The following is a 70,454-nucleotide window of genomic DNA, read 5'->3' on the forward strand; positions in this document are numbered from 1 at the left end:
TCAAATAAAAATCTGGCTTACATCCCCTCCGAGACAAGATAGATGGTAATTCAGAACTACCTTAGAGAAGGGTACGTCTATGCAGAAAATAATAGAAATATAACAAAAAAAGTGGGCTGGTTTCTGTTTGTTTGTTTTAGCCGTATCATAGCTCAGACCTTCCTTGCCATTGTGGTTCAATATTTACTGATCAAAAATATAGACTAGCTGTGAGTCACAGCATTTGCCAGAAAGAACGATTATCATCAGAAAGAAATGGGCATTAAAAGAATAGCTCTTCCATTTCCAGAATATAAAACAGACATTCAGAAGAACAAACAGAGCAGAGAAGAAATGATGGTCATTTGCAAGTAAAATATTACTGAACAATATAACATTGGATTAACTGTTTCATGTATTTATTGTGAAAGAATATATAGAACTTTACATGAGAAACTACCAGTACAAGCAAGAAACAATGCAGCCTTTTATACAGCCTGCTTTTAAGTTTAATGCTTCTGCATGTAGACTACATGAGCTTGTTCCCACTGAAACCTATGCAACACCTCCTATTAAGTTCAAAGGGGTCAGGATGAGGCCCCAAGGTTTTTAACTTTGAGTAATATTGCAAAACCTCTGGTCTCAGTAACATTAATGTGCTTGGGACATATTTATGTGCAATAAGGCAAAGAGACACCGTAAGATGCAATCAGGGAGGTGGGGCGTGGCAGGCTCTGGACCTGAAAACTGTGGAGCAACTTTTTCCTTCTACGTACATTTAAAATGAAAAGCAAGGGACAGACAGTCAGAGTGAAGGAGGGAAAAAGAAATAAATGAAAACTGCAGGCACATATTGAGTCCAGTCCTGCATTCGTGTGAACAAGCCACTGAGCACAGCAGAGAGGGCTGACTGGACCGGACAAAACCTGACTCCATTTACTGCCTTTTGTTGTGGTGTGCCAGGAATGCAGGAGCTGTAGTTTTTCTGAATTAGGGCTGGCTATGGGGATGGTTTTGTGCTCCCAGGACCTGTCGATCGCTGAAAATTGGTACAGCTCTGATCTCTGGTTTCAGAGATTTTTCTTCTTTCACGGTCATGTAATAATTTCAGTAACTCTATGCAAATAATTCACTATGTGAATTTGTAAGTAGGTTTCTACTTAAAACTGGATTAGGTTTATATTCTTTTTCCCAAAATACATTAATCCAGAAAAGGATTTCTAACAAATAACTTGATATGCAAGTCTATCCTAGCACTTGTCTTGGCTTACTCAGAAATCATTCTGAAACATTTACCATTCAGTGAATGGTTTAACACTGACCAAAATTAGAACCAAGTTAATTCTTTTATGTAACTAAATATTAAAAAGTTACTGAGATTTCTACACAACTATATTTTTAAGTTATTTATTTAACTGACCAGAAAACACATTTAATACAAACATTTTCCTGGGTCTTATTCTGAATGAAAGAACCTTTGCAGAAACAGAAACACAGAAAGAACTGCAGTGGCACAGCTGATCACTGCTTTCCTGGTAAACACAGTAACTGCTTATTGGGATAATTAAAGCACCAGTAGAGATGCATAAGATAAGAATGGAGAAATATAGGGCTGGATTAATGCAACCTTTACTCTGTTTGATGTAAAGGGTTGGGCCGGATGACTCAGGAAGTTGTCTCCACATCTGTCTTCATTCTATGCACAAGGAAGAGTCATATTCCTTTCTAGTGCTTGAAATCTCCATGCAAGTGCACTCCATCCAAATTAAATAAACTCTTAAGACTCTTTAGAATTGCATGGAAACAGATGCTGAAGCCCTGATTTACTTTCAGTTTCATACACACAAAATTCCTAGTGATTTCAAGGATTATTTTGGCAGACATACAGAAATTGTGAATTCATTTCTCAGAATCTCTTTTGCTTTAAGATTGGATATATGAAGAACCCAAAATAAATGAGTCCCTGAAAAAAAATATAAATAAAATAAAACCCAAGCAGGATTTGGCCCCTAATATGTATTAATAACAATAATACTGTCATTCATGTTCAGTCATGTACATGCTTTTGTAAATCATTTTAAATAATTTATTGGATATAAAGAAGAGCTTGAAGTGTGATAAGCTCCTGTAATTTAAAATAAAGCTTCCAAGTAACTTTTCAAGTTCAGGGTGGTGAAACCCACTGAATAATGTGTATCTAAGCACAACAATCCATGGCAGAGGTGTAAGCCTTCTTGAAAGGCAGAAGCAGGGGACAGGTGCTGTGTCCTCTTCACTCAGCATCACCACTGTAGGGACTTATCCAGAGCCGGTGTAAACCAGCATACAAAGGAAGGGAGCCCGAGCTGCCTGCATTCACTTTGCTTCAGAGCTAAACCACTCTAAATCAGTTCTCCAGTTAAGACACTGCCTTCAAAACCAATTCTGTGATGGATCTCGAGGGCAGCAAGGGGAGCACTGAGGAATTTCAGGCAGTGGTTAAGAATTAGTGAATTAAAAAGAATCTGAAAGATCCTGAATATTTCTACAGCACACTGGGTTTCACTTTTTTGGGGAAAAAATCTTTCATCTTTGCTACTAAACTCCCTGGGAAGTTGGACCTTGCCCCTGCCCTACTACTAACCACACTGCATCTCAGTCAGCTTACAGAGGCTCAGCATTCCCACCAGGCTCAGACCCCAGGTGGGAAGAATAGGTGCTTGGCAATATGAACTGTAATTGTGCCTTCACCCACACACTCAGAAAGGTACAATATGCAAGGCAAAGAAGAATGCTCTGCTTTCTCCTGGCACTGCTACATGCCTTTAGTTTTTGCCAAGATTTATCCTATCTACAGCAATATTCAAGCCACTAATCTATTGTTGTAGCTCAGGCTAAGCTGATGCTCATTTTTAAATTCAACCTCAGGAAAGCTGACAAACCCACATTTGTGTATCGTTTGTCTGCTTGCAATCTTGCATGCACGTACCCTAGCACAGGGCAACTCCCCTGACCTCTGGCTGGTGGGGTTTTATTCCTGACAGGCTAGGTGTGAATAAAATCATATGGAGCCGTGTTTTTACAGCTCAGCCTTCTGAGTCCCATCCTCCTGCCATTGAAATCAATGGCAAAACTCCCAACTTCACTAGTCATATCAGATTAGCTTTGTTCCACAGGCTGAAACAATCTAATAGATACCAGGTGTCCTCAATAGAGCCTGTGTGGTCTTACAAGTAAGTGGAACATATTTTAAAAAGTCAAATATGAAACATCTACATCACAGAACCTGTAATAACCCCAGACTGATACTGTTGTCTATGGAAGACATGATCAGTATCTGAAATGTGACTCAATATATATTTATATGATGCATCCTATAACAGATGTGACTGGGGCAAACTCAGTGGCATGTTAAACCACTACAGAAATGGATCCATATTTATGCTCATTTCCACAAGAGAGTGTGACCCTCGTGTGTTTTTACTTAAGAAAAAGAGCCAAAAAACCCCTAAATTTATCCAAAAATCCACTTTAACTATATAACCCTGCATGTAAAAAAACCTATGGAAGTTAAAGGCTGCATGTGAAACCTCTAGGCTGCTGCTCTAACATTTATCACCCTTCGTGATCCAAACTTCAAACTTCTACCGTGAAATTCCCTACCTGCTTTTCTACAGCCATGGAGCCTCACCAGCAACTCCAGTAGCATGGACTGGAGGAGATGACACAGTGCTATAAATGTCCAGACCTGGGCTGCATCAAGACATCCATTGCTGTGCAGTGGGTGTACCTGGAAGATCTTTAAGGAATTCCCTTGTTCTGCCTCCTGGTGTGTAGGTGGCCCAGGAGCATTGCCTGGCTCAGGCGAAACTCTCAGTGCCCTGCTCTGCATCAACATGAACAGAAATTGCGCTGTCCACTACAGGGCCTGATCCTGATTCATAGCACCTGTAGACTGGGCCATCAGTGCAGCTTCAGCTTGTTTTGCCCAAGGGAGGAACTGAGTTTCCAGCCCAAGACCCGTCATACAAGTACAGCCAGGTCAATAACCTAGGAACACACAAATGGGGAATTCCCAAGGGAAAATTCAGCCCTTCCTGGAGAACAACAACAAAAGATACTCATCATTTTTCTAATCCAATAAAAGGTCCTCAAATGTGGCAAGGTCTAGTCTGGTTCCTAGGCAGGGTATCTCCGTGGGCCAGTTTTTATGCAGTTCCTCCAGTCTTCTGCTCTATTCTTGCCCTGCTATGTTCTTGGAGGCAGATTCCACTGATGCTCCTGACTACAAAACTAGCCTAGGGGTCTTGTGACAGCACTAGTATCTGTCGGGTGGGGAGCTGCAGTCAGGAAACTTCGAAACTCTTTCCCCCCTCTTTCTGCTAGGTAAGCAGAAGCAAGCTTCATACTGAGCCTCCTTCTCCTATCCCAAGCACTGACTATTGTCTCCTATGGCTGATGGGCAGCACGTGCTTGCCCCAGCCTAGCTTAATGGGAAGCATCTTCTCACCTGGGATCCAGGTGTCGCTGCAGTAGTCCCACAGGAGGAGACCACCGCAGTATCCAAGATGTGGCAGACACTCCCAGGCAACCTTTTAGGCAGCAGAAGCTGCCAATAGAAAGGGCAAAGTTGACGGCTCTCTGCAGCAAAACTGCTGCTAGAGTCAGTGCCCAGCCCCTGGTACTAAAGCCAAAGGGTACACATTTAATTATTTTTGTTTGAACCTGCACCAGGGCATCAGGAAAGCACCAAGACTCATGAAAAGGGCATGATCCAATTAGTATTTAATTTTGCATCTGAACATCTAGTTTTATCTCTAGTCTTATCTTTTACCAGCCACCCTCCTTCACTGTAGAATAGTCTCCTTAAGAGGCTGAAATACTTGTACTCCAATAAATATCTTGCAAAGTATGTTCAAGGGCAGCTTATTTTAACATTCATCACATTTAACAAGACTTTTACCAGAGCAGAGAGAACGCGTAACTAATTGTTGGAAGATATGGTCAGGTTTATTGTGACGGGTAACTGTCGGGCAATTATGATTTATTTATTCAGAGGGAGATAAGGCATGCATTGTTCTCTGGAAGAAAAAAAAAAAAATAAGGCTGATCTTAAAGTTAATGTTATTTCCCATGTCTTCTTCAGTCTTTTCATAAACTGAGGAGACCCACCAAAGCACAATTCTCATTGGCTCAGTCCATTCAAAATTTGGGGGTTCAAGCTTAACCTCTCCTCATCCTGCCTCCTGGGCCCGGCAAGGCCATGCAGGCGCATCTCCTCCACCTAGTTTTTGAAGGGTTTGTTGTCATGAGGAGACACCTGAGCTCGCCAGTGTCCCCCGCAAGGTCGCCGAGCCTCTGTCCCCGCCGGAGGACTGGGTGCCCGGCCGGAGCCACAGCGGGGAGCCAGCTGCCGCCCTGGGCAGGGGACAGGGGTAAGAGGTGGGGGCTTTTTAATCTGGCAATCAAAGAAAGGAAGACGGACAGATAATGAAAGTGCCCCATTGCTGCCATCGTTCCTCGGGGCCCTGCGTTGCCCTCGCAAATGGAGACACCGAGGAGCGGGCGGGGAGCGTCTCCGTCGACACCGGAGGCGGCGGGACGCACGGCTTGGCCCCGTGGCCAGCGTAGCCCTTTGCTACACCCCACGAGCGCAAACATATCTCGGCCTGGGCAGCTGCTGGCGACGGCTGAGGCGGGTGGGAGGCGGCCGCCCTCCACCGATGCCAATGGGGGCCCCGAGCCGGCTCCCCGGGCTGCTGCCTGCCCCTCTTTGCCTGTCCCTGTCAGCTCTCCCTCCCCTCGCCCGTGCTGTTCCCGGGTGGCCGATGCCAGGTGGCTCTGCCTAGCCCCGGGGAAGCCTGGGGCTTCGCTGACCGGGAGGGCTCTTCCTACGTGCCGAAGGAGGTTCGGCTGCAGCCCCAAGGGGGAGCAGAACCCCGCGGTACCCCGGCAGCGCCTGACGTCGGGGCTGCCTTCAGTTCTGCCGTGAGCTTACTGTTCCCGAGTCCGGCAGCTCCAGGCAGCCCAACCGAGGTCGGGAAAGGGAGGAGGGGCAATAAAATATAAAGAGAAGGTGCCCGGGCTCGCCTGTGCTCCCGCACTGCCCTGGCGTGGCGGTTCCTTGCCGTGCTCCACCAAGTCCCTCAGCAGCAGCCTGGGGCAGAACGGAGCTGCCACCACTGTGTGCTCCCAAGAGCCCCTCGGAGCCCCCCACGACCATTACGGCATCGCCCTGGCCACAGTAGGGGTTCGGCTCTCCAGCCCCTTGCCCCTTACCCCTCTACCCGCTCCACACGCTCCCCCCCTCCCCCGACGGCTGTGCTGCTGTCGTAGCTAACAAAAGTTTTTATTCTCATCCTCGTTATCTCCAAACTGGCAAAGTGACCAAGAACAAACAAAAAACTTGTTTTAATGTAAGGGTTGCTCACCTGGTGCAGTAAAGGTCAGTTCTCAGAGCAAAGGACTTCCACTTCCAGAAAAGTCTGGTTTCCCGACTTACTCAACCGGAAGAAAGAGCTCCAGTAGCTATTTTACATACACTCTTCTAAATCTGTTTCAAAGGCATTTGATGTAGGGTATAAAGATGCACCTTGCGCTGCTGTCAACACCCAGCCCGAGGCTGGGGCTCGGCCGCTACGTGCCTAACTCCCCCACAGAGGCAAAGTAGCAGATTTTTTTTTTATTTAAAGTCAAAATTTATAACCCTTTTCACCAAATTTCAGCTCTTGGACACTCGGCAAAGCTTTTTCCAAAAGATTTTTGATTTAATCAGAAACCATTTGAGTTGTGTTTTGATCCTACCACTGCTTTCCTTTCATTTGTTTTAAGACAAAAGTAAAATCGAATCGGTTTCACCGACAAGAAGCCGGAGCCCGGGGTTTGGGGTGTGCTCAGGGCCGAGCCTCCGTTGCCAGGACCCTCCCGGGGCGCGGCGGAAAGGGGTGAGCTCCCCGCCGGGACCGCCCGCCTCCGATCCCCCGGGATTCCGCCGGCGGCTTCGGAGGCGGCTCGACGGTTCGAGGTGGGGGGTGCAGCTGGGGAAAGGCCTGTCCCTACAACCCCCCACCCCCCGCCCCGACTCCGGACCACCGCCTCTTTGGAGAACAGAGCTCCTACCTCAGCCTAGTCACTGGTTAGTGCTCCCTCGGACCTGACTCGACGGGGCAGGAGAGGTGCAATGCTTGGCAATAGGCAGTATTCACTGTAAACCACTCTGATGTTCAACCGATTAATTCTGGCGTGGCCTTGAGCACCGCAGGGGGGTACAGAGGGAGTCAGGGGTTGGGACCGGGCCCCTGAGCGCCCCCCGGGGCCGCCATTCGGTTGCCAGCGCCTTTCGGTGGGACGGGCGCAGCACTCGGTGCACAGGGGAGCGCATCCCCCCCGGCTGGGGCCGAGGCGAGGGCCCCCCGCACCCACAGCGCTCCGAGCAGAGGGGAGGGAAGTGGAGCCCTCTTGTAAAGCTCCCAGCGGTCGGAGCCCGCAAGATAAACATCATTAGAAATCATTGTAATTGGGATTGTGAAATCTGACCTCTGACCCGCCGGGCTACGTGTCACAACCGTGTTTGCTTTGATTCCTCGAAAGGCGGCACAAAAGAACAAGCTCCGTGACAGGAGGCAGCGGGATCCGAGCCCCGGCAAGAGAGGACCGACGGGGGGGACACGCGTGGCCTCCTCCTTCTTCCCCGAACCTCATTTGCATATGCAAAGCAGCAGGCTGCCGGGCAGCCCCTCCCGGGGGGTGGTCGTCGGCCCGGGGCCGGGGTTCTGGAAACGGTTGTACCCGACTCTCCGGGTGCTTTTAGAGGGAGGAATGAGCGTCCGTGCGCACTTCCACCAGCGGAGGGAGGGGAACAGGGGGTCGTCTGTTGGGTGTTGGCTGAGATGTACACCGCATAAACGTGCTGCTGCCTCGGGAATCAGGGAAGGGGGAAGGGAGAAGGGGAGCTGACCCCCCTGACAAGAAGGGACAGGGAGTTACCGCTTCTCCCCCAGGGCTTTTCTGCCTGAGTTTGCAGGTCCCCCACCCAAAACTGAGGCTTCCTCGTCCCATCCACCCCATCCAGTCCCCAGCTATCTGGCCCGTGGCCCCGGTGCGTGTCCCACACCTCCCTGATCTGCTCTGCTCCGCTCAGACCTGGTCCCGCTCCGACGGGGAGGGTGCTGCGACTCCTGCTTTTACCTCTGAGGTCCTCGCAATCCACCGCGGGGCTGGTGCTGAGCCAGGGGCGAGGGCCCCCAAAACTACCGGCCGAAGGGCATCCCCCGCGGGGCTGCGTGTCTCGGCAACCCGCGGTGGACAGAGGCCTCTCAGGGAGGCAGGGAGAGCAGACCCGGACCAGTCTCGCCTGCGCCAGTCCCCTCATATTCCCTGCTCATCTGCTCTCCGCAAGAAATCCTAAAAGCATAATTACATTAAACCCCCTGATTTGTTTAAATAATCCTCTTTAGGCTCCCCTTAATCTGCCCTGTATTTCCCCTGTCGTCTTTATTCCCGACTTGTCTGCCTCAGGTGAGCTTGGCCGGACACCCCGAGCCTGAGGAACCCCTTTCCATTCCCTCTTCTTCCGGAGCCCCCCTTTCTGCGGGCGATCCCCGCGCCTGGCAGCCTGTCCCTGGCTGAGGTAGGCAGCGGGCCCGGGGCCCTATCTGCGGGCGGGGGAAGGCGGGGGGCCTGACAGCCCCGCTCGGCCCAGCTCCAAAAGCCAGCCTGAGCATCACCCGTGTCCCACAGGCCGGTTTCTTGTCCCCTCTGCATGGCCCAGCTGGGTCCGGCTGGGGAACGTTCTCAGGGAGCGTCGTTACCCGATTTTTAAGAATTTACATTTTTTCGCCTATACAGCTCCGGGGGACTGCCAGGAGAAGTGTATATGAGAAAGCAGAGAACTGAACTGAGATTTGAGCGGGGCGGGGCGATGACCTCTCTGCGTTCCCTCGACAGCAGGAAGGGAAGGGGGACGGGGGCGTGTGTCTGAATGTGCACCCCGAAACCTGCAGCTTCCCCCGCCGAGACCCCGGCAACCACTTGTCGTGTGTGTGTCCGTCCCCCCCCCGAGCTCTCACTTTGAAGGACGGTTTGTTTTCCTCGGTGAGAAAGATTTAAATCCATGTTTCAAACACAACAAAAAAAAAAAAAAAAAAAAGGAGGGGGGGGGGAAAGAAATGCAGAACTTTAGATGGCGCTGTACAACATTTATTTAAGCCCTCCGAGTATTCCCAGCTGCTCGGCCTGCAGAGAGGAGCGCAGGCCTCTGCGAGCAGGGCTGAGCTGGGCGGGTATGCGTGGGGATGCGCTGGAGTGGGATGCGCTGCGGTGGTATGGGGTGAGATGGCGTTAAGTAGGGTTCTGCTCAGCTGGCAGCGAGGGCGGAGGGCAGGGGACTCTTGCCAGGCACGGCAGCCCTGTCCTGCGCCTCCATTCTCGGTCGGTGTCAACTGCCGGCAGCCCTATGGAGAAACAGTTAAAAAGCACAGAAAAATGAGAGGCCATCTCTGTTCTCCTTATCCTCGAACAGACGGAAAACCCCTAGTGCCTACGACGGGGCAAGGAGGGGCGAAGCTGCAGATTTGATGGGAGCTGCAGGCTGTGCCGGCCGCGGGTGCTGCTGCTCGCTCACCTCCGCGCCCCAGCCCACCCGGTCCCTTTTCCCGGGGGCATGGCCTCGACTTCGCCCCGTCCTCCAGAAGCGGTGCAAAATTAGGTCGTACCCCTGGTCTAGCTCTGTCTTCTTCTACCCTCCGTCGCGCCGGCTGCGGCTCCCGGGAAGGAGTTCAGAGCAGGAGAAAGAAAAAGAAGGGAGAATAAAACCCGACAGGCAGCCCCGTCGGGCGCCTGGCAGCTCTCTGCCCTTCCCGGCGCCCGGCTTCTGTAGGGGCCAAGAGAAGCGGACCCCCAACTCCTGCGGCTCCGCGGGGCTCCACGCAAAGCACTCGTGGCGATAAGGCCCGCGCACGGCGGCCCTCGACGGCTCGAGGACAAAGCCACGGGCTCGTCGGTGTTTCGGACAGGCTGAGCAGAGCCGTCCCCGAATTTACCTGGTGTGGATGCAAAAGCAGAGCAGGGGCCGCAGCTGGGAGTCCCACCGCGCCGCCGGCCCTCCGCGACCCCGCGCTTCCCACGGGCAAACGTGAGCCCTAGCACCGCTCCGACAGGGGAGAGGTGGGCAGCGGCAGGGAGTGGGAGCGCTCCCGGGCAGCAGTGGCGAAGCGCCCGCTGCCGAGCAGCAATCGTTCCGGCCGCCTCTCCTCTCCTCTCCTCGCCCCGGCTCTGCCCTATCCGAGGAAATATCCTCGCTGGAAACTCAGTCGGGGAGCAGACAGACCCCTCGGTGCGAGGCAAGGAGCTTCCAGGCAAATAAATCCCTTTTCACCACATCCCGGAGTCCTAACCGTCCAGACGGATTCAGGCTTTTTTTTTTTTTTTTCCCTGCAGGAGCTGGTGATACATTATTACCATTATTACGGGGTGGGTTTTATTTCTCGTTAAAAAGGGAGCTGCAAGAGGGGAGGCACGACCGCAACAGCAAAAGAGAATTCATTTTTAAAGAAGGTAGGAAAATAAAATTATTAAAAAAAAAAAATCGAAGGTCTCAAGGTTTTAAGCAAAGGATGAGCGGTTTAAAAATTGCCGCACTGTTCTATCGAAAACAAAACCTAAACACGCCTCTGCAATGGAACTATATACACAGCGTATCGTGTGTGCATATATATATTTATCTTTTATATTTTTGTGTATATATATGTATATACAAACGTCCACACACTAAAACAAAGGATTACAGGCACTCTGGATCCTGAACACAGTCTACACTTTATTTCAGACTACAGATTTCTGAACATAATAAAATCTTTGGCTTGTAGCGGCGGGTTCAGTCTCGCAGTCTGTGGATCAGAACATATTTTTTTTTCCTCAGGAAAAAAAATAAAAGACAGAAATTCACACACGCACACAGAAGAAATGAGAGCAAACGAAAGATCGGAAAAGTCAGACAACTGCTGTAAAACAAGAGCGACGGACATCGAGAGAAAAAATAAAAATAAAAAAAGGAAAGCAAACAAAACGAACAAACAAACAAAAGAGAGGGGGAAGAGACAGAAGGGGAGAGAGAAACTGTCCAGCAAATAGAGATCGCTACACGTATTTCTTACCTGAAATTAAATATATACAAGGTCATATGCTGTTTGGCTATATAGAGATTTTTTTTTTTAAGTGTTCATATTTTTTTTCGTGATTGGAGTCCTTATACTATGGATAGACAATAGATCTGCTTTTAAATAACACCTGTCTGCCTCCCGGTCGGCGGGCCGGCGCCGCGGCGCTGGGCTGGGGGGGGGGGTCATTCGCTCTCCTCTTTGTCCTGCACGGTAGTGGTGGAGTGGTTGTAGAGTCCCTGGGCCATGAGGTGCAGCGCCAGTCCGTTCTTGATGCCCGTCGCTTTCTTGATCTTAGCTCGTTTGTTCTGGAACCAGATCTTGATCTGGGACTCGTTGAGGCTGAGCTCCTGGGCCAGACTCTGTCGCCGCTGCTCCGTGATGTATCTGTTCGCCTGGAACTCCGCCTTCAGCCGCTGTAGTTGCTCGGCTGTGAACGCCGTCCGCGGCCGCTTGTCTTCCTTCTCCGTCTTCTTCTTCTTAAGCTTCCTGGTGCGGGGGCCTGCGGGCAGGGTACACACATGCGGCTGGGCAGGGCCGCGCCGCCGAGCGACCGACCGACCGCCCCCCCCCCCGCCGGCCGGCGGAAAAATGGCCGACGGCAAATTTGTGCCGGTCCCGTGTATCCCGTCCTCCCTATACCCCTAATCCCGGCACCGCAGCCCCCAGTACAGCGGACGGAAGGATGGGGAAGGAGAGGCCAGGCCGGGGCCGAGAGCGCCGCACCAACTGCGTATTCCCCGCCGAGCCGGCCCCGCTGGTACCTGCAGTGCTCCTATCGCCCCCCGCCCCGACACACGTCGGGGAGCCGCTCCGCCCGCCTCGCCAGGACGAGCCGCGCTCCCCTGTACCGCCCGACACCGGAATCCGCCGGCCGGGCACTCCGCCGGGCAGCGCAGGGGGCAAGGGCCCAGCAAGCCGGCACCGCGGAGCCGCCGAGAGCAGCACTCTTTGGGGTGGGGAGGGGGGGAACAACCCCCACCGCATGGGCGGCCCAGTCCCGGAGGACCCTTCTCGGCCACCACTCCCGAGTCTAGCCGATGCCTGGTCCGGGCTCCCCAGCGGCCGATCTTTGCCGGGGAGCCCCGGCCCCGCCTGCGACTCCCTCCACGAACCTCAATCTAAAGCAGTGCCACCCCCGCCCCAGGCCTGTATGGGCCTATGCGAAGTGTCACAGAGCTCGCCGGGAAGCAGCCCGGCTCTGGGCCACATTCTGATGGCAGTGCCCGGCCAGGGGAGGGGGGTATCCCAGGTGCTCCGCACTCCAACCCAGCCCGGCCCGGGGGGAGCAGAAAGAGGACGGAGCCCTGAAGAGAAGGAGAGAATGATCTACGAAAATCCCCCGACAGCTGCCTGGCTCGGCGGGCGGTCCCGGGTCCTCAGCCCCTCGCCAGCAGCAGCCGCAGCCGGCAAGGCCTCCTGGCCGCCGAGTAGGCCGAAAGCTTCTCTCCTCCTCTCCCGGCGCAGCCCTCCCCAGGAGGGGACTTCCCCGCGTCTCGGCGGCGTCTGCTGGCAGAGAGAGGGAAGGGGCCCGGCGGGATGCTCCCGAACTTGGCCGGCGGAGGGGCAGAGGATGCGGGGAGGGAGTCGCTGTGCTCCGGTACCTTGCAGCGGGGTGCCGGCGCCTCCGACTACTGCAGCCCGCTCGTCCCCGAAGCCGGGAGAAACGGCCGGGACCAGCGGACAGCTCTGAGCACAACAAAGAGGGCGACCAAGCAAAGCCGAGCCGCACCAGCGTGCCCTCGCCCTTCTCCTCTCCGGGCTGGGGCAAGGAGAAAGCTTCAATGAGGATATGGAGTAATAATCCTATGCCCGAAGAAAGGGAAGGAAAGGAAACGAAGGCGCAACTGGAAACCGCCTGGCGCACGGAGGCCCTGGGAATCTGCAGCAAAACACCCGTGGCCGGGCCGGCCGGGAGCGACGGCCACGCTGTCTGACAGCTCTATCACTCCATCAATCACACGAGTCAATCAAAGTGGCTTTTCTGAGTTTCAAGTCGCTGGACGTGTCAATAACGGGGGATGGAGATGGCTCGGCCGAAAGCGCCTCATTGACCGCAACCAGGAAGCCGCAAAGCCGGGCCGGGGCCGGCTACAGCCTTCTCCGCGTCCCGGAACGACCCCGGGAAGCCGGCCCCGTGTCCCCGGCGGGGCACAGGGGAGCCGAACCCGGCCCCGGCTAGCAGATCCCTGTCTGCTGGCCTCAGGAGTCAAGGGGGAGCCCTCTCTCCTCGCCTTCTGCTTCTTTCAAAAATAATAATTAAAAAAATAGGAAACAGAAACTAACGGTGATGAAATACGGGGCTGCCGGGGTATCTGGAGGAGTGTAAAGTGCCTTGAAGGGGCGACAGAACGGGCTGAGGCCGGAGAGCCAGGCAGGCGGCTCCCACCGGGGCAGCCCCAGGCAAAGATACGTCCTCTCCCCGAGAGCCGGGCCTCATACCACGGCCGGGAGCACCGGCTCCCGCGGCAAAGCGCGGCCTAAGGGCCTCAGCCTCGTTGCAGAGGGCCCGGTAAACAGCCTCTCCGCCACCTTCCTAAAAAAACCCCACTGAATCTTCTCCTTCTGAGCAAACAGCCCTCAGCACGCACCTCCAGCAGCCGCTCAACATGTGGCTCAGGACTCCCCCCCGCCGCCACCCCCGAAAGGCCACTAGCTCCCAGGAAAAAAATAAAAGGGGACAAAAAGCCCCCAGACACGGAAGCAGCGGAATCCGCGGCCGTTTTTCGCAGCGCTCCCGCCCCAAGCCGCCGCGCTGCGGAACAACCCGGGCTGCGGGGTTGAAGGGGTCGCTCCCCGCCGAGTCTCCGCATGAAAACGCGGCCGAATCGGAGCCCCGGCGTCACATTCAAATTTAGGAGATTCGGGGAGGAAGGAGGGGTGGTTGGGGGGAGCACGGGGGACGCGTTTCCTCTCTCCCCGAGTGACCCAAGACCATCCCCCCTCCCCGCGCCGCCCCACGCGAGGTCTTTAGCAGGCCGGGAGCCAAAGCAAAGGGGAAGAGGGAAGGGGGGGGGGAACACGACCTTGTCACGATTTTAACAGCTCCCAGATGCGCCGCGGTTCCTTACCCGAGGACGGTCTGTCTGAATACCTAGTGCAGTAGACCCAGGCCGGCCACACCAGCGGCTGTTGCGAGTCGGGCTTTATAACAGGTCCTCCATTATTAGAGCCCATGAGGAGGATGGCGGGGCTGCCGTGCTCCCCGTACTTCGCCGGGTGAGTCTCGCCCCCGTCAGCGGGGGGCTTGACCGTCCCCGACGCCGCCGCCGCCGCCGCTGTCGCCGCGGCGGGGCTGGCTTTGGCGGCGGCTGGCGGCGGCGGCGGCGCGGGGCCGTCAGGACGGCAGTTCGAGTCCGGGCAGAGGAGGGAGGGCGGGTTGGGCGGCCGGGCCAGCAGCGGGTTGACGTTTTCTCTACCTGAGCTCTGCCCCCGGTCTCCGTCCCGCTCCCGGCTGCCTCCTCCGCCGCCGGCCGGCGCGGGCGGCTCCTTCTTGCAGCCGAAGTCCGGCCTCAGGATGTTGTCGATGAAGAAGTTGGTGGTTCGGTGGGGCGGCGGTGGGGGTGGCGGCGGGTGGCGGCGACGGGGCAGGGGCAGGGGGCAGGGCGCGGCGGGGGAGGCGGGCGCGGGGCTCGGGGACACGGGCACGCTCTCGCCATCGCTGCCGCTGCCGCTGCTCGCCGGGCCAGGCGCCGCTTCTCGGTGGCCGTGCCCCTCCGGCGGCTCTTCCATGCTCAGCCCCCGCCACGGAGCTCGCTGCCTCCTTTCCCCCCCACCCACCCGCTTTACACCCACCCCACTTTGCCGGTGGGTGGCGGGTGGAAAAGGGGGAGGAAAAATCTAAGAAAAAAATATCTATTAAAAAGAAAAAGAAAGAATGAGGGGGAGAAAAAAGGAAAAAAAGAAAAAAAAAGAAAAAAATAAAATCCACTTGTTGGGCTGGAGCTGAGATATTTTTTCTCCCCCTTGCACGGATGGATCCAAAACCGGGGAGACACTCGAGAGCTTCTCTCCCCCTTCTCCCGATCAGCTTATATTTCCATCAAAAAAAAAAAAAAGTGAAAAAAGAAAACCCCCACACTGACCCCAAAAAAGTGTGCTGCGGCAGCTCCGCTCGGGCCCCTAAAAACCCGCCCCAACAAAAGCCGTCAAAATCTGCCCATCGCCCCGCCGCCGCGGCTGCTCCACGCTCCCCGCTGTCACGCTCCGCTCTGCCCACGCCGCGGCTGTCGGGGCCCGTCCCTGCCAGCGCGGTGCTGCCCGCCGACCGGGCCGGGATATTAGTAATTAATTTTTATATATTTTTTTCCTTTTTTTTTTTTTTTGGTGGTTTGGGATTTTTTTGTCTTGAAAAAAAATTAAAATAATAAAAAAAAAAAGCCCAAATCTCTGACAGCTCCGGTCCGTGCAACAAACTCTCCCTAAAAAATCCCTCAGCCACACTTTTTTCACTCGCACCGGAAGCACGTGAGGCGGCCCCGCACGTGGGGGCGGCCAATGGCGCGCCGCCGCCGCCGCTGACACCCCGCGCAGCCGCCAATGGGAGCCCGCCGGGCCGCCGCGATAAATACCGCGTGGGGACGGACCGGACGGGACGGGACAGGGCGCGACGGGGCGGAGGCACCGGCACCGGGTCCCGCCAGCAAGGGTGTACAGGCACCCCCCAACCCCCGCCCAGCCCCGTAAACAACTTCCAGCGGCGTCGTGTCTTGCGCTGGAGTTGGTCATCGGCCGCTTCGCTACTGCCCCCCCCAAATAATACCCCCCCCGAAATCTCTGGGTTCTCTTCTCGTCTTTTGCGTTTCTTTTTCTACTCCCCCGCAGCCGGGTTTGGCAGCGAGGAGAGGTGGCGAGCGCGGTGAGGGTTGCGAGGCATCAAAACTTCTTTTTGAGGAATGAAAATTATTATTAATAGCAATAGTAACAGCAATAAATAAAGGCAGGAGCCGCTGCCGGGGTGAGCTGGTCTTACAGCCGCAGCCGCTCGACTGGTTTGTTCCTCTGTTGGGATTTTGGGTTGTCTTTTTTTCATTCTTCGGGATATGAAGCAAATTAGCTGCCAGGTCACAGCTCAATTCGTATCATGTTTCATGGTTTTTTATGTTTGTTTGGGTTCGGTTTCCTGCTTTTTCTTTTCATGTTTTCTTGTTGTTTCTTTGTTTTGGTTTTTGTTGTTGTTGTGTTTTGGGGGGGTGGGCTTTTGTGGTTTTTAGGTTTTTTTGTTTTGGGTGTGTTTTTTTTTTTCCTGGATGTTTCTGGGGGTTGGGGTTTGGTGGGGTTTTTTTGTATTTGTTTGGGAGGGGGGGGTTGCCTGGCAGAGAGTGAGCACGTCGGCTCACGTGTAGAGCCAGAAGGGAAATTTAAAGGATTTTAGAAGCTGGAAGCAAAAAGCCACTCTTTGGGGCTGATGAAGCTCTTATAGAAAATAATTTACAGAAAAGAAAAAGTACAAATGCCCTGAGCCCAGTCTGGATTTTGCTGGACTGCCAGGGCCGAGCTAGGCGCCATAGGAAGGGCGGCTCTGCCGCCGCCGATGCCTCCAAACCGGCTGCTCCCTGCGCGGAGGTTCTGATGCCCCGGAGAGGGAAAATGTCGGTGTCCCCACGAACGGACACGAAGGGGTGGGGCTCCCACGACATCTCAAGTGTTACACGACAGCGTGTCCAGACGGGCCGGGGGCCCCGAGGCCCGGTCCCTTCCCGGACGACCGCAGGCACCTGCTCCGGGCCAGAGACGCTCCCCGGCCCGCGGCTGCTTCCCGGGTATGCGGGAAGAGCAATTCCCGGCGTTTTCTCCTCCTGACGTAACAGAAAATCCCCATCTTCACCCCCTCCTCAAAACGGCGGCCGGGCAGCAGGGTTGAGGAGGCCGCAGTGTCCCGCGCTCTGCTTCACGCCGCTCCGCGCCGTTCCGTGGGCCTGTCCGCGTCACTTGCCGCCGCCTATGTATTTTATATGTGCATGAGTGCGTGCTCAACCCCCGTACCAGCGTGTGTCTGTGTCGCGGCGCTCCCCGGCGGGCTGAGACGCGGTGCCGGCAGCGGCCGGTCCCCTCCTCGCCCCGCCGGCCCAGCCCGGCGCTTCCTTCCTCGGGAGCCGCTCGGGAAGCGGCCCGGCCCGGGGTTCCGCTTTCGGGAGATAACCGGCACCGGGAGCTGGAGGAGACACCTCCGGGGCCCGGCAGCAGCTCCCCCGGTTACCGGGCAGCGTGTGTGTCCTCCCGTCTCCGAGGCACGATAGTTGCTTTCCCCACCGGGAAAACGTTACCGAATTGTTACTTCCAGCCACACAATAATCCCCTAAAATAATAGCCGGCGAAACACAATCAGCCCCAGAATCAAGAGCTTCATCCGCAATTAAATGAATGTTACCCCCCCCCCCCGCCCCGCCCGCATTCACAATATCATATCATTTACTCGCACCGAAATTGGGTTTATTTATATTTAAGTTAGCAAAATTGAAATCTTTATCCCAAAAGCGAGCGTGGGTACTTAATTAAATTCTAATTAGGACACTATCAATATCCCATTTAGCCACGTAGCCTTTGTGAGCCGCGGTCCCTTTCAGAGCTGTAAATGGGGGCTCGCTGCCTTATCTCTTCTGCAAGAGACGCCTTGAGAAGGGCTGCAAAAGATAATTTATAGGTTTTAATTACTCTTCATTCCGCCTGATCAGCTTGGCGTTCATCACAGGACGGCGAATAAAACCTGGTCAAAAGCACTGTCACTATTCCCTGGCAAGACGCTTAATCAAAGTAAGCAGGGCCATATTACACGCTGCGAGCTTCTTCACGTAATTTCCCAGCTGCTGATAAAGCTAGTTGAATAATGCTGCAGTCCTTCGGAGACACCATTTACAGAAATGACTTTATTGACGGCTTAACGTCGGTAATTCATTTTACCTTTCATGTATTGGGAGCCCGGATTTGTTACAGTAATAGGATGATAAATGTCCTGGCGGCCCTATAGCTTTTATTATTGAATACAATACACACACCCATCCTTAAATGTTCCAAAATTGGGTAACAAAAGGGAGAGAGAGAGAAATCGAAGCCTTTAACTATCTAATTTGCCTTCCCGAGGGCGGGGGGGGGGGGGGAGGAGGAGGGAAGGAGTGAGGGGGGGTGCGAAGTGTGTGCGTGTATGTATGTGCGGGTGTATGTGTGGGGGGGGATTATTTCATCTGGAATCCTCCCTTCTTCTAGAAACTGGTCTGGATTTTAAAGGCTTCTCTATAAATCGAGTAGGTTTGTGTACGGAAGGGGTGGGGGATCGCCTCAATGAATAAGGAGGGGTTAAAGGAAAAGACGATATACATTTCCAGGATGGATATTTTTTCCACCGCGACCCTTCCTATCGAAATAGATAAATATTACTCTCCGGCTTACAGATAGTTACAGTAATCGGAGTAATATGTCTGCACTGTGCCTTAAAGACGGAGGCTTAAAAAAAAATAATACTCCCTTCTTAGAAAAAAGTTCCCTCTGTGACTTGTGGGCGCAGCCGGGTTTCGGAGTGCCCGTCAGGGGGGCCCGGCCCGCGGAGCCCCACGCCCTATGCCGTCGTGGGGGTTAGGGTACGGAGCAGTCCCCCGCACGGGAACCGGGGGCTGGGCTTCGGGGCTCGCTGCCCCTCGGAAGTGCCCTGGTGCGGTCTGAGCCTCTTGCAGGACGATGTGCCCACCGGCTCCCAGCTGCGGCGCTTGGGTCAGCCCCCCTGGCGTAGATGGAGAAGATGAAATCCAGGAGGGGGAAAGCAGTCGAGGGGCGGCGGGGCCGGGGAGCCGGGCCCTGGTGCCAGCCGCCGGGTTGCGGGGAGGAAGCCCACACTGGTCCCTTCGCTACGGCGTCCTCAGCCTCTTCGGAAACTGGCCGGAATGATTTCTCCGATTTCGTTGCATTTACTTTCTTTTCTTCTTGTTATTCTCCTCTTTTTATTCTGTTTGAGAGAGGCCACCAAAGGGAGGAGATTTTAAAATTTAAATTAAAAATAGTATCAGAATTCCTTCGCACTTTTTTTTTTTTTCGGCACCCTTATAGGAAGGAGGAAGTATAGAAACGTGGTTAATATACGCTGTGGTAATCCTATTTCTAGGTCTAGATCAGATCTCATTGGGGCCTTTGCTGAAGGACATAAATGAGTTGTTCTAATACAATAGATTTCATCCTTCCTACAGGGACTGGCTGACCAGAGGTTTTGTTAAAAGTGAATACGAATAGATTTCTGCTACAAGTGCAGCATTATTATTATGAGCTGTAAGGTCAGACTATACATTCCGGGTCCCCAAAGCCTATAGACCCTGGGAAAGGCGCGGGATATACCACGTCATTGTACCTGACAGTCTCTTCAATAGACTAATTCAATTATCGCTTGGGGATTCAGTCTTCATTGAAAGCAATAATAGCAGTGTAATTCGTTGGTAAATAGGTATTGGAAGCAGCCCCGCTCGAAACTTTTTTTTGGGGCACAGGTTTATATTCCCGGGGTACCCAAATCACGCCCGTACACACGCAGGGAAGGAAGAAGTGGTAGGTTTTAGGGACAAGGATTCCCGGGCTGCGGGGAGACGCGGCTCGGCCGCAGCCCCGCACTCCGACCCAGGCGAGTAGGGCCGCGGCCCCGCTCCCCCGGGAAGTTCTCGGGACGCCGAGAAAGTGGTGCCCTGGCGTCCTGGTGTACGGTTATGAATCAATTACTATCCGGGACCACCCCTGCCCCAGCTATGCAGACCGGTTCTCAAGTCACAGGGAACTGTAGGAAAGGTTTATTTTTATTTACTTCATTGTCTGTCCCAGCTTCCCAAGGGGGACGGAGATGAAAACATCCCACAGAAGTTTCTGGGAAGAGGAGGGAAAACTGTCTTTCTTATTCTCACAGATATTATTGGTCTGTTTCACCTTTTACAAAGAGAAAAAAAAAAAAGAAAGAAAAAAAGGGAAAAAAAAAAGAGAAAGAAAGGGAAGGAAGAAAGAAAAAAGAAATATAAAAAGGAAAAGGAAAGGAAAGGAAAGGGGGGAGAAAAATTAAAAGGAAAAGGGAAAGGGTGACAACAACAAAAAAAGGGGGGAAAAGAAAAGAAATAAAAGAAAAAAGAAAGAAAAGGAAAGAAAAGAAAAAAGAAAAGAAAAGAAAAGAAAAAAGAAAAGAAAAGAAAAGAAAAGAAAAGAAAAGAAAAGAAAAGAAAAACCAAGACAATGAAATGAAAAAAAAAAAAAGAAAATAAAGAGGGAAAAGAAAAAAGACAGAAAACCGGAAAAGACAGGGAAAAAAGAGAAGAAGCATGGAAAACAGGAAAATAAAAACGAGAGAGAAGAGAAGAAAAGAGAAGGAAAAGGAATGAGAAAAGGAAAAAAGGAAAGGAAAGGAAAGGAAAGGAAAGGAAAGGAAAGGAAAGGAAAGGAAAGGAAAGGAAAGGAAAGGAAAGGAAAGGAAAGGAAAAGAACAAAAGAAAAAAAATAAAAAATAAAATAAAAGAAAAAAAAGAAAAGAAAAGAGAAAAGAGAAGAAAAGAGAAAAAGAAAAGAAAAGAAAAGAAAAGAAAAGAAAAGAAAAGAAAAGAAAAGAAAAGAAAAGAAAAGAAAAGAAAAGAAAAGAAAAGAAAAGAAAAGAAAAGAAAAGAAAAGGACAAGATAGGAGAAAGAAGAGCCCGCTTCTTTCCAGTGGCCTGGCTGCAACCTCCTTCCCATCTGCTTCCCGAGCCCCCTCCCACCCACATCTGCAGCCCACCCTACCTCGCTGCGAGCAGCACAAGTCACCTGGATCGGCCTTAAGAAGTCCCAGCGCCGCGGGCGCTTGTCGCAGGCAGCACTATAGTCGGGCGGGCAGCGACATCCCCCCGGCGGGCGAGCTGTCCGAGCGGCAACCTTCAGCCTGGCCGCCTCCCTGCAGCCTGGCTTAAGCTACACTGGATGTTCCTGAGCGCTGCTCTACCCCGCTCCGGGGCAGATCCCTCCGTCCCCTCGCTAAGTACATTACGGAGAGGGGCTGAAAGTTCTGTGCAGGGTTTGGGTCCGCAGCCGGGCCGATCTCGCCGTGCGCCTTCTCTCCCCCCTCTCACAGTGTCCTGCTGGCTCCAATCATTTACATTTTTAAATATGTTTCCAATTTCCTCCTGCTCTCGCTACTACCTATGTCTCTCCCTGTTTCTGTCTCTGCTCGGGGAGCCGTGCAGCGAAGAGCCGGGGACACTTTTGCCTCCGGGGCAGCGGGGCCAGGGTGGGGACTGCTCCGCTGGGCAGGAGGTGGTGAGCCGGGTGCCGGGGCTCGGTGTTGGGAACAACCCCTTACGACTTTTTGCACCTCGAGTGAGTGCGGGATTCTTCGTGGCAGCAAAGACTTTCCCTTCCCCTGCTTCTGGAATTTGGGCTGACAAACGGCACACGGGAACAGCCGTGTCTCCCAGCCCACGCGGGCAGCGCTCCTGGACTTTCTGAGCTTGCATTTGCGTGTGAGGATTTGCGCTTATATTTGTGCATCTGAACGTGGGTGCAACGGGTGTGCAGAGAAGTATCCTTTTGCACACAAATGTGTGCAAATAAGTGAGGCTGTTAGCTCGGAGGGTGCACAAGGACACTACCCCCCCAACCCCCGGCTTCCTCACAGCCCCAAGGGGCTCTCCCTCCCCGCCCACCGCCCGGGAGCCGGGGGGCAGCGCTCGTGGATAGTTAGTTCCACTCTCCCACTGCCGGATGGATGCTCCCGGTTCCTCTCCCGTCCCTCAGGCACACGTCTTCTGCAGCCCGCTGAAGGTGCTTGCTTTACGGGGCGGCCGGGGCTGCCCAGCACCAACTTGAGCAGATACAGTCTTGGTTTGTTATTTTTAAATTTTATTGTTATTTTAATTTTTATTTAATTTTATTCTATTTAATTATATATTTATTTACTAGCCCGAGGTCAAAACAACAGCAACAGTGCTGGGGGACATGGGTGTCCTCATTGCTCCCCTCCCAGCCCAGGGCTATCTCCCAGTACCAATGCTTTGGAGGAGAACCGAGTCCTGTGCCCCTCACCACAGCCAGTCTTCCCCGTTCCATTTCACACCCCCCCCATCACCAAGGCTGGGCCTGGGAGGCGATTTCGCGGGATGGGTTTGTCCCGGCCTTCGCCGGGCTGGGGTGCAGTCACTAGGGAGGTGTGAGGCGGGGAGAAAGGGGGAAGTAGGGATGGGGGGGGGGGGGGGGGAGAGAGAGAGAGAAATGCTTTGTGTTTTTGTCCTCCTTTGTTCCGGAATTAACTTGACCAGTGGGGTTGGCAGGCAGCTCGATTTCGATTTGAAAAACTAGGGGAGAGGGGGGCTCTTTTGATTCTCTTTGGGAAAATGATGCTCGGGGAAGTGGCTGCAGGCGCTGGTACTGGTGCCGGGGTCTCTATGCGGCGGCTTACAGCAACATTTCGTTGAAGGCACTGTTTCTACCTTGGATGAAAACTTTCGGGTTTAATTATCCATGTTGCTTCTACCAGCCGGGCTTGCTTCTCTCTGCTCCTCCGTTCCCAGGGAGAGAAAACTGTGCGTAGGGCTACAACGCAGCAAGACAAAATAATCAGCTTTAAAAGTCCGCGTTGGGTTGGGTGGGGGAAGAGACAGGGAAAGGGACAGAGAGTAAAGCAAAATATGTCTATTGCCTGGAGAAATGATGCAATGTTGCTGCTGCCCAGTGGCAGTAACCGGAATTGGGTCATTTTAGGGACAAACGCTGGCAAAATTCAAGTCACGTTCACTTTTGATATAAGGATGTGTCCTCTTTAAAAATTGTTATGCAAAAGACTCTCGTACGTGATCTTCCTGCGATAAAAAACAGAAAGCCAAATATTGGAGCCCGAGTCAATAATGTATGAACAGATTAAGCAACCTTTCTCCCAGGCAATTATTTCAGCAATTGAAAACCTCGCTCACTCCAAATTTCAAAAATAATGATAGCAATAATAGCAAAAGTAAATAAAGCCCAGCACAAGTGCCATGGTCTTTTGCTCTTTGTCCCCTGCTCGGGGAGGGTGGTTGGCTTCAGTTTTTCTTCTTTCTAGCCGGGGAGAGTGTCTGAGAAGGTGTTTAAAACAGCAGCAGTCTGAAAATCACAACAATTCATAATAATCTACTGATTGCGGGAGCAAATAGGCATATCGCGGGGATACCGGCCTGCCTGTGTTTATTTGTCTTTAAAGCTCCGGGTAAATTAAGTTTCCGGCTGTGTAATTCTAACAAAAGGTGATAGAAAAAGCACTGGGGTAGTAATAGATGGTGGCACCAGGGATCGGTGGGGGAAATGGGTCTAATGCTGATTTATGTGCCGAAGGCCGGTGGGCTCCGCCGCCGCGGGAGCAAGGCGGGCCGTTCCGCGGGTGCGGGACTCCGAGGGGGCTGCGCGGGGGGCGGCCGGGCCGAGCGGAGCCCTCTTCACCGCCCGGAGCAACGGCTCCTGGGGAGGCTGCTGCCCCGCATGGGGAGAGACAAGCATCTTCCCCCCCCAGGGCCGAGATCCCTTGAATATCACGGCAGGGGGGGATAAATTCGGCTGCAGAAGGGCAGCGGGTGCGGGCAGGGACTGGTGGCAGGACCCCGGGTGCCTCTGCCCTCTCTGCCAGGGTCAGGGGGCAAAGAGCTGGCAGTGTCTAAAATAGCTGCAAAGTTTTGAGAAAGAAAACCGTCAGTCACCCACTGCAGACTGCTTCCCCCCACACCATTTTTACTTTTGGTCCCTTGCTCTGTGGCTGCCGGGCAGTGCTGACCCTGCAGTGGGTAGCATTTCCTTCATGTGCTTAGCTCTGGCTCCCCAGTAAAAGCTTTCCCCCTTCTTCACCAGTTCTGATCTTGGTCTTGAATTTGGTCAATGGCATTTGTTTTGGTTGCAAAAGCAGAGAACAGGTCACAAGCAAACAAACAGAACTTTCTGGACTGGGGTCTGCATGTGCCAAGAGAAACTGCAACCAGGTTTGAAGTGAGGGACAGGACTTTGGACCCATTTGGGGGCTGGAAGGGAGAGAGATGGCAAAAAATTATTTGGGACCAACAATTCCTGCCTGTGCATCCAACAGAAGGGGTCGTGTGGGAGTGCTGAGATACTGGATCAGCCAGCCCCACTGACCGGCTATAGCTGAGAGCCTTTTCCAAGCCACACCGGAGGAGTACAATAGAAATACTCCTAGCATGGCACCTCACCTGCACACCCAGCCCTGCAGCCACATCCCACATCCCTCTCCAGACAGCAGCCTTACATTCCTGAGCTAGACAAATGATGAAAAAGTTCCAGTTACTGTCTAATGAAAGGCCTCCATCTCCCTTCCCCCAGAGGTTTCCGATGCACATATAATTAGCTCTCAATATTTCATGAATATGGGGTTTTACTAATTCCTTTTCACTCAGGAGATTTTGCATTTGCCGTTCTACCCTCTCTGTCATTTTGCACAAAGCCCTGGCTGTGGGAAGGGGTGGCTGTGGCTTGAGGTGGGTTCTTCTAGCTGGATACGCAACACGCCTCAGCTGCCCCAGGCCTCAGCCCAGACATCCTGAGAGACACAGATCCCAAATGACGGACCACAGCTTTTTTTTTTTTTTTTTTAATCCATGCAGAATATTAAACATGCTGTGGGATTTTGGTTCTTTGGGGAAAGCATTTCTTCAACGGGTAGCCATTCAGGAATAGGTCTTCTTCTGAGTTACTGCATGTTTTAGGTCAACTGATACTTTCTGACCAAAAAGAGTAGTCATCTCAGACAAAAGAAGAGGTAGAAGTCAAGCTAAATGTCATCAAGAATTGTCCCACTAGATCTTGGTGATTGTGCACAGTATCAGCCTCAAATTGTCTGATTACCACACAGTTGTACTGGTAAGAACTCTAAGCTCCCTCTCTGTGTAAGAAAAGCAAAAACTATCACAGCAACTTCTTATAGATATAGATATAGATATAGATATATGTATAATTTCCCATCTGGTTCACTGGGAAGCAGTGACTTAAAAGTTCTCATGTTCATAGTCTGCATGGAAAAAATCTGGGGAGTCTTACCTCCCTTCCCCAGCACCAGATCTGTGGTTGTGGGGCTGCTCAGGGCACAGACACTGAGGATGCCCTTCATATATAGGCCTGAAGCGCAGTTGGTCAGGTGCCACCAAGCCACCATGTCCATTGTGATTCCCCTGCTAGAGTTGCCTGGGTGCTGCAGAGGGTCTGACCCTGTCACCCACATGTCACCCTCAGGTCAACCCAGCATCCAGTGTCTGTCTGCAGAAAGTTGCACTAGGCAGAAATCTGCTGGCCTCTGTGGGAAAAAGGCATTAACCTTGTTCTTGCAAGGCCAAGAAGGACCTTCAGCTGCTGCAAGGCAGGCTTTGCTGGGCTGGTTGTGCAACAATAGCCATCCTTCCTCCAATCATGCTACAGATATCAACTACTTTTTTTTTTCTCATCCTGCTCTTTCTGAATGCATGTGCCTCAAGTAAAGTGATGTAAAGATAGCTCAGTCCTTGCTGAGTTTTCCTAAGCACACTGCAAGAGCAAAGTTTAGTCCTCTTGTTCAGGCAGAATTAGACTAATGGACTTTTTGACACATAGCCTTCATGCTAAACACTGGCATTTGCAGTGCAGTAGATGGGCTTCTGTGAAGACAACCCCCCAACCAGAAACAGCTCATTAAAAATCCCATTATCCCCATAACTTGCTTATTATTAATTTAAATGACTGTCTTATGATTTGTCAGAAGGAAAACAAATCCTAAAACAAACGATGCTTGGAATCACTGAGCCTGGTGGGCAATGGATTTTATTTGCCACACATTTGCAGTTGGATGTTACAGAGGTTTTTCAGTTTACAGTAATTGCTGTCTCTCTATGTGGTTCATTGAAGGATAGCTTTGTTTTCTCACATTAAACTTTGTGAGTCACTAGTTACTGTGCTTTGTCGATTTCTTAATAACAACTTTACACTTAGATGGGCCTTTTCCACCCTGCAATTCTCTAGTTATTTACTAGGAAGCCAAGAGGAGCTGGTGAAAGGGAGAGGAGTTCCCTGAGTGACTGACATGGATGCAGGATCAGGATATGCAGGCATTCTACTGAGTTCTGAGTCATGTTCAGCAGGATTTTTCCCTGTGTCAGAGACAGACAGTTCATTCCCATAAAGTCTGTCTGTGGGTGTGCCACAGCGGGATTTTTCAGTACTCATCAATCCCTGGGGGTGACTGTGCAGGTAATGAAATCCATAGGAATTAGCACATTTGGAGGTTGTAAACCCAGGCCTATGCTGCCTACAGGGAACATTTTAGAACCTGAAAATACCTCCTTTAGCTCTCTCAGGAGTGACCTGCAGCAGGAGCAGGAGCCTAAGGGAGAAAGTGGTTATCCATAATTGCTCTGGGCTGAGGTGGCCAATGCCAAGACCCTGACTCACTTTAGGCACCGCTTTGTTGCACCCCACAGTGGCCATGGACTCTGAGGGATTCAAAGGTGGCTGACACTGCTCTGGTGTGCAGGGAACATATGGCAGAAGGGCTCCCAGAGACAACTTCTCCTGTTTTTACGATTTCCTGCTGCACTGTGATTATTCTTTAATTGTGCACTCCTTGCTGTTAGTCCCGTGACTTCAGAAGTCAATATCGCTTTTAACCCTACTGTGAGTTACTGATCCACAGTTCTCATCTGTGCACTGAGGAAATGCCATGGAAACCGCCTCACGGGCCAAATTCTCACCTGAAGTAAATGGTGATGGAGAGGGGGCTTCAGTGAGTGGGGCTGTCCCAGCCCCAGCGCTCCAAGCCCAGGCTCGCTGGAGCGCATACCGCTTGGGGCTCAGCGCTCACTGCGGATGGAAACAGCTCGGCCCCTTTCCCGGGATTATTAATGCCTTTTTAGTCCAAATGCTGGTTTCTAGAGACATCTTGCGGCTCTCGCCAGCTATCACAGCTGAGCTGCTCCACACCCCAGGACGCTGCTCCTCCTGCTGTGTTGGATAAACAAGCTGCTCCACAAGCTGCTTGCTGTTTGAACCCCGAATTAAATTATCTATCTATCTATCTATCTATCTATCTATCTATCTATCTATCTATCTATCTATCGAGCTGTCGATCTATCTATTTTACCTATCAATGTGTATTTTTTGCTTTGTGGGATTATCCTCTCACATACAGCTCAGGCTAGGGAATGGGTGTAATCATCAGTCCTGCAGGAGAGAAAACCTCTGCAGAGTATCACTAGTGTGAACCCTCTCAGGCTGGTGTTGTTGCAAGAGATCAGTGTTTGCTCCCTACACAACACCCAGCACTGCTGCCTTAGCACCTAATGCAACACAGCAGGGTTTTTTCATTAGGTTCTCTGGTGATAGTGCTCCAAAGAAAACATAAAGCAAAAGTACTTTTGTGAGAAGCAGGGCAAAGGCATTGTTGGTGCAGGGGCAAAGGCAGTGTTGGTGCAGGGGCAAAGGCAGTGTTGGTGAAGGGGCAGAAGCTGCATATCTGTGTGCTGTAAGCAGGAGGGACATCTCCAGCCTTTGCAGCAGAGACTTGCAGGAGCAACTTCTCAGCTGAAATGGGCAGGATGAATCCCCACTGGGGTGTGAAAGATGACCCGTTTTCTAAAGGGGATGGTAGGAAGCAAATAGCAGGACCATGAAGGTCCCATCCACTTCCATGTTGGCTGTACAGGTGGCCATGCAAAATCACAGTGCTCCCACGCTGCAGAGAGCAGGGAGCTGCTAGGCTTTTAAAATCTTTTCAGAAGTAATGAATTAGTGGTAGTTATTCAGCAGATAAAGAAAGAGCATTTAAACCACTCGGTGTCAACAGATCTTTTCTTCTAAACCTCTTGGTTAGAGAGCAAACCCATCATTTTACCTACCAGGATGGCTTGTACCAGCATGCACAGGCAGTCCTGCACCCCGGAGCACACTCAGCACTGCCAGCCAGCTCCTCACTCGTGGCCACACAGTGCAGAAGGGAGCTGCCGGGTTCAGGAGGGGAAATGAAGGCTGTTCATCAGCCTCAAGGCACCCCAAGGATTGCCACTGTGCCACACAATGCAGGAGCTGTTTGTCCAACACCCAGTTAGTTTTCCTTCCTTTTGGTGGAGAGATAGCAGCTCCAACTATGGTGTCTGAGATGGCTGATCACTTATTTCCATACAGCTAGGGATTCCCTTCTGATTCCACAAAGAAAGCTTCATAGATGGGAGGTGATGTTAAATGCGTATCCCATAACCATGCAGACTCTTGCTGGTTCCAAGCAATTCGTGAAATCCATACTTTCCCACTGGTGTGTAATTTTCTTGGCACTTTCCTTGCAACAGGTGGGCTGCAATGTAAGGAAATGTAATGTGACTGCTTCACTATTGCCTAAGAAAAAAGATTTACTGCAGAGGACAAATTGCTTACAGTTTTATGGAGATTTCTTATCTAAAGCCATGTAACACCCTATGGTGGGGGTCCACAGCCTTGAGAAAGCCTCAGAACATCCAAACAAATGTTTTCAAGCAGGAAAGGAGCCAAGTTACCATGTCTGCGCCCAGTATGCTAGGCTGGGAAATGTAGCTGAGATCACATGGCGCTGTAACCTCATTTTGCCTGTCTGGGGTCCAAGGAACCTTACGTAATTCATCCAGCCCTGGGGAAGAGAAGATATTGGGGATGACAAATTACTTCCCAGGTGCTCTGGACAATGTGTTGGCTGTGCTGGCTCAAGCAGCTTGCTGTGTGCCCTCCTCAAACTAATCGTCAATGTCTCCATCCAAGAGGTGTTCAAGCATATAACATGGTCTTGGTAATGGCAGCTATGGACCTGATCACAGTAGTGTGTGAAAATATCTGTCTTCTGTCTTTTCACTGATGTGAAGCACCATGTAGAAAGCATGAGCAGCCTAACAGAGGCACAGATAAGGTGGTGTCTGTGTGTTGCTGCTTGGAGCAGTTTTCCTGCATGGGGCTGTATTTTGGTACAATGTCCACATCGAGATCCAGCATCTCTGTCACAGGCATCGGTGCAACAGCAGTACTGTAATGCAATGTGCACGTCATGAGTTACAACCACTAAACAGCAAGGCAACATCAATAAATCTTAATCTGAAGGCTGATAAACTGTAAAACACAACATAAAATATGATGCATGGGTTGGTGTTGAGCCTGTGAGCCTCTGATCTGTTCCCACGGGAGCAAATTCTGGCTCATTTTTACTGATGGAGCTCAAATCCAGCCAGCTGCAGTCACCCAAGCTAAAGCTGGCCTCATGGCTCTTATCTAAATAATTCCTAGTTATTAATAACTTTTATAGTTGATACGTGGGACTGAATGGCGTGTGCTTTTTCAGTGAAGATAAACCATTCAATCACGTAAAGCCTTGCCTAAGAGATGTTGCTAGATGAATCATTTAGGTTGATTGAGGGCTGTGTAAGTAATATATTAAAGATGTGCCAAGCAACATTCCTTGATGGGGAAAATTATGTGCTTTCTGGCAGATTCATAAGCTAAGGAATTCATCTGTGGGTTGTTAAGGAGACTATTGCTTGGTATGTGTCTATATACATGGGAATGGGAATACCAGTTGGTCTAGTTTAATAGATATCCAAAATAATCTGGTTTTGTTGAAATGAAACTGTCAACCCAGGCTGACGCTGGATAAACTTTTGACTCATCATATCAAGCTGATTCTTTCTCTAACTCTTACGCCAAGGAAGAATTTGGTCCATGGTCTTCAGAGACAGAAGCTGGGACACGATCAGCGGAGTTGACTCTCTGAATATAGTTCACCTTTATGCCAAGAATATTGCTTGGTAGGACCACGGAAAGAATGGCTAAATTTTTCTGTAACCATAGCTAAGTTTAGGATCAAGTGAAAAGTGCAATAGTTATTGCACCCTGTTCAATTCCTCTTATTTTGATTGATACATTAAAAAAAAAAAAAAAAGCCACAGCAACCCTCTTTCATTTAAGGTGGTCCAAGCTGGGACTTAAAACCAACAAATACCAAGGAAGAAAAATAATTTTTAACCTCGTAAGAAAATGTTGGTGCCCATAGTGCCAAGGGCAAGCCAAGATGCCTCTAGCTTCTCAACCACTCTTTCAGGAAGGTGTTCATTCAGTTTGGCAGGGCTGGGGACAGGGTCTGGTCAGGGGTGATGTCCATCTTCATACGGCCAGTGAAACAGCAGCTTCCCAGAGAAAACAAAAGACACCTGAACTGGTGGTGTCAGTTTGACATCCAGCAACATTCATGTCAAGGGCACCTCAAAGGAGAAAAAGCATGATCAGAGATTGTATTTTAAAACCTTTTTTGTTTTTCTTTTCATTTTGCTGGAAATGGAGTGTGTCCCCCTGCCCCTTGCACTCTCACACTTTCTCCTTTCAGCTGAATTCTTTATTTTTCCATACATTCAGTATGGTCTTAGTTTGGATTGCCACTCACTTCTTCAGGCTATCTTTTAAAAACTATTTGTTTCAGTTTATGCAAATCTGTATCTCTGATCCTGAATTTCACACTTGAAATATTAAGACAGCACTGAAAACAGGGGTGTGAAAACAATTTGAGCTTTGTATAATCACTTTCATCAGTAATGTAACTTCATATCACTTTCAAAGCAGAGTTAAATTATTGTCTCAAGATCTGTTTTGTAGGATTTCCTAGTTTATTGTTCTTCTTTTCCATGCCTTTATATCATATCGTACTGTAATTTTATCATCCTCCAGTAAAAGATTTTAAATCACTGCTTTGTCTGTGTCCTGTATTCTTCATCCAAGGGCACACAGCACTTGCCTGCAATCAAGTTGCAAAAGGAGGGAAACCCCACCTTGGCTTGTTTCTCCCTAATATTTCACCTCCCCTGTTTTACTCTGCTTCTGTGCTGTGCCCTGGCTGCAGCTGGTGACCAGAGGGGCTCCCCTTTGCTCTCACTCAGAGAGTGCTGCTTTCCCCAGAGATGAGAGAAAATAATTAATATTATTAAGTGTGTGTCATGGACTAACCCAGCTTAGGAAGAGCCCAGAGAGCTTGCAGGTGGGGAGCTTATGGTCTCATCAATCAGCTGAATAAGCAAATGAGAGAGGCAGGCTCTTAGGCACATTTACTCAGTGGTTCACTACTCCGCAGTACTCAAGTACTTTGGCTGTCTCTCTGTGTGCTTTATAAGGTTATTGTGGCCATTATGTATCTCACCTTCACATTACCCATTATGGCTTTGAGAGATGTTTAAAGTGAACTTCAAAGAAAAGCTTAGAGTTGCTTCTGAGGGAACTTTAATAGCCAGTAGTTTGGGTGAGGTTTAATCCACAGGGAAGCAGGCTGCATTTGGCTATGACTCCCAGACCAGGCTGCAGACCTCTCACCCTGCACCACAAAGATGGGCATGGCTTGATATTGCTGCACAGGAAAACAAGCCCTGGTATGGATGCAGCCATGGCCACTGAAGGGATATTTTTCTGGCTTATACCACAGAGGGGATGCAAGGTGCAGATAACATTAGATCTGTCTGTGCAGGGGGCTCTGCCAGCTGGAAGTGGGCAAGCCTTAGGTGATGGGTATTTCTTTATGGTGATGTATAAACATACTAATTAAAGGCCTCGTGTCTGAAAGGCTATGACTACCTGAATGGCTTCCCAAGTGATACCTGGTGCTTTTCCACCACCATGAGAGAATCAACTCTCACACCTCTCTTCCCAGCAGAACATAGCCCAAAGGAAAATCAGGTTCAATTAAACATGTCAATCTGCCCAGCATTCATCTGGATCAATAAACTGGTCATACACTTCCAGCTAGTCTCCAATAAGCCTTTGCTGATCTAAGGAGCCTGAAGTCCTCAGCTGTCTGAACCAGATAATATCTTTCAGCTACTTGTTGGGAGCACACATTCTTTAGGAAAGCTATGATAAACCTGGTACTTAACAAGGCTTGCAAACCAACTAAACAGCTGTGGGAGACATTTGGTGTGTTCGACAGTAAAGAGAGGAATGCTTTGAAGACTGAGCTTGTAAGGCAGAGCTCTGTCAGCTAGCTCCAGAGCAACCCGGCAAGAAGCGTATAGAGCAAGCTCAGCCTTTATGGCTCTGCAGCCCTGCAACTCCTGTTCCAGACAGCGTGCCCATGATTTATCCAGCCCACAGCTCTGGGCTGCTTTGCTGTTCTCACTCCCTGCATTTTCCAGGGCTCTGTTTGACATTAACTCACCAGCAGGTTGCAAAGTTAACGTGCCCAGGGAGAAGCTTTTTAAGAGAGACCCTGCAGATCATTTCTTTGCACAGAAAGAAGTGGTTGAGAGGAGGTCACCACTTGCTCCTGCTAGCCATTGGTTCCTCCATTGAATAGATGTAAATAGTCTTCACTCCTTGATACACAAAGAAGAAACACAAGAAAGGGTTCTGGGCTAGTCAAAGTCACAAATGGCTTTAAGATTTTTATAAATCATTGCTGTCTGAAGAGTGGTGAAAATTACTGAATTATCCAAAGAGTGCTGAAAAACACTGGAGAAAATGCAGTGCAGCCTTTGGGTACCAGACATCTACCTGGACCTGTCACAGTCAGTGTGTGCAGAAATAACACAATTTTGATTTTGTATTTCTTTTTCTTTACAAGATGCAATATTCTGTCACCTTCCCTCAAAGAACAAGGACTGAAGATGCTTCATCCTCACAGAGGGCAGGAAGGTTCCAGGTTTCCATCTGTGCTGCTGTGCCATGCTGAGAGCTCGCAGCATCAGATCTAGGAAGAGAGAGGTCGTTCTCAAGTTATCCTCCTCCAGATGCTCTCAGAGGCTGAAGAACACCCAGGTCTTTGAGAAAGATGTCTGGTTTATTCTGAATTGTTACCCCTAAAAGAGATGTATCACCTCATCATGGATGATGGATTATTTCACTCATTTGATTGGTGATCACTGGGGTTTAGAAATGTCTGTTTCTTTCTGAAGACCAGTGACTACTCACAGCACTAACTGAGGAATCACAAATGGCTACGTCTTTTTTTGCAAAATATGCTTTCAGTAAAGCTTACAGATCACCTCTGAGACCCTTTCTTTGGAAAAAGGTGGTACTGGCCAACTGTGTAAAACTTTTGGGAAGTCTTTAGCAGTATTTTTAATTTCCATAGTGCATATTTATGTGTCAGAACCACAAGCTTCATCTTTCCAGAAAGAAAGATTTAAGCAGCATCACATAAAAAAAAACAAAACCAAAACCAAAACAAAAACAAAACCCCCCCAAACAAACAAAAAACCCCCACAAAAAAAAAAAAACAACAACAAAACCCAACAAACCTATCCTTGTTTATCCAGGAATTTTTTCATACCCTTTAAAGCCTGGCTAGAAGAAGAGGGAGAGCACATGCTAACGTATGTGCTTGCAATGAGCATCCAGTCACGGTTTGAGGCTGAAGGCTGATGGCCAAGTGTCCCTGAAGGTCTGGGGGACACTCTGATTGGCAAGGCTGGCAGCATGAAGGCAGTCTAGCGCCGCACCACAAGGTGGGGATGCTACAATACTGAATGCCAGGCTGCTCCCGGCAGGGCAGCACAGACGATTGCACTAATCTTTGCATGACACGAGGTTTCTAATTGCCCAAATGTATGTTGTGGATGTCCCATCCCTGGGAGTGTTCAAGGTCGGGTTGGATGGGCCTTTGAGCAACCTGGTCTAGTGTGAGTTGCCCTGTCTGTGACAGGAAGGTTGGAAGTGGATGATCTTTAATGTCACTTTTGACCCAAACCAGTCTATGATTCCATGAAAAGTCTAGCCATCACTACATCACTTAGCCCTGCATACCTTGCATCGCACCCTGGGATGTTACCCTACATTGCATCTCCTGCATAATGACAGCATTAGGGGTTTAGAAAGTATTGGTGCAAGTGAAATTTGGTCATAGGAGCTCCAGAGCTTTTTCTATCTCCTGAAGAGCCAGCACCAAGGCTGCTTCTGGAGCTGGGGTGAGCTGAGAAGACACGGAAAGGCTCAGGGAAGAGAGGGGAAATCAGATATGCCTTTTAAAATTATTATTATTTCCTTTATATTTCCAAGAGCAAGGTGACACCACTGTCAGAGAAAGAGAAAGGTGATGGATTTCAAGCAATTAAGGGAACCTCTTCCTCTAGAGGCTCAGCTGGGCTAGAAAACTCAGCAGTTCATGCTCCTGATCAGTTTTACTTGACTTCCAAAGAGGTAGATGGCACAGAGAGAGCAGTTCCTGCACAGAGGCAGGGGATGATGGCTCCTTAAAAACTGTAAAACAAGCCATCAAGCCCTGCCCTTCAGGGCAGCATGCAGCCATCTGGCAACACAGAGACATTTCCCTTGTGTATATTGATCATCACTGGCTGCTCCAAAACACCCTCTGCTTGGGGTGCCAAGCAGAGGTGTGGCAGGCTCAGGACTGTGCCTGTCATTTCCCTTCACAGAGATGGGATTCTGCTCTGCCTACACCCCACAGGCACCATGGGGTCCCATACATTTCAGGCCGGGTGAGCGTTACACTTCCCACTAGCCGGGAATGGGACGTCTTACACAATGGATATGGGCAAACTATAGCTGTGATACTTCCCAAATTTAACAAAGTATTCTAGAGAAGAGAAATGGGAACTTGATTATAGTCTTCAAATATGCAAGAGGTTATTATGAAGAGGGCAGCAGGGTCAATTGCTCTCCAGAGCTAATAAGGGGAGGACAAAAAGGAAGCTCAATGTTTAGTGACAGAGTTTAGTAGCAGGCATTCATGGGAAAAACATATCCTTTCCAACTGTGAATGAAATCACACATTAGGCCAGATTATCTATAGAAAGCTGGAAGTCTGAGTTTGATGAGCAGGTTGCATAAACATATATCAGGAATCATCTTAAGACCCTCCCAGACCAATACTTTGTTGCTTTTGTGAAAGTAGTTGCTGGTGTCATTTATAGGGGAGGATTTATGCCATGAAGTCACCTGTTTTGGTTTTGGTTTTTGGGTTTTTTGTTTGTTTATAAGAGAACTTCAATAAGACAAAAAAAACCAGAATTCTTCAACAACTTCTTCACCACCACTGCAGTGGTGGGAGTCTGGAAGAGGTCTGGAAGAGGTCTGGAAGAGGTCTCCTGTGCTCTCAGCTCACGCCTTGGACACTCATTGAAACTTCATAAAACATTAGTCTCTGGCACCAGTGGATGTGAAGAAGCACAGAAGGAAGACAAACTTTATTGCTCCAAGCAACCAAAGCACTGCAGTGAAGCTCAGGGGGGCAACTTACCCGGAGGTAGCACATCCAGGTGCCACCCCCAATCCACTACCCAAAAAGAGAACTGCCACTGGGAAAAGAAACTGTGTTTTCTCGTTTTTACTTCTCACTATCTCTTTTTTTTCTGACAAAAGAACAAGACCCACCAATGACTTCTGCTCATCTCAGCAATTTTTCTTCCTCACGTGGGGCCTGGGGCTCAGGACAGTGATCACAGAGAGTTTCCTCCTTTATCAAAACTCTCAGCAGCTAAAGGAGAGAGCTAGGAACACAGGCAAAATGGAAAATTTGCTTATTTTTTTGTATCCTAAATGCTTATCTTTTCTGTAGCTCCAGTAGAAATGTTTCTTTCCTACCTCCTTATTGATCAACCCTGGATGATTGAGTGATACCCAAACCCGAGTCACTCTCGCCCAGTCAGCATCCAGATCTTGCTGTCCAGTGATGACAGAAATACCCATCAGACAGACCTTGGTATTAGAAATTCAATGACTTGCTTTTAATTTGCTGAAAATTGGATTATAAGCTAGACCTCTTCATAGCCAGATTTTTCAAGGTGTGTCTGTAAAGGTGCATCTTCATCCATTAACCTCTTTGTGCCCTTTGCACCTAACTATAACGTGTTTCAAGTAGTTTCTCTATTCTGATGTTATTTTAAAGCAAAAGGGGTCTTGGCAGGGCAGACAGTATAAAAAAATAATGGTGTATGAATGATGAGTGGGAGGGAAGGTCATTTGCCTGTTATTTGTAGCACAATACCTGATAAGATGTCATTAGTCATTCAAAGCCACTGAGTGAGTTTAATTAAAATTTGAGCTGAGAGCTGGGAACAGCCTGCTGAACAGACTTGCAGGGCAGAAAGACAGAGAGAGAGGGAAGGAGAGCAGGAGTTGACCAAAATGACAATGAGCTTAATTAAAGCCAGGATGAACACTGGTAAAGTCTCATTTCCAGGCTTTATGGTTGGGTTTTTATCCTGGTCCTCTAGACTTGAATCTTCCCCAGGTCTGCATGGCACAGTGGCCATGGCTCTGCATACCATGGCCCATGGCCTTGAGGGGCCACATTCCTAGGCTTTCCCCTGTGGGACTGTGTGATTCAGCAGTCTGTGCAAGCCTTTTTGTGGGTTTTTTTTCCTACAAATATTCCATAATTTTAAAAATAGTTGACTTTTGAAAAAACTGTTTGGACTTTGGAGATTTTCTGCTCTGCCCCCAGCCCAGGACAGAGCTGGGAGGTATAACTGAGCCTTTCACCAGGGAAAATAAAGACAGGAGAAGAGGAACATATGCTTGGGATGCTCAAGACCAGACTTCCCAGAGGTGTTGAAGTTTCTTGGCATTTTTCCCCTCACTGTCCATATAATCCTGCCTGGTGGCAATGCAGCAGCTGGTCCTCCCTACACTTGGTCCAGGATGGTGACAGGGAAGAATTGGTGCAGAGGCAAAAGGGCAGCTGGTGCTGTAAGGATAAAAACTTTGTGAAGAACTATAACCAAATTTGCATTTAAAGAGAAGGAAATCAGCCTGTGAGCGGAAGAAGATGGTTCTGCACTGTTTAAGGGTAAAATCAGGACTTCCCTGTCACGGCTTCTCTCTCCAGTGTTGCATCTCCAGCACCTCCACTTGCACTGGGATGCTAAGACGTGTTGATATATATGCTCTGAACAGCTGCAAGGCAGACACAGCCATGCTAGACTGTGAGAATAAAGGAGGGGGTTTGTTCCCTGCTATTTGGTGTATGCAACATATCATAAGTAATGTGAGCTTGCTGCCAGCCTGGGGCACTGCCACAGGACTGGGATGTGTTTATTTCCTAGGACAGGAGATATTTCCACATGGGGATTTTTTTGGTAGTTCTCCAATTATTATTTTTTTGTGTGCGACAAATGAACCTCAAATGTACTCACTGGAACTCTGAGAACCTGAAATTTGAGTGGAGGCTACACAAACACCTACCATAAACTGCTGACAGTTGTCCACTTCCTGTGCTGGTGTGCCAGAGAGCTTTCCAGGATATCATTCATGTGCCAACAAGCGTTAGGACTTACCCTAACTGAGGGTTTTGTCTATGCCAAATCAGATAAAAGACCCCATCCCTTGCCCCAGTGCCTGTGTTAGTACCAGGGAACAGAGCTAGAGGCAGATACAGTGCAGGTCCTCCCTCCTCCTGTCCCAGCTCCTCAAGCACATCCTCAGATAGAAGCTCATCCCCAAGCTTGTTGACATGACATAACTGCTCATAGTAAGACCATGCCACTGGAGACATCACAACAGACATTTGCGTGTACCAATTTAGGATTTTGATTGCCAGCAGAGCTACATTATCTCCACTAACAGCATTGCTGGGCTGATAAAACACTATCTAAACCAAAAATTTTCTTGGCTTAGCTTTCTGTGAGGAGATGTGATGGTTTTCTGCTCTCCAGACAGCATATCTCCACCAGAAACGTAGACAAAGCCCTATTGCTATTGCACAAGGCAGCCAACTTAGACCAGTGCCTAACTTTCCATCTGCTTGTCATTAGTCTGGATCTTCATGCTTTCAAGCTGGAGAATGAAATCTATGACCTTGATCCACTTTCTTTTCATCTTGCTTTAGGATTTTGCTATTCTTCTTGTTGGCCCAGGGAAAAATATTGGGACTAATTACTAAAGGCCACTTCTAATCAAGGGCTTCAGGTTGCCCATGTAAGGAGAGCAGTGGACAGTTAAAGAAAAATGTACACCCAAATTTCTGTGTAGAGTTGAGATCCCCCCTGGATCTTATCCATCAAATATCCTGCCCTTGACTGGTTGAGGTAATGAACTCGGAAGGTGAGATGACATTTGGAAACTTGAGCTCATTTCTGCTTTGATCATTTTTTTCCTTAATGATGTGAGCTACCAGCCTGTCTCTCCCCATAAAAGAACACCTTTCTTTAGCTTGCTCTGATGGACTAACATATAATGTATTTATTTCTGGCACATACATTTATTGGCATGTTGACATCTTTTTAAATATTCTTCCCACTTCAGGCCACTCCATCAATCCACAGTCCTTAGGCAGGGACTTTTCAATGCATCACAAAAGAGAAGTCAGGTTTATTATTTTTTTTCATTACCTAAAGTGGGGCCATCTCTTCCAGTTTTTCTTAGCCCAATACAAAGGCTCATGCCAAGGCAATTTGAATTCCCTTTCAAAACTCAAACTGTGTTTAATGGGAAAGGTATGATTTCATAAGCAGATCTCTGCAAGACTGATGTTGTGCAGACAAAATCCCATAATGACTAACATGTGGCACCTTGGTCCAATTCACTCAGCTATGCACTTACATCACAGTGAAAACTGCTTACCAGCTTGCTTGCTTACTGCAATTTAATTAAAGAAATTAGGGTAGCCAAAAACCCACTGCAATTGTCATATGCTTTATTGACACCGGGATCTCTAATTTTTCATGTCTTTCTAATATTTTTGGAGAGGAGAGAGTCTCAAAGCCTCATCCTGAGGTCTCTGCAAATCTCTTTCAGATGTGGCTGAGAGGGGAGCAAGAGGCAGGCTGCCTGGCTCAGCCTCCCACTGGTTGGGCTGACCTCCCTTATCAACCCTCGCTCAGCACAGTGCTGGCAAACCTGCCAAGCCCCACACATGTGCCCAACCACTTTATTTGAGTCCTGAAACATGGGTGGGTGATCAGCCAGGGCTTCTGCTGGAGCTTCACCAAGAAGGAACACGAGTCTGAGGCACCAGTTGTGTCCTTCAGTGGCCCCAGTGTTGTTGAAGAGGTGGCATTGAGGAGCACCAAACAGTGTTCTGGGGACCACCATAGCTCCAGAGATCTTCTAGCCATGTTTTCCAGTTGTTCTGTCCAATCGACCTCAACAGTAGCCACAGAAATGCTTTGTTTTGGGACTGTGACTGCAGCTCCTCTCATGGCCTTCCATGACCCTGCCTCACCTGACACCTGCTGGCAAGTCCTAAAAGCTGCCATTTGATACTGACACCATCTGAGTGAGACTCTGAAGCTGCACACACCTTGGGAATATTAAACAACCTACAGTGCGAACATTCTCACCAGCTCAGCTCATTTGAATACATCAGGGGCTTCCACGTAGAATTTCTTGCTGCCATCAGGAATGCTGTATTGAATTAAAGATATCTGACTTATTAATAAAGGCAAATAATGACAAGCTCATCTTACTATTTTATTGAGCTAGGGTTAAATATTTGACTAATAATGAAAACCTATTTCTAACTGATTTCTCACTTTTCACTCTATTTCTTTTAAAGTACATATACATGTCCATTTTTTGTGTTTGTTTTTGCTTAAATTGTGCCTTCTGCCAGGTTCCCTGGTGGTAAGAACAGAGGGAATTTATTAAGAATTATACTTTTTTATTTCAGTGATTACCATTTCTGTATTCCATAGCACTTGGTTATTCTTTGCTCTACCACTACTACCCTCCACCATTGTCTTATGAGCCTATCTTCCTAGGCAACACATCAGAGGCTGAGGCATCTGAATCCCTTTTGAGCAGGTTTCTGTCAAAACTCTCCTCAAACACACGTAGGCATGCAAGAACAGCAGTACTTGTAAATTAATGGTGTTGAAGCCTTTTGGGTTTTTAACCCTTACACAAAGGTGAGAATCCTAGAGACCCACTGCTTCCAGATACTTTTTTTTGGGGGGGGGGGGTGGGGGTGAAGGGGTGGGGAAGCAAATAGCAGTTTCATAGGAAAGGCTGGAACTAGGCAAGGATCAAGACCATGGGGCAAAGTCTAGTTATATTAAGCAAAATGCTTCAGCTCTGCTAGATCTGGCATTACCACTGTAGCAGGAGGAAGGGAATTCCCAGCTAGTTCCCAAAAGAAGCTGTCTGTTGATTATAGAAAGCAGCACAAAAGCCTGAAGGTCAGTACAGAAGGTTTTTTGGTTTTCCCTGGAAGGACTTGCCTACGCTTAGGGCAAGTTAGCCATTGGCAAGATCTGAGCATCATGTAATTCTCCAGGCATTTGGACACTTGCACTCAGATTCTTAGGAAAAAATAAAGTATCTGAAAAAATGCAAAGAAAAAGTAATTTGCTTTGTTCTTTTGATACCAGCTTAAGTCACTCCTACTAGCAGCAGCCCATTTTGTGAGATGCTTAGAGGAGAGCATCAAACCAGGACTTTGCTTTTTTTTCTGCATGGAGAAGAAGAGGTGATAACACTTGGTTTCATGCATGGTAGCAAATGTGAACTATGAGAAGCACCAGCCTGCCACTGACAGGTAAGAGAGCAAGTCCAAATATTTCACAAATCCTAACACACCAGCTGTGATGCAGGGCAAGCCTGACTGATGGCCTCAGACACACCAATCCCTTCCCAGCCAGCAGCACCCACTGCTCTGTCCTCTCCTAGTCCATCACCACTTTGACAAGGGTCCCTGTTCTGTCCAGATGGATGCTTCACCCCACTCTTGCCATCCCTCACTGGCATGTTCTTGTTCCCTTTCCCTGGGATACTTCCTGAGGTAAACACCTTCAACTCTGAGAAATAGTAGAGAATCAAAAGAGTGAATTTAGAATTGGTTATCATTGATGAAGATCATAAGGGAGAAGCAGCAATTAATTATTGGCTCTAATGAAGGGAAAACGACCCATACTGATCTCCAGTTTGCACTGACTGCAAACTGGCTGTGGTTTCTTGTAGGTGCCGTGTCTTGGAGGATGGCAATAAAGCTTTCAATAAGGGCATCTTTTCCTTTCTGTCACTTTTTCTCCCATGTGCTGATGCTGGGTGTTTCACACTTGAGCTTATAGTTTCCTAGCAGGAGATTGGGCAAGCTCAGATGCACGCGGCTGTCACTGGTAAGCAGGAAAGTCACTGAAAGGAAATTAAGGGTTTTTGCAGAGCTATGCTGAGCAGATGGGAGCAGTGCTGTCATGTCAGCACCCAGAAGAGCTGCGCAGGGGGACAGCAAAGGGACGTGAGAAAATAGGGCAGGCATGAAGGAAGGAAATTCACAGGAAAAAGGCATGCCTTCAGGAATCTGAAACACCCAGTGTCACCACAGCAATTCCAGGAGATGATTTGAACAGCAGGGCTGGCTGTTGCTCTCTAGGGACAGCAGAACACAGAGAGAAAGGGGAGTCTGAGGCATTTTCAGGGGCTGAGGTCCAACACCTAGCACTGCACACATGTTTTACAGAGCAGTTGCTTTGAGTTAATTCTGTATGGACTGCTGTCAGTGATGGTTTCAAGTCTGTGTGTATAACTGCTCACACACATGTTTGCACTCTGCATTCAATGAATAAGGGGCATGGAGTGGTTACAAGTTAATGGATTTTCAAGCTGAAGTGTTTGCCAGTAGCATTCGGGACATGGAAATTTGGGCCAGAAACCTTATCAGAGACAAACCATCCTGTGGCGTCCTTCAGTGGAAGCCTAAGTACTAGCTCCTTAATTTGTTTACCCTGAGATAAATCCAGACTAACACATCGATGTGCAGGTGATTAATTGGGATGTGTCCTAGTGCAAGGACAATATTTAATAATAAAACTCTTCATGAATGTCCCTCTGAATGACTTGCTCATTACCTGCCTAGCTTAATACCTAAAACTGCAATGACACTGGACCTCTCATAATCCCAGAAGTTTTCTCGAGGATGGGTTAAGGACCTTCTTGTCTAGATGGGTGGTTCATTGTGGGCCATAAGGAACCACAGAAGCACTTGCAGTGTCATTTGATGTGCCTGATAGCTGCTTAGCACATATAAAATGATCCTGGAATTTTAAAAGTCCAAGGGATGGAGAAATGTAGGGACATGACTCTACTGTGAGCTGTCCTTAAAGAAGTGTTTTGGCCCTGTGAAATGTATAGGATGAACCAAAGGATTCCGACAGAGAGGAGCATTAGAAAGCAGCTGATCTCTCACTTACAGCACCAAGCTGCTATATGCAAAGCGAGCCCTGGTGATGCCTCCCTTCAACTGTAATTGCACTGTTTATAGCAGACCATTAACAGATCTAACCTGGTTTTGCACATCTCACTATCCCTTCTGTTTCTAAGCTGGTTTGGAATACATCTAATCTCTGGGATCAGGTCTTACTTGACTAGGGAACAACTGTCTGAGGTGAGGAGCAAGACACTGTACAAGGACCTTGAGAGCAGAGCTGCCTGTCAGGAGCAGCTGCCTTGCAGAACATATTTTTCAGCTTTGAGGGTGGCCTGTTTAACCAAGCCTGACTATTTCAACATGCTGTGGAGGCTGCCCTGGTATTAATTCACCTCAAAGAGCAGGTTGAAGTCATTAAAATATTTTGCAGGTGGTTCCTTGAATTCATGGTGCAGCTGGATCCAGCCTAAAGGGGAAAAAAAGAAGAAAAGGAGGAGAAGAGGCAAGTTCTGATGAAACACAAATTAACATAACTCATAGAAGGGAAAGAAAATCTGTTTTCAATCTCTACAACAAAGCCAAGCAACACATCAAGCTAGAAAGGAGAAATGTCAGCCAGGCAGCGCAGGGGGTTTTATTGCTTTAACACAAGTGCTTCTCCACTGTCCCAGGAGTGCCCAGGTGCTACTGCAGCAGATGGACCCCCTGAGCACAGCTCTGGGCATGCAGGGACACAGGGGGCTTTAGGACAAGGCCTCAGCTCCCATATGAGACCTGGCTTAAGCTTTGTTTAAATGCCCTAGCACAAATCACAGCTGTTTAGATCTTGTGTGTTTGCCTCTGTCTCTCTTCTGCATGGAAACTCTCAACGTACAACATTATTTCTTGCTCTTAAACATCTGGATCTACTCTACTTTTTTCAGGGTGCTAACCAGGGCTGAGCCGAGCAGTCAGTGAGACACTAACAAGGGAGAACCAAAATCTGGCATCTCTTCCAACAGTGCTTCCCAATGTCCATGAGCATCAAAGTCCTTGGTCCTGCTTTAGGGAGAGCATGGCATTTTAGCATAAATGCTGTCATACTGGAGAGCTGTACTGAGTCTGACTGGGATAGAAGTAATGTTCTCCACAGCAGCCCAACACAGCATAGTGTTGTGCTTTGGATTTGTGGCTAAAACAGTGTTGGTTACACATCAATGTTTTGGCTATTGGTGAGCAGGGCTTGCACAGATGTGAGTAGGCAAAACCCTGGGAGGGGATGCAGCTGATCCAAACAGGTCACAGGGACACTCCACACCACATGACGTTGAGCTCGACAATAGAAGTTCAAGGGAAGAAGGAGGAAGGGGAGACGCTTGCGGTTAGTGCATTTGTCAGCCCAATCAACCATCATGCATGCTGAGGCTCTGCTTCCCAGTAAGTGGTTGCTTATCTGCCTGCCAGTGGGAAGTAAAGAATTAATTCCTCTTTCTGCTTTGCTTGCAAGTGCAGCTTTTGCTTTCCCTATTAAACTGTCTTTATGTTGACCTGTGGGTCTAGTCACCTTCCTTCTATTTTCTCCGCATCCTTTGGGAGAGGGAACTGAGTGAACAAGCACCCACCCAAACTGGGGGGGAGGGGGGGAGGGGGTGTTTGGCTGGTGGCCAGAGTGAATCCACTAACTGGTGTGTTAAAACTCACCAACCTTGTTCATTCCCAAAGGAGAAAAGACTGAAAAATCAGGTAAAATAAATAAAACCCAAGACAGTTTACAAACAAACCTACCACTGCAGAGGCAATTGTACAGCTCTGCTCACTGGTGGCTTTGAGATGTGCATCTATGGGCTGTGTCCCAAGTCAAACCACAGCTAATTGTTTCTGTGAGAGAGCAGTGTGGTCTGTGGGTAGGGTTACTCTTTGGTTTTTGAAGCCCATCTCTGGAAACCTGTGTGCAGGTGTTGGGATAAGGGGCAGACGGTCATCTTTTCTGGATGTCACTCTCACTTCAGTCTAGAGGGGACAGCAGAAATGGTGGAGGTTGCTGCCCTGGCTTACCTGACATGGCGCCTGTTTGTGCTGTCACATCTTCTTTTCCTCATGATTGGTGGGGCAGGAAAGCCCCCAGAATTCTGCCCATTTATTCCTAAAACAGTCAACAATCAAATAGATGATTTTGGAAAGATTACCGTCTTGTGGATAAATGGGGAAACAACTCTGAGCTAGGATATCTTCTCAGGAAAAAAAAATCTTTACAACATTGCAACCTCAGTTGTTTCAGGGTAAATGTTTATCCTGGGGAGGCTAACATCTGTTCAAGTTCCCTGGAAGTATCACTGCTGGGAATTGTTGCGTTTAACTATTGCTAGGTTGGAGTTTGGTGCTGTCTCTGCTCTGCCATGAGCTTTTGGTGGTAGCAAACACCTGCAGCTGACAACAATGCTAAAAGGACATAAGAAAGGTAGTGGGAATGATCAGGGCAAGACTCTTCCTTTTGCTTTCACCAGAAGTTAACCCCAGGCCTGTGACATTGAGACAGTTGTGATCTGTTTATAAAACTTGCTTCAGATGTAGTGCATCTTTGCAATAAAAGCATCCTCTTCCCAGCACAAACACTTATGTCCAAGTGTAGGAAGGGAAAGGATGAGCCAGGGAACTTCAGATTCTTCCCCAAGATGTAATCAGATTATTTCAGGGGAGGCAGAATCAGCAGCAGGACAGAGAGGGATCAGAACTTCCTAGCAGAGAGCCTGGAGGGTGAGGCTGCTGGCCCACCAAACATGACCTGTAATGTGATGGAAACTGATTCTATTAATAATCCCATTTCAGCAAGCCCTCAACCTAGGAAGACTGCTCTGAATCAGCAGTTTCTTTTATTTTGTTCGTTCCTGATTTAGTAACCCCAATTGCACAATCAGAGTCAATCTATTGCAGCAATCAGTGATGGTGCAGCAAGGAATGAAAGACAGAAGAAAGCAGGGTGGAAGGAGTAAGCACACGCAATGGCTGATCAAGCATGTTGGTACATGATCTCCGATGTCTTTGCATGGCCAAGACCCCCAGCACTACGTGCACAGGGAAATCTGTCACATGTTTATGGAGGCTGATATCCAGATAGAAACACACCATGACTTTCCCAGGCAGCCAGATGCTCACTTGAGTGACAGGAACGTGGCAGCACGCAGAGCTGCATGGGGCTACATCAACTGGAAGTAACAGGAAAATGAAGTTTGACCAGCTGTGTAGGCAACCACAACTGGTGGGCAAAGTTGGGTTCAATCATGACTTTGCTATGGATCTTCCTGAAATAGCTAAGTGGAGAACTGGATTTTGAACCCTGAAGCAGTACGGATCAGAACTGTCAAAATTGAGGGTCTCTACCTTTGCTTTTGCACCCATGCTACCTGGGCCATTGAGAATGGCATGGCCACAGCATGACCATGAGAGATGGGAAAGCATACACCTGAACTTCTTTCTCAGGGAGGAGGGCAGAAAGATCTCATTGCACCTTTTGCCTTTTAGAATTGTTTCTGAAAACTTCTTTTTAATACTTTTGAAGTAGAATGGATTTGCCTAGAAGTGTTTTTGAAAACATCTCTGCTGTAAATCTGCTCCCTGTGTGCACCTGAATCACATCCATCCCTAAACATCCACTTGGGAACACAAGTACAGTCATGCCCACCTCATCACCTGCACCAGCAAGAGTAGATGGCTTCAGGCTCACACAGAATAGTCAGCTGAACCACCCAAACCATCAGATATGGGCTGGATATGAGCCCCTACCCCAGTGGGGAAGATGCACAGGTAGTTACTATGGTCCAGCTGATCGGTGGTAACCTCTAGGGCCACCCTAATTCAAGGGGGTATCTGAGCTACTCACAATAAATTATCAAATTTCCCATGCAGTGTGTGGCAGAATATATGATAATGGAGGAATCCTCTTCCTCCCTGCTGGTGCCAAACCAGTTCACAGCTGCACAAGCACTTTTGAAAGGAGAACACAAAAGTGGATTTAAAAATCCCCACATATTTTTAATGTAAGCCTTTAAGAGACAGGTGCAGAACAGAAGGCTTCATTCTGTGCAGGGCTGTCAGGGTGTGGATTTCCAGCTCACTTCTATCTGAAGCTCACACTACACTTTCTTCCATGGCCACGCAAAGCACCGAGGACCCAGCAGCCACGCAGATGAGCACAGACCTACAGCCCAGGAGAAGGCCATGTGATGGGGACTGTCCTGAGCCTCCATCAGAGCAGCAGATGGCAGCGGCATCATGGGTGCAAAGGGCTCAGCCCAGTGCCTACCGAAGGCTTTCCCCTGCGAGCTTGGGTGAGTCATTTTGCTTTGCAAAATCAAAACAACCCTGGCAAAACTGGAGACCCCCATATGTCAAATACCACAGTGAGGTCTGCAGCCATAAGTTTTACAGGATGAGAGCAAAGAAGGGATGAGGTGGTAGGAACTGTGTGTGAGGGTGTGGAAAATCAGTCAGGGAGGAAGCAGAGTCCTGAAAAGAGCTTTGGAAAGTGGGCTGCAAGTGTCTCTGCTCCATTTTATCCAAAACCCATTTGGGCTTCAGCATCCCCATCCCACCATCATTTGCTTCTCTTCACAATTCCTCCTGATTCTTTCCCTCCCTGACCTACAGTTATATACCATCACTAAAGTGTCATCTTGGTGCAATTTACTGTGCTTTTCACTTGCATGCTGTACCTTCCTTCCCAGAGGATGGATCTCCAAGCTAACCTGGGATCTTCTTGGCTGCATAAGGAGGTTTATTTGTGTTAGAAGCAAAATGACTGCTCCATGCCCAACCCCAGCAAACTGCTCAGATGTTGAATAACTCAGGGCTCAATATCTTGCAGGATCCTACCCAAGGTTCCATGGACATGGTGTCCCCAAGTGAGTGCACAAAATCAGCTGAATATCTTAGCTGTGGGATTTTTTGAGGAACTGTTCAAATTACCACATCACAGTTCTCACAAGTTTATAAAAACTGAGTAGATAGGAAAAGCATATCAGAAAGCACATCAAATCAGGAGGCAGATAGGAAGTCCCTTCAGTTCTTTATTGTCCATAATCTGACAAGGCTTTAGGTTTGTCACAAGAAATTTATCATGAAAATTAAGGACAGATACGGGGAAGATGGAAATTCGAGTGATATGAACACTTTCAGCATTTCAGACAAGATTGGGTTTGCTTCAGCTGCTACCACAACCTTTCAGATCAGTGGTAAGGATTTTTTTTTATTTTTTAATTAAATGAATTGATATGGATTTTATCTTGTCTATTAAAAAGCAGTACACAAAAATGAGATATATTTGTACTGCCTATTAAATTCCTTTAATAATGATTTTGCTAATAAATTAACTTCCATAAAATGAGAAGTATATGAAAATGTCCTTTCTAGCCAAAAGCTGATGCTGAGAATCACAAAAAATTAGTTCTTTTCCTGTTTTAGAAAATGCCTAATTTCACTGAATAAAACTTTCATCTCTTAATAGTTGAGATACTGAAATCACCAGATCAAATAGAAAAATATAACTGTATGAATTTTTAGCTGAATATAAATATCTCATTGCTGACTAAACCATTCTATTGTAAAACTAATTAAACCATTGTACTCATTCAAAACCAAGACTTTAAGCTCCCCATTACATTACTTTGAAAAAACTCAATTAAAGACAACTCAGCAAATGTTTGAGGTAGGTATAAATATTTCTGATTTTTTTTCTCCCTAAAACCCAAAATTCAACAAAGAGGTTTATTTCTTCTACACTTGTTGGTGACAATTTGTTTAAAATGTTGCAGCTTGTTTTCATTTGTTCTGCAGTTCAATTTATTATTGATTTTTCATTTGTTTCAATGCATACATGATTCGTAGCTACAATTGCATGTATGTGTCGCTCTTGATGGAGAGGGCATTCAACTCTCTTTGACACCATGGGATATAAAAAAACAATGGAAAAAGAGAGTTTATTGGTGCAGAAATGGGAGAGCTACAGCATACTGTTATAGGCTGGGTTGGGTCGTGATGGAAGTGGGCTGGTTAAATTGGCTAAGGAAAAGATGGCCAAGTGAATCGCACTGAAAGCCTGGGTAAGAGGAAGGCATCCTGCCTTGCCTGCAGGGCATGGCAGCCTTGCAGAGGGACCTTGCTGCTCCCTGTCCCTGGAAAGTACTGCTAATTTATCGTGGCCAGGCCTTAAACAGCTGGAAGAGAATGGAGTTAGTAGCAGGAGTTATGTGAGATGATGTCTAGCCTACTTCTGTTGGGTTTTAGAGACTCGAATCCGAAGAAAGCCATCCACATGCTGTGCCTGGGCAGTCCTCGGCATTTACCTGCTGCTGCTGACGGCTGGCCAGGGTCTGCTGGCATACAAAGGTAAGGCTGCAACCTTACTGCAAGCTTGACATCAAAAGACAGCTTTTCTGGACATTGGCAACTGGGGATGAGCATGCAGATAGGAAACCTCTAAGGGAGCATGGTTGCTCCTCTTCACACAGGAAGTCAAAGCAGCTGCTGCAGGAAACCATTCCCCCACCCTATATATGTGCTTTGCATTTGCAAAAGCACTCCTGTCTGCACTCCTGTCTGCACTCCTGTCTGCAGCAAACACTGGCACATGAAAATCACCTCCCCAGGTCAAACAGTGGTGGTATTTATCCTTCAAGGTTGCCAAGGAGCTGCTGTGCCGAACAGGCATTTCCCAACCAGATCGGGCAGAAAATATTCACCTCATGGGCCTTTTGTTTCCTCAGTTTTTAAGATGCAGAGAGAGATACTGAAATTTCAAGAACGAAATACCTCCTCTACAGAAGAGATTGTTGAAAGCTCTTTTGCCAGCAAACTGCTTTTGGAGGGAAACTCCAGAGAGAAGCCCATGGGACATGAAGGAGAAGACTGGAGGCGAAGCATGGAAGAGGAAATCACTATAATTAAAAACAGCAATGCAAACCTGATGACGATGATGAACAACATTACCCTGGTTGCAGGTATAGCTCCATTTCTCCATGCTGGCTGTATAGTGGAGAAAGCTGGTTCTTCTGCACTACTGGAAAAGCTTGGCTAAAAACCTAGTTCAGATGAAGAAGCAACTGAGGCAAGATTTGGTCCTCTTGTCAACTGGTGATGTCCCAGTTCCCAGGGCTGGACACTGGCTTCAGATGCCTTGGGTGGGGATCTGGACACATGTGGCAAAGCTAGAGCACAGCCTTATGCAGCTTCCTTGGATCCTGCTGCAGCTGCACATGCAGTGTAGGGGTACTCCCCTCCTGAAACTTGTAGACCTGGGCTCTGGGTGTCCTCTGAAAGGGTAGTGTCCTCAGCTCAGACATCAAGCCTGTAAACCCCATACTGATATGTTCCACACTGAGTGATGACTACTGAAAGAGATCCATTTAATATTTATTTCAGGGCCTCCTGGACGCCAAGGATATCCTGGTCCACCAGGTATGTTGGTAAATGAGCCATAAACAACTTTTCCTCCTTCTCTTTTTTCCCCCAAGAGACCTGAAGTGAGTGTTTGGGTTTTCAGTCTCTAGACCAACATCCTACCCAATGCTCAGACACCAAGTGCCCTGGCCATAAGGAACCTCTTGCACCTTTTGAGTGATTCCCCAGCAGCCCAGCTTGCTCAAGTGCTGCCACAGAGGTTGGTGACCACCACAGAGGAACAACTCTGGCTCTGTCTCCTCACTACTACCCCACCAGAAAAGCTCAGGGGTTATCTGCAGTAATCATCTCAAATCTCCATGTGAGACAAGAGAGGACAGGTGAGGAGGTTATGTGCCTGTTGCAACCAGAGGATAGCTGGGTTTTTTGCTCCAGACATACCAAGTCCTGCTGTCCAGCTCACTTCAGGACAACTCAAGGAGACCCCCCTAATCCCTGTTCTGCAGGGCTACAGCTAAACGGTGTGTGTAACAGTGCCAGATTTGCGATCTTGCCCACTCATTCCCAGAGGAAATGACCACACAGACTCAGGAATGAGCTGGGTGTGAGTGCTCCCCTGCACAGCCACACATAAGCTGCTGCCCTGGTCACCTGGGGGTTTTGGGTAGAACTACACTCACTGCAGGAGATGAATATCTTCAGACTGTGAGGATGCCGCAAGTGCTAATCTAATATTGGCTCCACTTTGAGCAGAGGTTTGACTAGGAAATAGTTTCTGTGATCCAATGATAATGATCAGTGATGATGATCTAAGATGCAACCCTTGTTAGGTTAGGTCTGTATCTCATCCATCACTAGTTCTTGGCTACACTGATGAGGTTTTCCAAAGAAAAAAACCCAAACTAATAAAATTTTTAAAAATCATGTTTTCATATTTTTCTGGCTGTACTTACAACACTGAATCAGCACCTCCTGCCAAGCACCATTACTATATATCAGAACCCAAACAGTTCTGTGCATTTTCAGAAAAGATCTCCCCAAAGGTCCCCATGAGCTGGGCTTGGCTGGAGGACAGCTGGCCGCTGCCCAGCCATGCATTCAACCAAGATCCATGGTCTTTATTCAAGAGGTTGTTCTGCTCCTTGCCAGTTGAAGATTGGCCTCAGTGGTGACTGAAGCAGTGTGCACAAGTGATGATTAAAAAATTCATCTCTTCTTCTTAGCCATTACTGTGAACAGATGATGTGTGTCAGCTAATATATGTATTTTACTTCTCAGGGCTACGGGGACCACCAGGGATAAAGGGAGAACAAGGATTCCAAGGTAAGGCTTTTCTGACACCTGAATTACTTCTTTGGATGAATATAAAGTGGCCTTATGGATGATTTTATGGGCAATCTTCTCTTCAGTCAAGGTGGGAAAGTCAATGGGAATGTCATTGGAGTTGAAAGAAATAAGCATATGCAAAACTAATGAACATGGACAAAAGCAAAACTTAGCTAAAAAAAATCTTATTCTAGAAGTCAATGTGTACTGGTTATGGTGGGCCAGCTCTTCACTGCCACCAGCATCACTGTCAAGCAAACAGAGAGCAGAGTTTGGCTCGTGCCCACAGCTGAGCCACATGGCCTGCTGCTGACGTTCACTAGATACAACACCTGATGAAGCATTAAAAAAGTGGTGTTGTCCTCACAGGCTTACGTGGACTGCCGGGTGAGAAGGGGAGTAAAGGAGATCCTGGTGCTCCTGGCCCACGTGGTGAACCAGGAGTGGGAGGAGAGAAAGGAGAGATGGGTCTTGCAGGTAAGACATCTTCACTACCTCAGAATTTTTAAGATTCTTCTGTTTAAACTCATTCTACTTAAAACATCAGAAGAAGTCTTCATAGGTCAGCATTTTGTAAAAGTACAGGCAGCCCTGCTCAGTGAGGGAGCAGGACACAGGAACCTGATCTCAGGGGACTTCATTTCATATCAAACTTCAGCAAAGCTCCCAGAGGAGGGCTGGGGGAAGGGGGCATGAAAATTGTTGACTCTGTACCATGGAAGTCTCTTTGTAGAGTGACATTTGTTTAATGAAAGCCACAAGTATTCAATTGTCAGCCTATTCCACGTTAAACAGAGATGTTTCCAATAGGATAAAACCTATTTCTGGGAGCTTTATAACTTATATATAAGCCTGACTTTTATACACCTTAAGTAGAAGAGTTAAGCATAGTGTTTCTCCTCTATAACATGCATTAGTGGGCATCTTCTGAATACAGTTATTCAGTGGTCTCACATGGGCTTCACCTGAAAGCAGGATAGTGAAAGGAAGCAGATGTGTGTGGTGCAGACCGTGGAGGACAGTGGGACAGGTTGGTTAGAGCTTTCTCAGATCTTCCATCAGATCACACACGCTCCAGCACACTTATTAGCACAAGTTGTTCCAGAAGAGGAAAGTGAAAGTAGGATTACCGAAAGGCAAGGACTGTGGGATCATTCTGGAGCAGAAAGATGAAGGTGTCAGTCTTTAAATGAGGCATTTTCAACTAATTCAGTTCTTTGGGGCCACGCTGATCAGCTGTTCAGAGAAGAGAAGGATAAGGGAAGATGTGGCAATTCCCTGAAAGCATAGGAGTGGGACACACTGTACTCCATTTCCATTATGGCTAGGAGAAAGGAAGGGTTCAGACTGCAATAATGGGTATTTAGAGAAGAAAACATTCTAGTGATAGGGACAGTTACAGGAATAGACTGGGTAAGCATCATGGCACCACTGCAGGTCTTTAACAGCAGATCAGACAAACATCTGGCCAGACAGTCTGGCAGAGCTGGAGGTGGCTTAGGCAGACTATTGAGGTGCCATCCAGCCCTGTCTTCCTACAGCTTTAAGGGAATGCCACTCAATGGCAAATGCAAGTTTGAGGCTAAACTCTGCTACTTATGCAGCTACACAGAGGTGCTCCACTGGCTGCAAAGATGAATGAATAAGTTTGTTTGGTTTGATTTCGCTTTTTTAAAAAAAAAAAAAATTATACACGTGTGCTGTGCTGTTCAATAGGTCCTCAAGGACAGAAAGGTGAAACGGGCAAGAAGGGGGACCCTGGGCCCCGTGGGCCAATGGGTCCTCAAGGACAGCAGGGAGTCCCAGGACTGCAAGGCTTCAATGGTAAGTGCAGAAGACACAGCACATATGAATGGTGCAGGGCTGCCCTACCTGAAGTCTGTGGCTAAGCCTCATTAGCACTGATGCTAGGATGTTGTTACAGGTAGCACGGGGGAGCCTGGACGTCCTGGGCAGAAAGGAGAGGCAGGTAAGCAGTACAGAACATGTAGTTTCCTCTAGAAATATGATATTGGTCTTTTTCTAGATGCTTCATGACAAGGCTACATCCCAACATGGGTAAAAGATGACGATTAGATTAAAAAAACATTCCAGTGTCGTGTAAAATCATTCCACAGCCTTAGCTGTCTCATTTGGACCCTGCTTATTGTGCAGGAGAACGAGTGGGAAAGAAGGGTTCTGTACCATGGACTGTCATGTCCTCCTTCTTAACATGTGTGCACACACAAGGACAGAAAGTGGCTGCTCTTATAGGACAGCACTCGTGCCTTTCAAGACTGACAGTCTGCAAGAACAACCTTTCACTCCAGACCACTGCTCACTGCACCACTAAGATTAGTGCTGCTAAGGAAGGATTGCAATTCTGAGAAACCCAGTGACTGTTTTGCCTTCATAGAATCAACTCAATCTGCATAGCGCAGGTGTTGGTGATTGAACTTTCTTTTTTTCTCTGTCATATGTTGTGTTGCATTTCATATCTGCTGCTTTTGCTCAACCTCAAGGTGTAACCGGACCACAGGGACCTCAGGGAATTCCTGGAATCGAAGGCAGACCTGGTCAGAAAGGGGAGAAGGGGGACCTGGGGCCCAGTGGTAGTCCAGGTACAACACTACTTAAACCTATAACTCACTGAGCAGCTACTCTGGTCTTACCTTGTGTGATGGCTTCACCCTTACTGATATGCTTTTAATTTCAGGAATACCAGGCATTCCAGGACTCAGAGGTGAAAAGGGAGACAAAGGAGTACCAGGTAAAGGAGAATAAAAGATGTTCGGGGTCGACAACATGCATCATGCAGACACTGAAAAGGGGTCTGCAACTTGAAGGACATTTATTGAGTCCTGTTCTTGGAGCCCCAACACATCCCAGGATGCCATATTGGTCCTGGGCCTCTGCTGGGGTGTTAGCTGTTCACTGGAGGGGTTGTTTCTGTAAGATGAGCAAGGAGGTGATGTTGCCTACATTTTTGTGTAAATAGAAAACGCACAAAGCAGCAGTTTAAGATGAACCAAAAAACAACCTCCCTGCCCTGGAGTGAAAGACAAGTTGTACTGCCTATAAAGTTGATGGGGATGGGTTATTGACCATAGGAAAACAGCAAGCATTTGTCCTGGGCTCCTCTATAGCATTGCAAGAAGAGGTATATTCAGAGGCCAACTTAGAGCACATAACACAGGCCTTTTCTTTGACCTTCCATCTGACAAAGGCCACCTTTCTGTCTCAGGCACCCAAATGATAGGGTGACATTTTGCAGTACAAGCCTGTTCCCATGTATTTCTCTTGAATCAACCATTTTAACCCTGAATTTATGTAGTGTACACAGCCTCTTATCTCCATTAGGAGATGACAAAGGTCCAAGTGCTGCACCCTTCTACTTTCATTGATACCTGAATGATAGCGATAGGAGACACCTGGCCCAGCATTATGTGCTTATATAGGTATGATGCGCTTAAATGTACATGTCTAGGCTCTGTATACAGTAACTGAAGACCCACCTGGAGGAATGGTCTCTATCCCAACAGTGGAGTTTAGGATATGGAATAAATGACCGGAAGTTGATTGACTTCAGGAAAAGACAATTCTCCATTGCCTGTTTTTTCTTGATGGATGAGGTCTGCGCTGGGTATAATGGGAAATAAGACACCCACCTGAGAAATAGATGCCTATGGTGTGGACAGCTGAACTAGATGAGATGAAATCCATTATAAATACTAGTTTGCATACACTTTTATAAATGTATAAATATCTGTCTTATAATAGTTTTGTTTGTTTTGATGATGTTAGGTCTTCAAGGGCAAAAAGGAGCAAAGGGAGACCACGGCCCACCAGGTAAACCCCTGTTTGACAGCATAACTTAGCCTGATGATGCAAAGCACTTTAAATGTCACATTTCACTTCTCTGCATCAATGTGAAATGCTTGTCACGTGCCTTCCTTGGGAGGGGACAAAGTCAATGACTTTCTTGCTTTCCACCCAGGCAGCCTAGGCCTAACTGGTCAAAAAGGAAGCAAGGGTGATCATGGCAATCAAGGTACAAAAGGAGAACCAGGAGTAAAAGGAGCCAAGGGAGACCATGGATTCCCTGGTAAGTCTGTTTGCCATAGGGTCTGTGGAGCTGATGGTGCATTCAGGTTTGGGACTGTGTATCACAGACTGGCACAAGCATGTTAACAAAGCTCATTTGGAGGAACTCAGCAGACAGATCAGTCAGACAGATCAGACAGTTGTGCGAGTAAACAGATATATCAGATTTTCTCAAATCCCTGATCTCACAGAAAACTGGAACAAGCCATCCTCCTCTTTACTTGGTACAGAGACATCCTGCAGCATACCACACTGCTGGGATAAATCCCATGGCAGTCAGGAACACTGAATTGGAAACACCAGTGCTATTTAAGTATGCCTTTTTAATTGTAGGACACAAAAATAGTTCAAAAGGGCCAACACTGCAGCTACTCCCCACCCTTACCCCCTCCCTTCTGATCACAGAATGCTTCCACAAACCGTAAGATCATAATGTAGTAATAAAAATTACCAAACAGTAGTTGCAATAGACCATGTGAAGCAGCCAGTGTTACAGATGTTTTTTCTTTTAATTGCTCACATAGAACAGTACAAGAGTCCTCAAACATAAAATAAACTAGAGCCTATGTGAGAGTCCTCCATGCACTCCTCTTGTGGAGCTTTGCCTCTGGAGGAGGGTAAAAGGGTAACTGGGGTGACTTCGGGCTAGAGACTCCCTTCTACATGGGTGTCATCTCCTGGTCCCAGGAAGGAGACAGTAATGTGTGCTTTGTGGAGGTAGCTTCTGGGGGAAGAGCTCATTGGGTCTTTTTCAAACACTCCTGCTCTCAAGACCAGGAGGATGCACAGAAATGTGGAGGACTGTTGGGAGTGGCTTTCTGCTGCCCAGTGCCAGTACCTGGAGAGCAAATCTCAAGTTGTAGATCTTCCTGCAAGTACTCTGGGAGATACCATGTCTGCTCCTGGAAAGTCCAAAGGCTATCAGAGATGTAATCTTGCAGGTAGTAGTGGGAATAAGATATGCTTCCCATGACTGAGTGGGTAGGATTTTGCAAGTGGTCCTTGAGTCACATGTTAGTAAGACTTTGCTGTATGGTACTAATTTTCTTGCCATGTTTCTTTTACATTCACTTATTCACTTCAGGGGGTGCATTCTACAAGAGGACAGAGCCCTTATATCTCTGACTTACCCAATTATTCAGGAAAAGTTAATAAACGAATTTTTCCCTGAACAGCTGTCAAATATTTGCTTTTTTTAAATTTGGAACAGGTTCACCAGGAGCAAAAGGGAGCAAAGGTGAAAAAGGAGAAGGTACTGGACTTTTATTTCTTCTCTACTTGCCCTCTGGCATTGAAGCTATCTGAAATCAGGACCAACTTGCCCCCTGTGCACACTGGTTAACCTGCAGCAAGGCTACCAGAACCCAGGGGTCCAAGCTCTGAGCTGTAGCCTGGTGTCTCTAGACCCAGGAGAGAGCTTTGAATTGTTTGGATTTGAGTTACCAGTAACGTGTGGTCCCACCCTGGCTACAACCATGGAGATGGGAACATTCATCCAGTTTGGGCAGTCACTGGTTCTGTCTTTCAGTATGCTTTTTTTCTTCTTGCCTATATGACCAGTAGAGTTATTTTCTTCTCCTCTGAACTGTCAGGCAGCTTGAGTCCTTCTGTACGAATCGCGGGAGGGGGCAGGAGAGGCCGAGTGGAAATCTTGCACCAAGGGTCCTGGGGAACAATATGTGACGATGGCTGGAGTACCCAAGATGCCACTGTGGTCTGCCGAATGCTGGGATACACCCGTGCGATCGATGCCTTCACAGCCACAGCAGGTGAGTCCACACCAGCTTTTCACCTCCCCAGGCCTGGCATGGGAGGTTACGCACACACAGAAAGCACCATAGTAAGGTCCTCTACATGAGCAGCAGGAAAGCAAAGATCTTCTGAAAGAGGCAGCTCATTTCCCTTGGGATGGGGGAGCTGCATGTCCATTGCTGCTTGAACTGTGCCCAAAGGCTTGATTTCCAACAAGCCAGCTGTGCAACCCAACCTACCCCTGCTGTCCACAGGGGTCTCTTTAGAAAAAAAAACAAACATATTCTTTATTTAGTCCAACAGTTTGTTTGCTTGTTTGTTTGTTTAATTCATCTTCCAAAGGCTCTGGACAAATTTGGCTTGATGACGTGAATTGCAGAGGGCATGAGTATTCAATTTTGGACTGTGAAAAACCGAACTGGGGTGTGAACAACTGCTCTCACAACGAGGACGCTGGGCTGGAGTGCATTTGATGGGACAGAGAGGCTGCCCTGGGAGCCGCTGCCTGCCTCTGCTCTCTATGTGTCTTTTCTTCATAACATGAACCCAATTTAATCAGTCTGTGCTTATGATCTCTTTACCAGGTCATAGTAATAATGACAGAGAAAGTTTAATTTTCCATAAATCGATAATGGTTTCAAGACCCATAGATAACCTGAAACATTTCTGCTGTCACTAAACAACCAGAGCCCTGGCATGTGAGTCAGTTCACAGCTTTTTCCAATTACGTGACAGCAGCTCATCTGCAGTAGCTCCCATGTATGTGACCTCTAAGTCCACAGAGAAGGAGAGATGGTCCACTTCAGCTTAGTGCAGTAGGAGAGAACAGGATCAGTGTGCAGAAACAGGCAGTTACTGCAGCTGAGCTGGCTAGTCCATCTTCATCACAGTATAGTTGTAAATCTAAGCCTAAAACCCCCAGCGAAGTGCACACATCCAAGAAAACAGATGCTCAGAAATCATCAGATGATCTTTCTGGCATGCAAATAGAAATGTTGTCCAGAAACTGTGCTGATCACAGGTTAAGGTGAAAAAATAAGTGCCTGGGATCTAAATGCCATACTGTCCTGGTTTAGCACAGACCTTGTTTTTTGACCTTGGCCAAGTCCCCTGCCTTATCTGTCAGTGTTTCCCAACCTGTCCTCAGAAGCAATACTCCTTACCTTATCTGTACATAAAGCTAAGCATTTCACACCTTTAGAAATCAGATGCTTCAGTAAAGCGAAAGAACAGTTAATAAAAGTTATAATGAGAAAGTATCAGCTAATTAAACTTCCGGAGTGAAAATATGGACTCCAAACTGTGGGCTTCTACCTTAACTGAGAGTGTTACATGTGTCTGAGATAATAGCTGAGGGGCTTCTCTTTCTTAAGGATTTTTCTTCTTGAGTCTTACCCTTTTCCACCAGCACAGTTCATCTGGGAGGTGACAAGCAGCCTCTATATGTGTAGCAGGGCACTTTGCAGCAACCTCCTTGTGTACATTTGATTCCTGGCTCTGGTTTAGAGAAGGCAAAGATTACTTGCCACAAACCCTGGTAGTCCTGGTATTTCGTAGCCGGTTGAAGCATGAAAAACAGTGGCTTATCTGCACAAGAAGAGACAAAAGCTTTCTGTTCTGGTAGGGAGCCCCAGCAGCACTAATTCATGCTGGGTACCAGAGCTTGGGCTAACACAGCTTTCTGCAGGGCTCTCACAGACACTGCTGAGCCTGCATGGGTTTCCTTCACCTTTCTTTGTATGTCAGTGTGTAAATAAAATGTTTGCACTATTAGGAGATAAGGTATTTATAAGCTGCATTCTTGTCTTGGTACATCAGCATGTGATGCTAACACTCCCATTTTCTCACATTCCTCCCTAATAGGGTATGTTTGTCACCATTTTTCAGGGTAAATGTTGAGATATGTTTTTCATCAGGCAAAGCTTCCACTGAAGGGAAAATCACCATGTTCCAAATGACGACCCTTTGGCTGGACTTAAATTCCCATAAATCTCCTTTTTGGAGAATGGGCATCCAGAAAATAGCAATTATGCCAGGATTCAGGTCAAGACATAGGGGTTATATCTACATGCCCAGGGCAAAGGACACCATAGACCAGCCTGTCTACCCTTACATGCAGCAGGAACAGGTTCAACCCAAATTACTGTCCAGCAGTGTGGCCATAAAGCACAGCATGATGTGCTTAACCTAGTCCCCTGCCACTTCTTAACCTCGCAGTGCTGTTGCAAAAATCTGCACTCTGGAGAAGGAGGGATTCCGTGGCAGTTTGGGAGAGCCCATGCCAACACTGAAGAGCTCAGTGGCAAGTACACAACATGTCATTCATGTTGCAGGGACTAAAGGAGGAAGCAGGATGTGGGCAATGGAGGGAGTGCCGGTGTTTAAGCTCAGTGGCACCACAGCTTTGTGGCAGCACAGCCCTGGGAAAGTGCTCAGGGTGTCTCAGGAAGGCACACAGTGCAGCAATGGCTGCAGGGGCAGGCAATGCCACTGCTAGAGGGAAACAGGCCAAAACATGCCCGGCAGCATTGCCATAGCCCACTCCATTCAACTGGATGCAGGAACCATTACAGAAGTGTCTGCACCAGTACAGTGCATTCTCGCCTGGGAAGGGAAACAGAGGGCTCAGGACCAGGACCTGTGTTAATATTATCATGCTGGTAAAGCCAGATCTTGGCTTGAAAACAAACATTGCTACCATAAAGCAGCTGTGTATGCGTGGTCCTGAGCTGGAAGTCCAGCCACATGGGAGGAGAGCTGTGGGCACAAAGCTCACACGAGAATAAGAAACACAGACATTTCTGCCTGTTAAAGCAGAGCATGTCTGAGCAGTAAGAGGGTGTGCCATGTGCAAGAAATAGCATCCCTTAGAGGGAACCACTGTGGGCAGGTCGTGGTGCCTCTGATTTCATACTTCCTGACTATGTAAGCCCTGATGGATCCTCTTGGAGAAGCACTGCCCAGCTGTTAAAAAAGAGCAGAAGATGCTGGCGGTGACAGCAAAATTTACATCTGATCCTCTTCTGTCCGTACTAGAGTGAAACCATAAAGAAGTCACTAATGTCATTAAAGCAGGAAGAAATTCTTCCCAGGTCCCCTAAGAGGCAGAGGAGCTGAAGCAGTCATGGAGCTGTGAGACTGTTAAGCTGTAGACTTGCTTCCCACAAGAACCGGTAGTCCAGGTGCCAGAATAAAAATTGGAAGTCTAGCTTTAGTAGATTCCTATGTTCACACTGAATTCCATGTTTTGAATTCAAATCACAGATATCACGGCATTCTCACCTGATACAAATTGCCATACTCACAGCTGCGTTGTGTTTTGGTAGGGGTAAGAAAAGCCCTTATTTAATTCCAAAAACAACACAGAACCCCAGATATTTATTTTTTTTTTAGAGCCACTGGATAAAGCTAGCATGGGCACAGCTGAATCCAAATTATCTTCATGTAAATTCTTGTATCAACTAAAGGTTTCCCAGGAAGAGCAACGGCTGGACATATCCCAGCAGTGCGCCACCGGCGCGGTGAGCCCCGGGCTCCTTCCCAGTAACTGCGCGGTGCTGAATTACCGGGGTCTCCCCGCAGAGAAGGCGCGCGATGTGTATTTATTAAAAATGCTCCTTCCCGACACTAAGGGGAGCTCAAGGGCCGCCACCCGCTCCGCGGCCGAGGTGCCGGGAGTCCCGCGGCCCCCCGGCAGGGATGGGATGGGATGAGATGGGGATGGGGATGGGATGGGATGGGATGGGAGGCTGCCCCTGCCCAGCCGGGAATCAGGGCCTCAGTGGTCAGTACTGGGACCAGTATTATTTAATATATTCATCAGTGATTCAGGTGAGGGAACTGAGTGTACTATCAGCAAGTTTGCTGATGACACTAAGCTGGGAGGGGTGGCCGACATGCCAGAAGGCTGTGCTGCCATTCAGCGAGACCTGGACAGGCTGGAGAGTTGGGCAGGGAATAACTTGATGAAATATAACAAAGTGTAGAGTCCTGCATCTGGGCAGGAACAACCCCAGGTTCCAGTATAGGTTGGGGAACGACCTGTTAGAGAGCAGTGTAGGGGAGAGGGACCTGGGGGTCCTAGTGGACGACAGGATGACCGTGAGCCAGCACTGTGCCCTTGTGGCCAAGAAGGCCAATGGCATCCTGGGGTGTATTAGAAGGGGGGTGGTTAGTAGGTCGAGAGAGGTCCTCCTTCCCCTCTACTCTGCCCTGGTGAGACCGCATCTGGAATACTGTGTCCAGTTCTGGGCCCCTCAGTTCAAGAAGGACAGGGACCTGCTGGAGAGAGTCCAGCGCAGGGCAACTAAGATGATTAAGGGAGTGGAGCATCTCCCTTATGAGGAAAGACTGAGGGAGCTGGGTCTCTATAGTTTGGAGGAGACTGAGGGGTGACCTTATTAGTGTATATAAATATATAAAGGGGGAGTGTCACGAGGATGGAGCCAGGCTCTTCTCAGTGGCAAACAATGATAGGACAAGGGGTAATGGGTACAAACCGGAATACAAGAGGTTCCACTTAAACTTGAGAAGAAACTTCCTCCCAGTGAGGGTGACAGAACACTGGAACAGGCTGCCCAGGGAGGTTGTGGAGTCTCCTTCTCTGGAGACATTCAAAACCCGCCTGGACACGTTCCTGTGTAACCTTATCTAGGTGTTCCTGCTCCGGCAGGGGGATTGGACTAGATGATCTTTTGAGTTCCCTTCCAATCTCTAACATACTGTGATACTGTGAATGCGGCAGTTCAAACAGCAACATCCCTTTTTCCTGATGCCTTCTACCCTGGGGAACCGTGGCTCCTGTTCATCGCAGGAGGAGGGTCCCGATGATGTTTCCATGGGCTGCCTGTTATGTCCCACCTGTGTTAACAGGGAGGGACAAAACCGTGTTTTGTTTTGTTCAACAGACTGATGGCACATGCAGCAAGACCTAAAACCCGAAAGCAGGGAGCTCGGTCTAAGAGGGTGAGGCAGGTTGTGGTGGTTTCTTAGCCTTCAGTAGCTCCAGCTGCAGTCAGCCAGTCCTCTTAGAAAGGGATTTGGAAAAATAAGAGTGGAAAATACCGTTGTGGTTCGGTCTCTTGTGCCTGATGGTTTGTGAGAAACTGCCAGGCAGTCTGGACAGTTGTACAGGGTTTCCTCTCCATTCTTAACAGTTAGAAACAGTATTTTTAAGGCAAAACCCCAGATTAAGCCATCATGTCAGAGTTGTCCCCTTGCAGAGACAGAGGAGGAGCAGCTGCTCAGCTCACCCCAGTCTTGATGCTGTGAGAGCAGGACATGAGTCACAGCAGCAGCACTTGCAGCTTGAAACCCAGAAGCGGGACCCCAAGGCGATAGGTTTGTGGGGTATTCATGCCCCAAGTGTCTACTTCTGCAGTTCAACGAAGGTCCATGGCATCAGGAAGAGTGCCACAAGTTCCCACACCATAGCTGGTGAGCAAACAAAAATACCTCTGGAAACTACAAAAATGGGTCTGTGATGTAGAGCCTGGCTTGCATGCCCACACCACCTCCCTCCCCACATACCCAGCCCAGTGCTATTTGTCCCTAGCTTTTAAGTCTCACCACAGCCCTACACTGCCCTAAAATAGCTGTCTATAATAGCTAATAAGGAATTGTACTGTTTTTCTTATCATCCACTTCCAGCCCCAATTAAAAAGACTTAGTTAAACAAAATGCAATTACACTGTCATGGATAAAAGGGATACAATTAATTAAAAAGGACTACTTTCCCCTAGGAATGTTATTTTCAGATGTTCCCGTCCCTGTCCCTGACCACTCCTCGTGATCTGAAGAGATTTGGGGTGGGGAGAATTGGGGGAGTTTGGGTACTTTGTCTCCCCATCTCGCTGACTCACTTGTATTCTTAGGTAAGTTATAAGACCCATGAGGACACAGATCTTCTCTAGAGCCCTAAAACAGTGTTTCCAACATATCTGACACTGTTGTCTCTGCTTTTCCAAGAAGATGAGAGGCTGTCTGGCACCAAGGTGGGACTTCCCTCCTTCTGTGGAGAAAACAGGGGGTTTTGTCAACTGTGAATGAATGGGAAGCAGCCAGAGACTGGAAGATATGTGCTGTGGCTGGAAGGATTTACTAAAATCTGTGGGAAGGGAGGAGACACGTGCCACCCTTCCCAACCCAATGCACAGGCAGGCACCCAGGCTGATGGTTTTCTAGCTCTGTAGTGCAGAGACACTTGATCTCAGCCAGCACCTCTGACCTCAGCCAACACCTCTTCCATGAACAGGGGCATTGGAAAGCTCAGCTCTGCAGCAGGGGGCAGATTTCTCAGAATCGGAGCTTTAGATCATGGAGGATCCTGCTGAGAATGTGTGTTAATAAATACAGAGTATTTATGTAATCATTGCCATGTCTTCATATTGACATTACTGTCAAACCACAGAAAAATGACACAGAGGAGAAGGCTGCAGGTTGCCAGTAGAGTTTGATGAGAGGCTGAATGCAATTTTCATAGCCTCAACAGAAGTCACGTGCAATGGAAGGCACACAGAGATGCAGAAGAGCAAATAGCCAGTTCTCCAGGTTTACAAAGCCTTAAATTTATGCTGAATGCATAACACATGTCACCTTAGCAAGATTCTTAATGATTTCAGTTGCAAATGTAAGTAAGACAATTTAATTTGGCTCACAGCTAACAAGTAGGTCTCTCTGAGGGATGTTGTTCTTTAAAGCACATTAAAGCCATCACATTAAATCATGTAATAAAGGAATGACTCTCTGGTCACATTACCTATAGGTAAACATTTTAATATGCATGCTGGCTATATCTAAAGATTAAACTCATATTGTAATATATGGATCACTAATTGTATTTTAACTCTTCTGAAGTCTTCTGTTTGCAGAGTGAGATCATGACACCACAGATCTGCCAACCCATCTCTTAGTTTTTTTCTGCTAAACATCATGGTGGAAGCAGCATCTGGCCTCAAAAGGCTCAGATATGTTTTTTCTGTTTCACTTGGTGTCAGAACTGGTCATGTTTTGCTTGGTTAACTGTCTTCCTACCAGCATGGTCCAGCAAAGGCCCAACCAACCACCTAGTGCAGCACACAGCCCAAGCCACAAGTATTTCTGACCTCAGCAGAGGGGCTGGTTTGGCTCTCACTGGCACAGGCATGAAGCTGGAGCATGCATCAATGCATTCAGCTGCTGTGCCATGATGCAGAGCAGTATTTAAGCAAACTGTTAGTGGTAGCTCCAAATGATTATCCACTTATTTCAGTATTTGTCTTTTTCAAATGTGACCTAAAATCTATAAGTAATTAGTTATTGTACTGGCTGGAGTACTGCAAAATGCTTCCCTTCATTTTTTATTCAGACTGAGGTATAACTCCAGAATCATTCTAGTCATACCAGCCTTCAAAGGTCCAAATAGGGAGGAAGGGGGGCTAACACCTTAATATCATTGAGATTTGCAAGAATATGTGAGGATTTTCTGGGGATTCAGTGTGAGATAAAAAAAAAGCGTTTTGCAGGCAAATAAAGGAACTTGTGCCTCCAATTCAAAAGGAAAGACACATCCAAATGGAGAAAGATTTAAATGTTAAAGTGCTAAATAAACATTGCTATTCAACAGCAGTCTTTGTCTTTTGAATTCTAGGTTAAAACTACTTCACAGGGACTATTAGAGCTCATTACTCTCCTTTGTTGAAACTAAATAAATTTCAACAATACAAGTTTCAGAGTGAAGGGGAATTGCCACCTGAAACACCTCTCAAGTCACCTGAGTGCCGCAGAAGGGGACTTTGAAAGTTGTTAAATGAGTATACCATGTCAATGAGAAAGTAGCACACAAATCGCATTTATTCTGGGTCCACTTTGTGATGTTTTACATAAATACTAACAAATAAGTGGCACAGTGAAGGTGCTGGTTCCGCACCATCAGGGTATCAGCAGCATGACCGAGCATGGCTCTGCAATGACTTCGTATCTCGCTGCCTTAGGAAATCCCACTGAAGTCAAAGGATTCAGAGGGCTTTCAGGCTTGAGCCGTAAATCACTCAAGATATGAATTACTGCCTTATTAGAACAGCTTCATAACTGTAATTCCAGCTAAATATACAATTAGTCTGATCTCTTATGATAACATGCAACAGGAAAAAAAATCATCCCCTACTAAGCTGACTAGCTGTTCAAAGGAACTGCAGCAAACTTTCACCGATGTTAAGACCAGCAGGACCATCACAGAAATCTCATCTGACCTTCTGCATGGTGCAGGGCAGAAAAATTCACCCAGGAGCTTCTGCATCATTCTGAAACTACAGCTTGTTTTCTAGGAAGGTGCCTCCTCTTGTTTTAAACTTTTCTGAAAGCAAAGAAATCACCATGTTCTTGAAAACCCCCCATGTTCTTGCCATGTTAGTTATCCTGCTAGCCCTCTTGTATTATCTCCACTCTTAACTTGTGCTGGGACACGAGGAGCCAGCTGAGGTCCTTGAGCCACCCAGTGGTTCTGCCTTAAATTTGTTCAGACAGGGTTCAAGAAAGAAAAGTTTTCCTTAATACAGTTAGCTTTACCTGGCATGGGCAACCCACAGCCAGGTTTTGGAAGAGCTACTGTACCAGCAAATCAGCACACCTGTAAAGGGATGATAATGTCCTTGCTGGTATTAAGAGAAGAGAAACATGCAGGACATGCCAAGATCAAACTGGACCTTGATGGTTTTACTCCTGATTGACATCTGCAAGGGAATTTCTGGAAGGTTTTTGCCATGGTAGCTGGGGCTCATGCAAGGACTGGGGCTCTGCCATTGCAGTTGTGCAGTTGCTCCATTTTCATAGAATACTTAGAACACTTGGGGTTGGTAAGGACCTTAAGAACATCTAGTTCCAACCCCCTTGCCATGGGCAGGGACACCTCACACTAAACCATCTCACCCAGGGCTCTGTCCAACCCGGCCTTGAGAACCGTCACAGATTAGCATTCACAACTTCCCTGGGCAACCCATTCCAGTACCTCACCACTCTAACAGGAAAGAACTTCTTCCTTATATCCAATCTAAACTTCCCCTGTTTAAGTTTTAACCCATTACCCCTTGTCCTATCACTACAGTCCCTAATGAAGAGTTCCTCCCCAGCATCCTTATAAACCCCCTTCAGGTACTGGAAGGCTGCTATGAGGTCTCCACGCAGCCTTCTCTTCTCCAGGCTGAACAGCCCCAACTTTCTCAGCCTGTCTTTATATGGGAAGTGCTCCAGTCCCCTGATCATCCTCGTGGCCCTCCTCTGGACTTGTTCCAACAGATCTATGTCCTTTTTATGTTGAGGACGCCAGAACTGCACACAATACACCAGGTGAGGTCTCACGAGAGCAGAGTAGAGGGGCAGGATCACCTCCTTCGACTTGCTGGTCACGCTCCTTTTGATGCAGCCTAGGATATGGCTGGCTTTCTGGGATGGAAGCACACACTGAAGATGGCTCATGTTCATTTTCTCATCAACCAGCACCCCCAAGTCCTTCTCCGCAGGGCTGCTCAAAGCTTTTCAAAGGAGATGCTTTGATTTTAGAGCAGAGATGCAAGAAGCTCAGTGGGGGTGAAAAGCTCTCAACACACTTCTGAGGCCCTCAAACTTTTTTCTGGGTGGAAATGAGATCAAAATAACTTAAGTGGTACTGTTTGCATGAGTAACAGCCAATCCAAATTGCCCAGGACTGAGACATGAGGATCCCAGGGCCAAAAGAACAAGGGATTTTTTTTTTCCACATATCGGTAAAGACTGTTGACTCAACTTGCAGGGCTATAAAATTTTTCCAGTAACAAGCAGGGACAGACTCCTACAGCAATGCTGGAGGGAAGGGAAATACCCTGTCTCTGAGAATCTAGCTATTTCTATCAGCCTGGAATAGCTGCACACTATAACTGGATCTGCCTGCAGTTAAGGGATAGACAAGCAGAGGAAGAAAGCTTGTCATTTCTCCTGTGTTTATACTCCAGAATTTCAAGTTTCTGAGTGGGGAAGTCCCCTACTCCCGTGTTATTTGCTTCAGAGGCCTTTTTGACTCCTCCTCCCAGTGTAATCTGGCATGGAGAAGGCAGAAGAATGAAGAGAAGCATCCCTCCTTCCCAAGGTCTGCTGTGACCACCATGTTCTGGGGCACTCGGCTTTTCCCCCCTTTGGGCTAGGAAATGTGGGGAAAAAACATCACTTGTTTAATTTTTTCCTTTTGTTGCTCCTGGATGTGCAGTGCCACTTCCAGTTACAGACTGGCGTGTAATGAGACTGGCGTGTAATGAGATGACCTGCTCCAGTGCGATGTGCTGTAACCCTGTGGGGCAGATGCAGCTCACTGAGGATGCAAGGATGAAAAGCACAGTCTCCAATAAACACGTTGGGCCCAGCGTAGTGAGGGGATGTTGAGTGATGAGGTATCAGTGAAAGGCCTCCAAGTATCACCCAGCATGGGGGATGAAGCAGAAAGTTGCGACATAGGTCATGTCTGCAGCAGGTATAAATCAATATTGCTCTGTTGGTATCTTGGGAGCTACGTGGATTTGCTCAGGCTAATTATTCAGCCTTTTTTTTTTTTCATTTTTCTTTGTCCAGCTCTCTCAACATTTCTTAACTCCCATAAAAACTGTTCTAATAATATGCACTTTGGTGGTTAATATATCTTACAAGTCCACTCTTCTTTCTCCAGTATCTTTTATAGCACACTTACAAAACCCATTTATGTGAGGTGGGACCACTTCTCTGATAGTGATGTGATCCCATTGTATGGGTTTGGGTGTAAATTTACATTAATAATGGCCACACGTACACTGACAGTGTCATTTTTTGTCACTGCCATATGCTGTTAAGGCTTACACAAGGCAACAATAAAAGGAACAATGTCCAGTAATTTGGGATATAAAATCCCCATCATGTGCACTTTCATGATCTCTCATGTCAGCACGTGTTGTTCCTGGCCAGTCAAACAGCAAAAAAACTCTCATAAATATGAGTAGTGGGAAGGATGGGGCCTTTCATTTTACAGAAAAACTTGGCATACAGACTGAAAGACAGCCTTTGCATGGTACATCAGACGATAGAAACTCACATGCTATATGAGATCCATGACAAATCAAACAAGCTGTTGTGCAAAGAAAAAGGCTCTAGAACAAACATCCCTTACGAGATTCACAAAGTTCCCTCATCTGGAGACGTATGACATCAGAAAAGGAAAGAGTAAAGTGCATTTTAGCATCCTCCCACGCTCACTGGACTAGGTAATCATGTCTTTAGGCTATATTTTCTTTATCCCTGTAAGTCCAGATGAAAACCCCACTAGGATTTGCCTTTCCAAATGGCTTTTTGCTATAACAGGACAATAGCAAGAAGGGTGGGTTATTTTCTTTAGTGGGGTTTGGATTTTTTTTTTTTTTTTTTTTTTAGAAAAACATTAATCACATTCATATCCATGTTCTTCATGGATATACTTTGTGGCTGTTCTGCTAACGGAAGCATCTTCTGGGTCATATGAAAAGATACAAACAGCTGAATTTCAGCCAGTCCTAGGAATATAAGTGGAAGAAGGAGAAACGACTGCAGGAAGGCCCTTTGAGCACTGTATCTGTGTTGCAGGTGTTTCATGAAAGCTAAGTAATAAAATTAGGATTGCAGTTGTATTAATCCATGCTGGATCTCTGCCAGACCAGGGACTGCTGTTCTACAGTCACAGACTTCAGAGCACCTTCTGCAAACTCCACTACCCCTTCCAGTATCACAAGTGGAAGTTAGAACAGGGTCCAAAAGCCTGGAGCAACATTCCTTTGCTCCTAAACTGGGGCTGGGATGTGCTCTGCCCCTCATCTCCCTCAACACTGGAGAAAGGGTTAAAAATACATGAAACTTAAAGAAACATTGTCTGCAGGACATGTGGGATAAGCTCTGAAGTTGTCAACACATGGGACCATTGAGCAAGGGAGAGATTGAGCTCTGTCTCTGTCAACATCAGGTGCACATCTGCCCCAGGCACCTGCAGAAGGGAGGCAATGCTGGTGTGGTTTGTCTTCTTCAAGGAACTCAATTAGCACTTTTGGTTATACTGAACCGCTGGTTCCTTCCCTGGCATTTACTTAGCAAAATCTGGAGTTTCCCTTAGAGGGACTTTCTGGAGGTTATCCCAGCAGTGAGTCAGAGGCTAAGTGCCTCCCAGTGCCAGATTTTCTACCCCTTGAGTTCGTCTCAGCACTTATTTCACCAGTAAAAGAAATCCCATTCCAGTCCTTTACCTTCCCTCTCAAATACAGAGAACACTAAGGGCCATGTGCCTCCTGTCTGTCACTCAGCACAACTCCCATCAGCTGTATCAGCTGCTTGTAGCCCAGAAGCAGCAGCCAGGGCTGGACATTGACAAGGGACTTTCAAGAGTCCATGTGACATTTATAAATCCTTCACTGCCTCCTTTTCCCAACCAGCCATAACCCTTTGGTGGGCATAGTTTCTTGGTGCGGGGCTCATTGAAAAGCCCACCCAGTCCCCATTTCACCACCCACTGACCATGTAGTCCCTTCTGAAATCAGATCTGAACTCCCCAACCAGTCACTCCTTAAATCTGGAGGGAGACGATTCTGGGTGAAAGAGGAGTGAATAAAAGGTGCAGGATGTAATGTTATCATCTGGGAAGTGTGTGGTACTGCCAAGAGCAGAGAGGGCTTAACTCGGGACTGAGAAAGCTTCAAGGCAGATGCATTAACTGGTGGGGTGTGGGATGCTTCAAGAGTCAGGATTCACAGCCTTGGGCATGTTTCTGCTGGTTGCCCAGCAAATGCTCAGGCATTTGAGAAGGGACTCGCTGTAACTGCTGTGTGCAGTCCTCAGAGTCAGGTCTTTTGCCTTCCTCTCAGGTTCCCAAGCAGCATATATGACCCATCCACAGGGCCAGAAGTAGGCTTGCACACCAGCTTTCTAATACAGAAAACAGCAGGCACCATCCCAAAATAGTTATTTAAACAAGACATTTTAAATTGAGCTGCACTGATTATTAGAAAGTGCAGTAATTTTCTGTCTCATGGCACAAAGGTGTTATAAAACTGCCATGAACAGCACTTCATCAACGCCTCTAGTTCCAGCTTTCTCCCACCTTGATACTTCTGCAGTTTAACCTTATTATTGCTGTTTATCTGTTCACACCATGCAGTCCCAATCCATCATTTGGGTCTGTGCCATCCAACAGTCAAGGATTCTGATCCTCCACTTATTATCAAAGCTCCTAGTGATGAAATGGTTTCTGACCCAGAACATGGCAACAGGGATGCAAAGTTAGAAAAGTGCTAAAGTTTTGACAAAGTATAAGCATAAAAGACAGTTGTGTAGAATTTTCATTCACATTTCTTTAAAGACACATTTGGACAGGAGAAACTCCTTTACTATATAGTGTAGAAGGGCTTATTCCCCAGCTAGCACCAAGTACCACAGCTAAGCCTATCTAGCAAAGTATTTGTGGATCCTTTCCCCTATCTTTAGGGTTTTTTGACTCCTATTCATTTGTACATCTTCCCCTCCTTAGCTGTAAACTTTTCCAATATGTTCATATGATATGAATTTATAAACCAGATGATAGCCATCATTTTCACTTTGAGGAGGCAGACAGATGTAGCTGTTTCTGAGGCTTTAACTCTTAATCTTTGCTTTCAGAGCTGTATTTACTGCTCTATTGATGTTTCTGACATTTAGTTTCCAAATAACCTATCTCTTTCAAATGAGGTCATGGTTGCTGGCAGTATTTGAAAATACTGATACTGTTAATCAGCAAAAGTCTTGAAGAATTTAAAATAAACTTTGTGTCT

General features: G+C 47.8%; 2 protein-coding genes and 1 long non-coding RNA gene across 5 annotated transcripts; 2 read left to right on the forward strand and 1 right to left on the reverse strand.

Moving 5' to 3' along the window:
* Positions 1 to 10,754: 10,754 nt before the first annotated feature.
* EN1 (engrailed homeobox 1) lies at positions 10,755 to 14,986 on the reverse strand. Its single transcript, XM_061349595.1, has 2 exons — positions 14,186 to 14,986; positions 10,755 to 11,616 (listed from the first exon to the last, which is right to left on the reverse strand). Exons 1-2 carry the CDS (start codon positions 14,844 to 14,846, stop codon positions 11,300 to 11,302), a joined length of 978 nt encoding a protein of 325 aa, XP_061205579.1. The 5' UTR covers positions 14,847 to 14,986; the 3' UTR covers positions 10,755 to 11,299.
* A 31,004-nt stretch (positions 14,987 to 45,990) lies between these two features.
* MARCO (macrophage receptor with collagenous structure) lies at positions 45,991 to 58,456 on the forward strand. 3 transcript variants are annotated; one of them, XM_061349597.1, is made up of 16 exons: positions 45,991 to 46,139; positions 46,264 to 46,430; positions 48,385 to 48,486; positions 48,864 to 49,097; positions 49,519 to 49,554; positions 50,776 to 50,820; positions 51,193 to 51,300; positions 52,540 to 52,647; positions 52,748 to 52,792; positions 53,325 to 53,423; positions 53,519 to 53,572; positions 54,607 to 54,651; positions 54,800 to 54,907; positions 56,117 to 56,158; positions 56,499 to 56,675; positions 57,001 to 58,456. In XM_061349597.1, exons 1-16 carry the CDS (start codon positions 46,003 to 46,005, stop codon positions 57,129 to 57,131), a joined length of 1,638 nt encoding a protein of 545 aa, XP_061205581.1. In that variant the 5' UTR covers positions 45,991 to 46,002; the 3' UTR covers positions 57,132 to 58,456. The 3 variants fall into 3 exon arrangements, with proteins under 3 accessions (XP_061205581.1, XP_061205582.1, XP_061205583.1); XM_061349598.1 differs by lacking the exon at positions 45,991 to 46,139 and having other exon boundaries at positions 46,150 to 46,430; XM_061349599.1 differs by lacking the exons at positions 45,991 to 46,139; positions 46,264 to 46,430 and adding an exon at positions 47,097 to 47,333.
* Positions 49,565 to 50,421, forward strand: LOC133210321 (uncharacterized). The gene is made up of 2 exons (XR_009724912.1): positions 49,565 to 50,022; positions 50,089 to 50,421. It is a non-coding gene; the product is annotated as an uncharacterized LOC133210321 (long non-coding RNA).
* Positions 58,457 to 70,454: the final 11,998 nt, after the last annotated feature.

This window comes from Neopsephotus bourkii, unplaced genomic scaffold, assembly GCF_033783945.1.
Source record: "Neopsephotus bourkii isolate Nb327-2 ecotype Australia unplaced genomic scaffold, CSIRO-AGI_Nbou_v1 NB_450, whole genome shotgun sequence".
Lineage (NCBI taxonomy): Eukaryota > Metazoa > Chordata > Aves > Psittaciformes > Psittacidae > Neopsephotus > Neopsephotus bourkii.

Coding starts and splice junctions, on each gene's coding strand:
- EN1 (XM_061349595.1), bottom strand. CDS start 14,846: ATGGAAGAGCCGCCGGAGGGGCACGGCCACCGAGAAGCGGCGCCTGGC. Junction 11,617..14,185: donor TTCAGACAGACCGTCCTCGG/GTAAGGAACCGC, acceptor CCCTGCCCGCAG/GCCCCCGCACCAGGAAGCTT.
- MARCO (XM_061349597.1), top strand. CDS start 46,003: ATGCAGTGTGTGGCAGAATATATGATAATGGAGGAATCCTCTTCCTCC. Junction 46,431..48,384: donor GCTTTCCCCTGCGAGCTTGG/GTGAGTCATTTT, acceptor GTTGGGTTTTAG/AGACTCGAATCCGAAGAAAG. Junction 49,555..50,775: donor AGGATATCCTGGTCCACCAG/GTATGTTGGTAA, acceptor TTTACTTCTCAG/GGCTACGGGGACCACCAGGG.